Below are 65,425 nucleotides of genomic sequence, written 5' to 3' on the forward strand. Positions count from 1 at the left end.
TTAATTCCCATTTTGAATTTGATTCCCCATAATTTAATCCCACCCCTCTCCCGAACACCCTAGGATTTACTTCTTTTACAACCCCATCTATAAATATATTAAACAACCATGGTGACATTACACATCCCTGTCTAAGACCTACTTTTACCGGGAAGTATTTTCCCTCTCTTCTACACACCCTAACCTGAGCCTCACTATCCTCATAAAAACTCTTTACAGCATTTAGTAACTTACCACCTATTCCATATACTTGCAACATCTGCCACATTGCTCCCCTATCCACTCTATCATATGCCTTTTCTAAATCCATAAATGCAATAAAAACTTCCCTATCTTTATCTAAATACTGTTCACATATATGCTTCAATGTAAACACTTGATCTACACATCCCCTACCCACTCTGAAACCTCCTTGCTCATCCGCAATCCTACATTCTGTCTTACCTCTAATTCTTTCAATTATAACCCTACCGTACACTTTTCCTGGTATACTCAATAAACTTATTCCTCTAAATTTTTTACAGTCTCTTTTGTCCCCTTTCCCTTTATATAAAGGGACTATACATGCTCTCCGCCAATCCCTAGGTACCTTCCCCTTTCATACATTTATTAAACAAAGTACCAACCACTCCAACACTATATCCCCCTGCTTTTAACATTTCTGTCATGATCCCATCAGTTCCAGCTGCTTTACCCTCTTTCATTCTACGTAATGCCTCACGACTATCCCCCACACTTACATTCTGCTCTTCTTCACTCCTAAAAGATGGTATACCTCCCTGACCAGTGCATGAAATTACCACCTCCCTTTCTTCCTCAACATTTAAAAGTTCCTCAAAATATTCTCGCCATCTACCTAATACCTCCCTCTCCCCATCTACTAACTCCCCTACTCTGTTTTTAACTGACAAATCCATACTTTCCTTTCTAGGCTTTCTTAACTTGTTTAACTCACTCCCAAAATTTTTCTTATTTTCATTAAAATTTCTTGACAGTGCCTCCTCCCACTCTATCATCTGCTCTCCTTTGCACTCTCACCACTCTCTTCACCTTTCTTTTACTGTCCATATACATACTCTGCTTTTCTTATAACACTTCTGCTTTGTAAAAGCCTCTCATAAGCTTTTATAACCCTTTTTCTTCTTTATCACAACTTTACTTCTTTCATTCCACCAATCACCCTCTTTCACCTGCCCCCACCCTCCTATAACTAACACAAACTCTTTCTCTCTCTCTTCTCTCTCTCTCTTCTTCTTCTCTCTCTCTTCTTCTCTCTCTCTTCTCTTCTCTCTCTCTTCTCCCTCTCTTCTCCCTCTCTTCTCTCTTCTTCTCTCTTCTTCTCTCTTCTTCTCTCTCTCTCTCTCTCTCTCTCTCTCTCTCTCTCTCTCTCTCTCTCTCTCTCTCTCTCTCTCTCTCTCTCTCTCTCTCTCTCTTCTCTCTCTCTCTCTCTCTTCTCTCTCTCTTCTCTTCTCTCTTCCTCTCTCTCTTTCTCTTTCTCTCTTCTTCTCTCTCTCTCTTCTCTCTCTCTCTCTCTCTCTCTCTCTCTTACACTTTATTTTCCCTTTCTTTTTCTTTTTTCTTTTTTCTTTTTTTTTTTTTTTTTCTCTCTCTCTCTCTCTCTCTTTTAATTTTTTATTACATTTTTTCAACGGTGGTTGTCTCCCACTGAGGCAGTGACCCAAAAAGAGAGAAACACTTTCACCATCATTCACATATAATCAGTCTTTGCAGAGGCACACAGATATGACAGTTCATATGTTACTCCAAACAGCAGATATCCGAAACTCTTCCTTTAAAGTGCAGGCATTGTACATTCTACCTCCAGGACTCAAGTCCAGCTAACTGGTTTCCCTGAATCCCTTTTACAAAATGTTATTCTGCTCATACTCCAACAGTATGTAAACAGGAACGGAGATGAGAAAGGATCTTTTTTTGTACAAGTACTATCACAATGCCAGCCTGCCTATTAGATCTCATTGGCTGTTCATTTCTTTTTCCTTTCTCCACAGGAAATTTTTGGATCTGACTTACCACCTCATAGACCCCAAGGTGTTCTGAATGTTGAGCTCAAAACAAGTTCACCAAGTGGTAACCATGATGGAATGTGTCTAACACTGCTTGTTCCTGTTCGTAAAGCACTTGAGGATGTACCTCTTATTGACAAATACTCTTGGATTGAATTGTCCAAACCTGTTGGTGAAGATCTGCTGAACCGCATGGGCAAAAATATGACTGTGCCTTTGAACGTCATACGGTAAGACAGGCAAATATATTGTGATCTCAACCTTTTTGGGGGTTCTCATGGTTGACTGCAGCTACTGAGTACTTAATGGTTTATTCAAGCTGTGGGATCATCTATTGTATGCTGCAGAACACCACACTAAGTAACTGAGCATGTAGCACCTCTAAGAACATTATTGTTCACTTGCTTGAAGAACATCTTAATGGTTTGTAGTTATTTTTCTACATTTTAGGGCCTCGGTTTTATTCTTATTATATTGCCAGTTTTTAAAGCTATACTACATTTTTTACACTTAATAATTTACCTATGGTCTCTTTAACTTTAAATAAAATAATTAAGAAACATGGCAAATTCTATGCATGTTCTTGCCAAGATACTTTTATGAAATATCTCAATTCTAGTATAGCTAAAAATTCACTTTTTTGGGGAGAACTTTAAATTGAGTTCCCCGAATTCTGTTGTTAAATGAGTCAGTACTGTAGTGCTTAGACTAGAACAGTTTGTTCATTGTATATCTTGTTATAATATTATCACATACTTTTTAACAATAAAGTATCTAAGATATACTGTATTAGAATGTATTTAAAAAGTAGTATTCATGCACTGAAAAACTGCAGTTAGAAAATGCATTGGAAACCCATTAATGAGTACTTTATTATGCAGGGAAAAGTTATTATGTAGTACCAATTGTCTTGGTAGTGTAAGGAGAGAGTAGCTTTTTAATGTAATGAGTGTCAAGAATGTTAGTGTATCTTTTCAAGTAAAAAATATTTTAGGTGAATCACACATCCTAAAAGTAAAAGAATTTTTAAAAATTATTTATATCATATTGCAATAGAGGTCTCCCTTACTTTATGCAATAAATGCTTCCCTAACCCATATGCTGATAGAGTACACACAATATAGCATGTAAAACATAGGGATTTGTTCTCGGACTTTTAATTATATATTTCTCGATTAGTATTTACCAGACAATATGAGTTTATCTCAAATATGCCAGATGGTTATATACAAAACAGAAATGAATTTGGCAAAAAAAAAGTGATAAAATAAAATTCAAAATTCAATCATAAGCTCTATACCATACAATATTGGGAAAATACAGTAAATTTACTTATTTTTACCAACAGGTTTTGAGCATAGCAGGTAGGCATCAAGTGGTCATATACCAAAAAAATGCTATTGCTCAAAAAAGCAAATTAGAATAGAAATTTAATCCAAAATTCAATCATAATCCTCCACCCTTTTACCTTCCATCTCCCCTCAACCACCAGCCAACTATCCTATCTTTGTCTGCATTGAAGTTCACATGTTATGAACCTGTGAATACATTATCTCCTTATTATTTTCTCCTTCCACCCCCTAGTCCTGAATGTTTTGGCACAACTTGACTTCATCTAGACTGGTGTCTATTTTCTTTTGACTTGACACAAGACACTTAAAACTGAAAGTCAACAATAGAATTTTTGTTTAAAATACTCTTGGATTTTCCATGCCCATATCTTTTTTCCTTCTAGTCATTCTTTCCTCTGAATGTCAGTATAAATCAGTTTAGTGATATGTAAAGAAATACTGTTAAAAAAATTTAAGTTGTGGTGGGCTCAAGTAATAGCATAAGAGTGAATTTATACCTCATATAGTGAGAGAAACCTCTCCTAATTTTGCCAGATTTATCAAGTCTTCTTTTTTTACAGCATCTTAGATGTTTCATACATGAAGTGCATAAATTAAGTTCATTTGATAACAATAATTCACATCATTAGCTAATACGTACTAAATTCATGGCACTGGAGTAGATCAAGCCTATAAAAACATCCCATTGTGTCTATCAACTCTTGTACAGTGGGATAAAGTGATAAATTTCTCTTGTGTTTATTATTATTATGATGATCATTATTACTATAGGTACAGTACTGTGTTAAGGGAATACCGTACTTTATTGGTATTTATTATTTGTTATTAAAGAATGTTGCTTGTGAGTGACAAAAGTACCTTGTTGAATATTTTATAAGATGAATCTAATATATACATATGGTACATATATATACCTAATGAGTGTGTGTGTGTGTATATGTGTGTGTACTTAGCTATTTGTGGTTGCACACACACACAAACAGCTCCTGTTTGTGTGTGTGTGTGTATTTGTGTTTGTGTTGTGTGTTTGTCTGTCTGTATATACATTTTTTTTTTCACACGTCGGCCATTACCCACTGAGGCAAGGTGACCCAAAAAGAAAGAAAAACTTTCATCATTATTCAACACTTTCACCATCCCTCATACATAATCACTGTCTTTGCAGAGGCACTCAGATAAACATACATTTCATTTACTCTAGTACTTCCAGTGCTGGGTTGTATTATAAACAGTGGTCAATAACAGTCACAAATTTCACTTGACAGGGAAAGAAATTACACTCAGAAATAGCTTGTGTGATTTATATACTGTAAAGTATATATTTCTCCTTAACTAAATCACTGTACATATATAATAATTCCTAGTGTACAAGGATTTTTTTACAAGCCACATTAATGTAAACAGTGAATACTGTAATAAAAATTAAAGCCAGAGGCAACAGTGAGCTATATGCCAGCCGATGGCCTGAGAGAGTCTGGCTGGAACAGTTGACACAAAAGAGGTAATCAAGCCAGCCCCTCAACTCCTCCCTGACAAGTCAGAATGCCACAGCACACCTAATGGTGACCAGATGATATAAGGCTGTATATCACCACTAGATGCCTCTGATTTCCTGGTTTACAGCTAGTAACGATGACTACAGAGTTTGTGGTTCATCTTCTGAGCACCAAATAAATATATAATATATTTGGTGCATGCAACAGTACACATGTATGCACAGAGACAGAGTGCAAGTGAGTGAGTGTGAGTGAGTATATGGGAGGTTGACAGCTCATCAAATCCTGAGAACCACTTTGCTCTACTCTGATCTAACATGCTAACATACACCTGCTGGATGTCCAAAGCTTTACCTCCACCCCTCAGTTACACACATCATTAGCAGCTAAATTTACTCCAGTCTTTTTACACGACTAAGTTGACTTTGTGCATGATCACCCAAAATCTGTGCTAAAACTGTTTTTTTTATGCCAGATAATGTTTATTTGCTTTAAAGTATGTTTTCATGTTTCTGTAATTTATAATAGTACCTTTATTACCTCACTTAACTTACCTCACTCAAGTTGCTTTACTTTAATTTAGCATAAACTTTTTTTGCAGAGATCTTCTGTTTTTATTTTTTATAACAAGTGCTTTGGTTGAGGGGAATTATTTTGTTAGTATAGGATGTGTTTTAAGAATTAACATATTGAAAGTTTAGTAGATCCCACACATGGTTATCCCTCAAGTAGTAGATGAATAAATGTGTAGTAGTTGATCAAAGATAATTTAAAGTAGTCAGATCAAGGCAGTAGCATTTGAGATATACACATGCATTCATATATATAATGTGTAGTTTTTTTTTAATTGAAGTGCACGAGAGGTTCTCATGAGAAAGATCCATTAGTATGATACAGTGGCCAGTACTCAAAACCAAGTTTTTACTCTACATCATAAGAACATGACAAATGAAAGTTGTATTGTACAGGGTCTATTAATAAAATTAGGTATAAGTGGCATTGAGGATAAGTTTATGATTGCAAATCATCTGAATGTGAGTTGCAAAGTACTAAGGGCTGGGAAGAATAGTGAAGATCAGATTTAATTTCAGAGTTCATCTGAATGGTTATGATGAAACATACTTGGGAGCAGATGACCCGAGATGATAGGAAAAGACAAAGAGGGAGGGAATGAGTGGGTGACAGGTATTTTAGTATAGAGAGGTGTACTGTACAAGGAAATGGATGCATGGAGGAATGTTTGGAGTTATTTTGAATAGGGCTTCAACAGTGTACAAATAAGAACATAAGGAATTACAGAAGGCTTATTGGTTCATATAAAATATAGCCATTCTCTCTCTGGTAATTGCCAGCGTATCCTGGAAACTTGACAGTGTATTTCCGTTAGTGATGTAGTTTGGTAACTCTTTCCACACTTACTGTAATGCTATTTTTGAATCGCCATTTATCTATTGTTTTAAATTCTAAACTTTTCAGCTTGAATCCATTGTGTAAAGTTCTTTCTATTTATTTTTCAAATCTCTCTTACATCTTCTTTATCTCTTTCACTGTCTCCCATGTAGATCTATATTATTGATGTTAGCATTGCTTACGTAGATCTGCGCATAAATTCTAATAATCTCAAATTTGGTAGGAGAGGCTTGGTAGGCCTAGCATGAGAGAACATGTCTGTAAGAATAACAAGTGGTACGTGAGACTTTTCTTCCATCGTGTAGACATTGCAATGCTGAATACATGCAGTATGTACCAGATCAAGACGAGCAACCGATTGCCATGTGCCCACTTCAGTTTGTCATCAGACAAATAATGCAGAAATACCAGATCACAACACCTGCACTGCACAACATACTCACCACCATACTGATCATCGCTAAATGCCCTCTCGTTTGAAGTACATATGGTGATTACTTCCTAACTACATTTCCTGCTACAGGCAAGAAGAAATAGGCTCAAAAGAGATGTTATGTCTGTGCATACACACCATGGGGCCCAGCAAAGTGCAGGGACACACTTTGTGTAGAGAGTGTAAAACACTGCTGTGTTTGGAGGTGTGTTGAAGGGCTTCTACAGACAGCAACAGTTCTAGAAACATGACCAATGCCTGTGTATGTTAGAACAGTAGTAATGTGAAGCAATTGAACATGTGCATGTGTATAATAGTTTTTTAAACAACATAGGTTTTAATTTCGGGGATTGCGACAGTGAAAAGGTTAATAAACCCCCATCATTCATTTGCTCACATCATTCATGTCTCCCTTCACTCTTTATTCTGAAAGAATGTAGATATAGCTTTGTCGCTCTTCATGTTGAAAATTCTTTTCTAAAGCTGGGGAATAATTTTCTCATTCTTTTATTATACATATACTGAACTTGAAAGAAAATTTACATTTACACTGTGGTGGCCAAAACTGTACAGTGTACCCCCAAGTAATATCTCATGAGGTTAAGAAAAAGCTGAAAGTTGATCTTTTTGCAATACCCTTATCCTAATTCCCTGTTGACTTTGTTTTTGGCATTTGTGTATTTTTTTTTTTTTTTTTTTTTTACTTCAGATCCCTGCTAACTATGACTTCTAGTTTCTTTTCACATTTGACTCGCTAATATTAGATATTGATTTTCTTGTAGCCGTCTTGAGTCTTTGTTGGAATATTTTACTCGTATTAAAAGAATGCCACATCAAATATAATTTACTAATATGTATTGTTATTAACTCCTCTTCCAATATCATTTATAAATATGGTGAGCAAAGGTTCCAGAACAAGAGGCCCAAGGCAAAAATCCTTGATAAAAAAGCTTCACTCTGAATTTACTACTTATGCTCATCCTCTTGTTTCCTTTCTGATATAAATGCTTTGATCTAATTTCAGAATGTTTCTTCAGTACCATTTGTCTCTACCTTTCCAATAACTCTCTCATGTGGAACAGTGCCAAACGCTTGCATAAAGGTATAAAAAATTTCATCTTTAACATAGTACAAATGCATTACGCTCTAAAAATAAGGGTGATTTGGTTAAATCCCTCCTAAGCTGTTCCAGTTGTCAAATGCCACACATGACAGGAGTGTCCCACTTGTCTTGAATATTTAGTTGCTTGTGTAAATTTATTTAGTAACTACTTGATGCATGAAGAAGTTGCAAAGATAGGGATGCATGCAAGGAGAGGAATGTATGGAGGAATGTTTAGTGTTCTGGTAGTAGAGGAATATTTGGTGTTATGGAAGGAGGAATGTTTGGTGTTATGGAAAGAGAGGATTGTTTGGTGTTATGGAAGGAGAGGAATGCATGGAGGAGTATGAATTAGACACTTGCAATATTTGGGTATCTTTATTTTGGAAACGTTTCATCAACCAATGGCATCCTCAGTCCAGTACACAGAAGAATGGTTGAAGATCAGAAGGAGTTGGACGTAATCAGTCCCTCAGCCTGGAGTCAATGTGATAAGTCCTTTAATCTTGATTAGTACAGCATATGTATGGAAAAGCTTGTATACTGTAGACAGGTGAGGTGAAACAGTCATAGGCAGTGTCACCTTGGACAAATCCACAGGTGGAAGTGGGTCATGCCTATAGATCAGGCAAGCATAGAATTCCCTGTATCAGGATCCCAAGATATTGCTGTCTGACAGAAAAATTAGATAGATCTTTCAGGGAACTGCCAGGATGAAGAATTAGACACTTGGGTATCTATTGTGGAAACATTTTGTCATCCAGTGGCTTCCTTAGTCCAATACAGAGAAGAATGGTTGAAGATCAGAATGTGTTTGAGGTAGTCAGTCCCTCAGCCTGGAGTTGATGTGATTTGACTATGGAAGTCACAGGTTGATGAAGTGTTTCCACAATAAAGATATCAAAGTGTTATACATGTCTCTAATTCATCATCCTACCAGTTCTCTGAACCATTTGTCTACATTCCTGTCAGACACAGAAAATAAAAAATGCATGTAAAAACCTAAAGAGATTGAGGAAATAAGAAAATTCAGTATTTCACACCAGCTTTGTCCCTTGGCATTTGCATCCCCCCTGCACACACCTTTTCTCTATCATTTAGCAGTGCATCATCCATTTGGTTTAGTGTTTATTTTTTTTGTGACTAGTAATAAACAGTAAAAAGCATATGGCAACATTGTATAGAAAAATCATAAACTGAGACAGGATAAAAGACAGCTATGATTAACACTTGCTAAGATCAAGCATATAATAGAATTGTTAAAAAAAAAAGTCACAATGCTAGTAAGGAGACAAGAAGACTTAAGTTTTCTCAGTTTGACAATACCTTGAAAGAAGACAAAAAATATAAGATTTAATAGACACTGCCAGAAAGCTGAATGGTGTAAAATGTGACGAAGAATGTGCAGTTTTTTCTACAGAGTAATATTTTTTAAAACTAGGAATAGTTACTAAAGGAAATGAGTGTTTAAAAATAGTAAAAATTTAGGTATTGTAACTAATAAGCATTAAAATATGTGTTTACTAAATGGGAATACAGTACACTACACTGTTGGTTGTAGCTTTGTTGTGAGAAGGCAGCTATATGCACTATGTTGAAGAGAGCAGTACTATATGTAGAACAATTTTGAATAAAGAGAAACCATAAAATTGAGCTTAAGTGAAAAAGCTTGAGTAAAAGAATGCAATGTGCTTTTCATTTTATTACTGTACTTTTTTCATTATTAATTTTATGTAGAAATTTACAAAATAAGATGCTATATTAGTTTGTATAAAACACTGAACTATGGTGTTTTTAAAGTGTATTTTCATTGAAAAATTTATTGTATCTGTTATGGTCACTGTCTTGTTTATGTCTGTGTGTGCTCTTTGACAGTGGAACTAATACCTACTTTTAAAATGTTCTTTTCTGTAAGCATAATACTGTAATTATAATTTATAACAATTCTAACAACATACTATGATCAAACAGGTGTAGTTCTGGTTATATAGGGTTTCTTTGATACTTGCGAAGAAGTATGTTTAGTCAAAGACATTTGGTTTGCTTTGGTGACCCATCTTCTGTACTTATATTTACCATGATAAAAGTGTTGCTTTTACTTTTGCTTCTGTTGGCAGCTAAGGAATTCCTAATAAGCAAGCTTGTAAGTTACTTACATTTACAGTATGACTAATTTTCTTTCACACTGCAAGACTATGCTGTATCTGAAAATGAAATTTGATAGTCAAAACTCATTTATCTGAAACTCTTTTACAAGAGATGTACTGGTTCCTGCTCATTGAAAATTAATCATAAACCCTTCTCTCCTCTGGAGAGAATTGCTGTCATTGTTTTTGCATTACATACTCAAAATATCTTTTCTAAAATAGGAAGCTCTTGGTTCTGATCATTTCAGATGAGTGAGGTATGACTGTACTGTGTTAACCAAAATTATTTAATCTCAATATAGTACTAACACTCTTATATTAAATGCAGTACTTACTGTAAGCTGGAATCACAGAGGAAAAAATCATTGAATGCAATTTACTGTTCTTTCTAAAGCTTGAGAAACAATCTTCGTTTTTCAGAGTGTCTACACTTATCAATTGAGTTTGGTGCTGCTCTTCCCTCGTCACCAGTTGCTGATGATCTCAGTCTGTTTGCGGTCAGTTCCCCAAGTCTGCTTTCAAACCTTGTGGTTCCTCTCCTGTATTGATTTTGGTATCCAAATGCCCTTCCCCACTTCTCTATGCTAAATGTCATCTCATAAAAAAAACTATCAACTGCACACCGGAAATCCTGCTCTTTCTCACCCCTTCTGTATGTCATGTAGGAGTTGGTTCAGCACTCTTGGCACTGCTGCATCTCCATCTTCCGTAGTTGTGATATAATCGGGTCTATTAATAAGTGATACTGCAAAAAATATATATCGGTAAAGAAGAGAGTCAATGCAATGGCTTCTGTTGGTCACTGCTGTGCACTATACCCTTTACTGTGTAAATAACTTATTTTTAATATACCATACTGTATTACAGCCCAAGCACAAGGCACTTTTTACTTGGTTTAGTCTTCCCAGGGATAATGTCAGGAGCTTCTTGATGATACATTTTCTCCATATATATTTATATTGTACATTATCTGTATACACATTTATTTTTATATTGTACTATATGTCGAAAACATGGTATGGTATAAGAATTGGGTAATTGTTTTCAGTACCTTTATTAGTTTTAAGCACTGCAAAGTGAAGCTGTTATTGTTACAATGAAATTCCAACTTTTGGGAAAACTAAATATGATTTTTGAGTAAAATTATGTATTCAGTCTTGCAGCCTCTGGGTGCACTGACTGAAAATATACACCGTGGTCTATTACTTCCATTATTATGAATTATACATTACTGTTTACATTTTCTTTCAGCTACTGGGAATCATGTGCTTAAGTAGAGGTCAAGTAAGGGAGTAATAAGTAAGTAGTAAGGGAAAGTAATAAGTAAGTAGTAAGGGAGAAGAATGAGTGAATAAAAATAAGGGAGAGTAATGAGTCAATAGTAAGAAAGAGGAGCACATAATGCTCATTAATACTGCCCACCAGTTGTAAATGTATACATATAGATTTTCCAATTGATTTTATGTAAATTTGTCCAGAGGAAATAGTCATAAAAGCAAACATGTGCTAGGTAATGCTGAAGGGCTATTTACAAGGCAGATTTTTTTTATAAAAGCTAGCAGAAATTTTAACTATTGTAATATGTAAGGAAGTCGCTTATTCCTTGTGTCAGCTTGAAAATAATCGAGATTAACTGGAAGTTTATCTTGGTCTCTTGTCGTACAGACATGGGATCCTAATTACAATATATAACTATTGTTATCGTGTGATGGCTGCATTCAGTAGAATGTGGGATTTAACAGATTTAGTTTCTCTTAGCCTGTTTCGATGGCTTTTGGAGGATTTGATTGACATTTGTTGCTGGCAGTTAGAAAAAAGATAAAGATTTATTTCTTTGTAAAGGTTACAATGTGTAGTGTTTGGAATTATTCTGTTGTCCCCAGTTAGTGTTTGGAATTATTTTGTTGCTACCAGTTAGGGCAAAAACCATAAGTAGCAAGCATTGCAGATCTTATTGGTTGCCTTTATCCATTGTACAGATGTCACTCTCTTAAAGCTCTTTGAAAATGTATTTTGTTAATATCTGAAGTACGTAATTGAGTTAAAGAAAAGTCTTACGTGAGTGTCTTAGATATTTATGGGATTTGGAAAATATAATGAATCTCGTTATAACAGTAATAATGTTCCACTACTTTACTTTTAAATTTGTTGATCTTATTTGCATGATTCCCTTACTTGACATTTAAGGAACTATTTAATAAATGAATTTTGTATTTTTGGTATTAAATATTATATAAAATCTTAAAAAAAAAAAAACTTACTGTACATGGAATAATATATTTATATTGATTAGTGAATAATTTTTATATAGTAAATATTTTGCTGTGGGAGACAAGTTTTTATTTAGTGTGGGTTTTAGCACCTAAATTGATTTTAATGATAATAATATTCTTTAGTGTTAATTCTGTAAGAATTATTAGTGTACTTTTTATTTTGAGAAATATGATAAGTTGGTATACTAATTTGTTAATGGCTGATAATCGTGTATTTTGATATTTTGTAGCCTGTACTATATATGATGCAGTAGTTTTTCTTTTTCCACAGTAGCGATTTTCCATCAAGGTATGATGATTCTAGAGGAAAGAGGAGCATTTACCATCATTCATTTAATAGCTGTCTTGCCAAAAATATCCAGGCATCACAATCCATATTACATTCTGAACTACAACATCCCTCGCCTACTATCAGAGTGCAAGCACTGTACTTCTCACCTCCAGAACTCAAGTCCATTCACTATTTTTAAATTAAATATTTTATTTTACGCTTGGTTTTTACAGTTTGTGTTGATACCTCTTAAATTTTATAGTATATTTTATTGTGAAAATAATCATCTACATATATTGTTTTTCTTATTCTGTTACTGTCAGCTTCTCAATTGCTGTCTCTTGAAAAATACACATGTTGTTTAGGGCAGAAGTATCACAGAGTAGGGTGTAAATGTTCATGTAAAGTCATTCATGTATCTCTCATTTGATTTAAAGTTTAGACTTCAGGATTAAGCCGTCAGTGGATTTACCTACATGTATTATTACCGTACATTCATGTGGGGGTGGCCCCTAGACCCATAGGGGTCCTACAGCACTTGAGGAAATGGGAAGCAATCAGGTTGGATCCAAGGAAGCAGAAGACATGTCCAGTTCCATGCATGAAGAGCTCTTCATCAGCATCAAGGAATCTCTCTCTTGAAGGGTGAAGATATTGACAATTCAAGAGCAAAAATTCTTCTAAATAGGATGCAAGTAAATCAAACTAAAATTGGTCAGCACATTGCATAAACATTACTTCTTGTTCATGATTGCTTACATAGAGGTTTTGCATTCCAAATCCCTACTTCAATAATATGTTTCTTCAGAATATTGTTTTTCTTTTGCTATAGTGACACAAAGTGTAGAGAGGTAGTTCAGAGAGGAAACCTCTGGTAATGTGGTAATTACTTTCATCTTTGTTAGCCCTTTGAGTCCTCTTAAGACGGTAAAGTATTGCGGATGTGATATTTTCATCAACATGTATTATTTTTTTAATTATGAATTGTTTATTAATGATAAAATGGGTGTTTGAAACTACTCCACTGCTAGTGTTCAGCATCTTACAAAGTTCTAAAACATTCCTTTAGCCATCTACTAGCAAAGGAAATGGTATGAGTCCAATCCATTCTTTCAAGCGGTGCCTTGTACCATGCTGCAAGAGTAAATCCCTTAAGGAGGTGGAAAGGGTTTCCTTTAGGCTGGTGAAGAGCTCTTGATCCAAGGAATTGGGGTTAACCTTCCCTTCAAATAAACCTAATTACCTCTCACTATCCCTGTATAGAGTAAATTTAGCATCAATTTGATGTTCACAGAACTTCAGTCCCTAATGTATGAAGCACATTAGTTGTTTCTCTAAAGACTAGTATATGGTTTCTGGCAAAACATTGAAGATAGACTTTTATGAAGCTGCCTCTGTACAGTACATTCTAAAAAAAAAAAAAAATGGAAGCCTACCAACCCTTATATCAGGCAAGTTCTGTTGTTTGTTAGTGACATCTAGATCTTCAAAATGAAGAGAACAGTGGTCAATGTTTATAACACCTCATGCATTTTTGAGATCAAGGTTTATTACACTCAGACATTAAAAGGTTATATTAGTATCTACCTTAATATCTTAAGGTATCAACATCATTAATATATTGGCTGCAATAGTGAAGGGGAGTGATGCTCAATCTCAGGTGCCAAGATAGGAGGCACCACTGATGCTCAGGCTCTCACAGAAAGTAATAGTCATGACATTAGTGAAACTGATGCATCAGAATACTAGCCAATGGCAGCAATTATATAAGTGCTGTTTTTCTAGTCAGTCTCGCTTCACTTCCAATGTCTGTATGTTTTTGCTTATCTTACCATCTTCCATTTAGTTTACTGTACCTTGCAGGGTGCTCTACAGCGTATTTTATGTACAAATATATTCGCAAGAAAGCACTAAACTATACACACTGTATTGCTGCATTGTATCCTAAAACAATTAAATAGTACTGTACTATAAGGTGTATAAAATACTTTATTATTCATTATATGCCATGTTGGTTTTAAAATGCTTATTGCCTTTTAATTTTTTCTTAATTTTTATTAGTAACCCCTTTTTGACCATGTATTTATACATGGAGATTGTATATTGCCTGAAGCAGGGTGACCCAAAAAGAAAGAAAATCCCCAAAAAGAAAATACTTTCATCATCATTCAACACTTTCACCTCACTCACACATAATCACTGTTTTTGCAGAGGTGTTCAGAATACAACAGTTTAGAAGCATATATGTATAAAGATACACAACATATCCCTCCAAACTGCCAATATCCCAAATCCCTCCTTTAAAGTGCAGGCATTGTACTTCCCATTTCCAGGACTCAAGTCTGGTATTATAAAAATAACCAGTTTCCCTGAATCCCTTCACTAAATATTATCCTGCTCATGTATACAGTATTCATGTATACATGTATATATATATTCATGTATACAGTATTTTACTACTGAGTGTTACTGGAATTTTGCCATATGACTGTGATTTGTATACTCATTGTTTCAGTGTTAAATTAGACTTTCACAACAAGGATTTTGTCAGCAAAGAAATTTGGCCATTTCTAAGAGAAAAAATCTGTAAACTGAATAATGTGATTGTGAATCAGTGACAAGAAATAAGCAACAACAAATGTAAATATATGCTTATACTCTAGTTGCATATATTAGATGCTCAGACTGTTACAGCAATTAGCTAAATTGTGATGTTTGTGGACTTCTGGAAAGACAGCTGGAGAATGAATAATGATGAATTTGATTCCTCCTTTGGGTCACTATTTATGTAGAAAATTACCAGTGTTAAAAACTGACTAGAAGCACACCAGTGTTAAGGTTAATATAGAATACTAAAATGTTATGATTATATCCATCTTGTACTGTGTGTTATCTCTCTCTCTCTCTCTTTATCTTTTTGTTTTTCTCTATCTCTTTTTCTCTGTTAACTTTTTCTCTTTAGTTTTCTCTTTTTTTTTTATCTTTTTTATCTTTCTTTTTCTCATTCTATTTTCTTCTTTTTTCTTCCTTTTTCTTCTTGTTTTTCTTTTTTCTCTTTTTTTTCTCTTACTCTTCCATTAAATCTGCATTCTTTCTGCTTTAATTTTTTTCCGAATTTGGCTATAATAATAATACACGTAGTTGGTTTTACTAATATTCTTGGACGATTGGATGTAGTCATTCAGTGTTGTACAAAATGCTCTGTCATAAGTAAATATTGAAGCTCAGAGATGTATTATTTTGAGGTCAAATTTAATATAAAATGTTTCATAACATTAAATGCATTACACAGCATTATTTTTGTGTATAGATGGTTTATGTAATATTAAAGGTGTATGTACTTATCTGCAATGTCAGGCAGTGTAATTTCATTTGCTAGCAAATCATAATGATATTTTGATCAATGCTTCCAAATGCAGACTTTAGCTTTTGTGTCTTCCTTTTCAAGCATCTTCCACTTGTAGATTTGTTTCTAAATCTCTGCAGTAGCTTTAGTTATGACAGACTTAAAACACACACATTAATATTGTTGAGAAGGCATGGTAATTTTATTCAGTTACCCAAGACTTTACTGTTTGAATACATTCTTGCAGATTTTAAGTGAATTTATCATGTTAAGAGAAAGGTAATGTTTTGTAAAGTTTATTTTTTTACTTATGCACAATAGAATAAAATCAGATGTACTGTGCTGCATGATAATATTTGTAATTATATTATGTTAATAAAGGATTAAATACAATATAATGTTTATTTTAAATAACCAAAAATACTGTTTAAAGACCTAAGAACAACATTGTATAATGCAAATTTAATAAATGAGGAATAAATTTATGTAAAAAATTAATTTGCAGTTTGTATGTAATCTGAAAAACTTTGAAGTTTACACCTCTCTTTGGGTAGTCACCTTTTTGTGAAAGAGACTTCAGGCTTTGTTGATGATTTCCAATGCACTGGTTCAGGATTTCTCACATGAGAGTGGTGTGGCCATGGAGACTACACGCTGCACATGTGTGTGTTGCACATGGAGAGCTGTATACTCCTTGTTTCTACTCAAAAGTTAAGGCTGGTTCTGCAGTTGGTTGTCCCTTTAAGTGGGGGTAACAATGCTGGTGAAGTGCTCTTCATCCAAAGAATTGGAGCTACACTACCCTCCCTTGGCTCAAACCTAATTGCCTACCTTCCCTTAAGTAATGAAGACCAATATGGGTTTAACACTTCACCATGAACATAATACATAACAAGAAAGGTACCTTGATGCCAAGAAAGGTCTGTTGATCCAAGCAATTGAATCTAAGCTCTTCCTTGAATTGCTGTATGACCCTTGTGGGTTTAGCACTTAGTTTTGATTGTAAAATAATACTTCTTGGATCAAATCTGATTGCCCCTCATTTCTTTATGACCTCTACAGGCTTAACTCTCCCCCATGAATGTAATAACAACAAAGTAGTGGCTTTGAGTACAGAAACAAGCTAACAAACAAATTCATTTAGCATTCTAAATGACCCAGTAACCACTTTCTTCAGGTCAAGAACTTTCAAAGGAGGGTGCGATGAATCTGACAAAGGACTGTTGATGCAAGTAATTAAATTACTCTCCTCTTCTTCAGATCACAGAGCTGTATAGCCCTTGTGGCTTAGTGCTTCTTTTTGATTATAATAATAATAATAATAATTCTTCAGATCAAACCTGATTACCTCCCCACCACCATTTCCCAGGTGTTGTATGACTCTCAACTGGCTGAATGCTTCCCCATGAATATAATCAGTTAATAAATCTTAGAAAATCTACATTAAAGGTGGGGCTTTCCAAATAAACATGGATATAAGGACACAACACAATAGGATTTAGTGAAAGACATAATGTATATGCAGATCAAATTTTCAGTGTGACATTTTGCTTTGTGTACAGCTTATCAAGACTTCAGAGCTCTACATAAGTGATATGTCATCACATTAAGAAACTGATCTGTAGAGCATGATGTCAAGGTGCTTAATGAGAAGCAGCAGTTAGTCAGTGTGCTTGAAAAATATCAAGTCTGGTGTAACCAATGTCCACTCACTAAAGTTTCAATTCCTTCAGTTAACAGTAGAAATGAATGAAGAATTTCAGAAACCCAGGTGAAGCTGAAGTGAAAAATAACCTGTCCCTTGAAGACAATTGAGAAGGGGTGCCTTTTTGATGGTGAACTTGATTCAGAAATTTTGAAGGTATACTTCGCAGCAGTGTTTCCGGACAGCGTCGTGCGGGGGCATTTACTATCTTCAGCTAGCATTTTTACTGCTGAACTGTATGCCATTCTTGCAGCACTTATTCGTATCGCATCTACTGTATGCCTGTGTCATCATTTGTAGTAGTCTCAGACTCCCTTAGTGCTCTACAGGCTATACGAAAATTTGATACATCTCATCCCCTAGTTCTCCGTATCCAACTTTGGCTACGCCGTATCTCTACCAAACATAAAGATATTGTTTTTTGTTGGGTCCCTGGTCATGTCGACGTACAGGGCAATGAACAGGCAGACACTGCTGCGCGGTCAGCAGTACATGACCTACCAATTTCCTATCGAGGTGTTCCATTTCTGGACTATTTTGCTGCAATAGCTACCCACCTTCGCACCCGTTGGCAGCAACGTTGGTCAACTCTGCTCGGTAACAAACTTCATTCTATTAAACCGAGCATAGGTTACTGGCCGTCTTCTTGTCATCAGTGCCGAGGTTGGGAGACCACTCTCTCCCGCCTTCGCATTGGCCACACTCGTCTTACTCATGGGTATCTCATGGAGGGGCACCCTGTTCCTCTCTGTGAGCAGTGTCAAGTTCCAGTATCGATTAGCCACATTCTGTTAGACTGCCCTCTCTATCAACGAGCACGCAGAATTTACCTCCAACGTCGTCTTCGTTCTACTACTCTCTCTTTACCTTCCCTTCTTGCTGATGGACCCTCCTTTAATCCTGACTCTCTCATTGACTTCTTGACAACGACTGATTTACTCCACAAACTCTGATGATACTTTTCGCACTCCCCTCAACCCTTTCTAGTTCAGTCTCTTGTTGCCCTTTACCCTTTCACCATCCACTACCCCGCTGTCATCCGTAACCTATTACTCATCCATCTCCCTTTTGCCACCTGATGCCCTCGCTTCCTGCCCTGCAGCGCTGTATAGTCCTTGTGGCTTAGTACACAGTGTGTACGTTAGGCCCATACTGGAGTATGCAGTGCCAGTTTGGAACCTTCACCTAGCCAAGCATGTAAGGAAACTAGAGAAAGTGCAAAGGTTTGCAAAAAGACTAGTCCCGGAGCTAAGGGGAATGTCCTACGAGGAGAGGTTAAGGGAATTCAACCTGAAAACAATAGAAGACAGAAGAGATAGGGGGGATATGAAAACGATATATAAAATACTGAGAGAAATCGACAAGGTGGACAGAGACAGGATGTTCCAGAGATGAGACACAGCAACAAGGGGTCACAGTTGGAAGTTGAAGACTCAGATGAATCACAGGGATGTTAGGAAGTATTTTTTCAGTCACAGAGTTGTCAGGAACTGGAATAGTCTGGGAAGTGATGTAGGGGAGGCAGGATCCATACATAGCTTAAAGAAGAGATTCACAGCTCCTGGCCCCGCCTCTTCACTGGCCGCTTCTAGGTCACTCTTCCTGCTCCATGAGCTTTATACCTGGAGTAACTCTCTCCAGTTATAAAGCTCATGGAGCAGGAAGTGACCTAATAGAGGCCAATGAAGAGGCAGGGCCAGGAGCTGTGAATCGACCCCTGCAACCACAACTAGGCAAGTACACACAGAGAGAGAGAAGGGACCTAGTAGCGACCAGCGAATAGGCGGGGCCACGAGCTGTGACTCGACCAATGCAACCACATATAGGTGAGTACACACACAAACTCTCTCACTCTCTTTCTTTCTCTCTCTCTCTCTCTCTCTCTCTCTCTCTCTCTCTCTCTCTCTCTCTCTCTCTCTCTCTCTCTCTCTCTCTCTATCGCTCGCTCTCTCTGTCTCTCTCTCTCTCACTCTCTCTCTCTCTCTCTCCACTGCTCCGCTGTTATCCGTAACCTATTACTCATCTACCTCCCTTTTGCCACCTGATGCCCTCGCTTCCTTCCTGCCCTGCAGCGCTGTATAGCCCTTGTGGCTTAGCGCTTCTTTTTGATTACAATAATAATAATCTCACTCTCTCTCTCTCTCTCTCTCTCCAACCTGCTAGAAGGAGACTTAAAAGTTCCCAGCTCATATATGACCTTTGCGAAATCAACAGCTAAAACTGTATTTACAGTATCGCTTAATGTATACCAATGGATTATTTTTTGGTTGATAAAATATTAATTTTATATCTCTAGATCAGAGTATGCACTGAGAAGTGTATATATATATATATATATATATATATATATATATATATATATATATATATATATATATATATATATATATATTAAATATATATATATATATATATATATATATATATATATATATATATATATATATATATATATATATATATATATATATATTATATATATATACACTATCAGTGTATTCACATAGAGTTTACTCGAGTATGGAACTCATTTGTACAGCATAATGATGTCAACGAGATAAAGTCAGTTGATCAAATGAAAATGCTGGCCCACAGATGGCTCCAACTTCATCCTGTTCCCTACTTGTATGTCTCATAACAATTCTTTCAAAAAATTCTTTTCAATGAAGTTAGGAAAATGAGCTGATGTAGGTAACAGCTCTTAACTTGCCAATAAAGTTAGGAATCCTTAACCTGTAAATAGCTTGTCAATAAAGCTAGGGATCCTTAACCTTGTCAAACCCTGTGTAAAAAAAAAAAATCACATTGTAGTGATTAGTAAACAGGTGCAATATAGCCTTAGTAACCCCTCTAATGTTACGTACACGCAGAAATATATGCGCTAAGTTGTATTCTTATTTTAAGAGTTTAGACTTTAGAGTAAGAGTGTGGTACACAGGCTACACGCAGACTTACCAGGTCTTACGTTACGTAGTCGATTGTTGTAAACTTAAACCAAATGACCCCAAGTACAAAAGATAGGCTTTAAACCTAACAAACCAACTAAAATATCTCGAGATAAAAATCATCTTAATTTCAGTGAAAACAAGTTTTTCTGTTCAGAGTTCATTGCCTTCTGTTGAACTATGTTTTTGATTCAAAAAAAAAAAATGGTTTCCTTGTGGAAAAGAACATACTCTGGCTAGATTATCTGTATGACCTAAGCAAAACTCTAAGACGAAGATGGGATTGTAATCTAATGAAGTTCTTGAGAGCAAAGGGTACATAAGTATTTGGATAGGGAAATTTAACAGGTATAGTTATGCGTGTTTATATTACTGATGTACCACATTGCGTGCTTGTGGTGTGTATTCCTTCAAGGGGCGGAAGAGGGTGCCTTGGTATACTGGTAAAGGAGTTTACCTGGAGAGAGTTCCGGGGGTCAACGCCCCCGCGGCCCGGTCTGTGACCAGGCCTCCTGGTGGATCAGAGCCTGATCAACCAGGCTGTTGCTGCTGGCTGCACGCAAACCAACGTACGAGCCACAGCCCGGCTGGTAAGATAAGATTTCGTTCGGATTTTTAACCCCGGAGGGTTAGCCACCCAGGATAACCCAAGAAAGTCAGTGCGTCATCGAGGACTGTCTAACTTATTTCCATTGGGGTCCTTAATCTTGTCCCCCAGGATGCGACCCACACCCAGGTACCTATTTGCTGCTAGGTGAACAGGACAATAGGTGTAAGGAAACGTGTCGAAATGTTTCCACCCGCCGGGAATCGAACCCGGGCCCTCCGTGTGTGAAGCGGGAGCTTTAGCCACCAGGCCACCGGAACCGACTTTAGGTGCTTGTCCAGTGCCAGCTTGAAGACTGCCAGGGGTCTGTTGGTAATCCCCCTTATGTATGCTGTGAGGCAGTTGAACAGTCTCGGGCCCCTGACACTTATTGTATGGTCTCTTAACGTGCTAGTGACACCCCTGCTTTTCATTGGGGGGATGGTGCATCGTCTGCCAAGTCTTTTGCTTTCGTAGTGAGTGATTTTCGTGTGCAAGTTCGGTACTAGTCCCTCTAGGATTTTCCAGGTGTATATAATCATGTATCTCTCCCGCCTGCGTTCCAGGAATCTTGATCCAAGGAACATAAGCTACACTATAATATCAAGCCTGATTATCTCCCATTCCCTAGCTGCTATATGAACCCAAGAGGTTTAGCACTTCACCATGATAATGATTGTCATAAGTCTGAAGTTATGCGTTCCATTACTGAGGTAAGACATTGCGTGCATGTGTCAAGTATGAAGTTATGTGATGATGATGGAGGTGAGGTAGCAGCCAGAGAAAAGACGCTAGCTGCTGCTATTGATTCTTGCTGCTACACACCACCCGCGCCCATCCTTAACTCAACAACTATACCTAAAAAAAACTAACTTTTCCTTCCTCTTTAAAACGATTTTATCGCCAAAAAACTAATCGACTGCAGTAATTGGGAGAGTGTGACAATAACTACTAAAAGAGGGAAGGCTACAATAAACTTGAGACTAGTGAGAGGTCAAATGTTACGCCTGCGCTCTGAGAATTATAACGTGGGGAGGCAAGAGTTCTGCTGTGTGATCCACTCACCCCTTACTCTAACGGGCTCGGTTCCCGCGCTCTCACCTATTTTATTCTATTAGCAGTGCTTCCTCGGTCATTACGGTGGTGTTGGGGAGGACTGTGCGGATGTCTGGGTGTGGGTGAGGTAGAATGATACAATAAGAAACGAAAATTTGCCTTGGCTTCACCTCAGGTCGTATCGACCGGCAGTCTCCTGAAACCTGACTGTCGGGAAAGGATTTAAGAGAAAACTCAAACCACATTACATCATCTGTTATTAAGTCACTGCGACAGTTCTATCAATGCCCCGAAGTGGCAAGTCATAGCAGAAATACCTTTCGCTGTGAAAGTCAGGTTATTGTTAGACTATGGATTCTATACGAAACGATAACTACCAAGGTTACACCATGGAGCAGCAGCAGCAACAAACTCAATTTTATACAGACCCTGCTGATCAATCCCAGGGCCCAGGAGCTATAAAGTCACCACCCATGATCCCAGGGGCCCGCCCCTACGTGGACCCTAATGCCACAGGCGAGGTTGACCCCTCAGCCTACCCTGAACCCAAAGATGCTACCCATAAAATCCGCGGCCGCTCTGATTTCTTAGACATGTTCTGTAATAACGTTAATCAGGAATTGCTTATCGCCAAGACCTTCTATTTCTTCTTTTTCGCTGCCTTCGGTTGTCTGTTTCCCCTGATGGCTGTCTATTTCAAACAGATGGGGATGAATCCTTTACAGACGGGTATACTCATCGGCATCAGACCATTCGTAGAGTTTATTGCAGCACCCTTCTGGGGTTCCATGGCTGACAGGTGAGAGACACTTGACAACATCAAACCACCTCCCTATATTATCGATGATCATCACCGTTGTTCCTTTCTTTTTCTTCTGTATATGTTTACATTGTCAATTGATATATACAAAACAACTGTATTGGGTAAATCCTGACCCTGATTTATTTTGTAATTTTCTACAAAGAATCTTCTAATGCATTTTCATTAATCACATTTTCTTTGGATATTTTCAATTGTTGATACATACTTTACACTTAAAAAAAATATCAAAACGAATATATGCCGCCATGTAGGCAGTACATGGGCGTAATGAGGACTGGTTTGGGGTCGGGTGGCGGGTTAGGTTAGGTAGGTTCATCAGGAAATTGGACAAGCACTTCCTGACACGGGTCTAGTCAAAAGATGACCCGTAGCTGGAACTTTTGGTCATCTGACTGAGGCCTTTCCCTGACTTTCCGGGCCACTTCTTTAAAAAAAAATGTAGTTATAATTATAACCATTGAATGATTATTTTCCGGGTGGCGGGGACAGCAGAGACCCTTGTAACTGTCTACAGATAATCTATGTAGCGTCGCATTCTACGCCTCCAGCCATTCTCATACCCTTTACGACAGTCGCTAGCAGGTGTTTCTCCTAGGGGCACCTAGAAGTAAGCCTTCATCCTAGGGAACAATCAAACTGTAGCAAGACTTCTAGGGCACAATCAATAGACCTTCCTCCGACACAATCAATAGTAGGCCTTCCTCCTCGAGCTCACAATCAACGGTAGGCTTTCTTCCTAGGATATAGTCATGTCGTCTCCGGGACATAATCAATAAACGATTTCCTCCTAGGTCACAACATTAGGGACTTCCTCCTAAGTCACTCAATCAATAGTAGGCCTTCCTCCTAGATCACACAATCAATAGGCCTTTATCTTAGGGCACACATTCAATAGGTTTTCCTATTTCAGCCGCATACATTAATAGGTCTACATATCCCCCCCCCACAGCCTGGCAACAGTTTTTACCATATTCAGTCATCTTTAACATACTCTGCCCCTCTGGAGACAAATGATAATCAATACCGACACGATGGAATCAGAGAAAGATGTAGTATAATGCATCCTATATTGACGACTGAATAGCCAGTGAAGATTATATTCCTGACAGTTCTGAACCTACTTTTTATAATGAAGCTGAGGTTCTCACGTAGAATTTCATTGTATATATAAACCTTTTACGTGTTCAGGTTCCATAAGGGCAAGATGATGCTGCTGTGTTCGGTGGGATCATGGATCCTCTTCACACTCGCCATAGGATTCATCCAGCCTCCAGCTACTTCCTGCGTCGTCTTCAACGGCACTAATCACATTCTCAAGACTCCATACACTAACGTGAGTCTTGAGAAGCTCTACTATTACTCGTGTTTTTCTTGAAGCTTGATTCCCACCGTGCTGCTCGTGGGATGGTTGATGAGTGTCCCGTGGCTCAATTGTTAGCGCACTCAACTCGCAAATTGAGGTTCGTGGTTCGATCCCCGGTACGGCTGCCCCTGTTCACTTAGCAGTAAAATAGGTACCTGGGTGTTAGTCGACTGGTGTGGGTCGCATCCTGGGGACAAGATTGACCTAATTTGCCCGAATCTTAACTAGTCAAAAGTTTGCTTGTTACTCCAATATAGGAGCTTCAATAGAAACTATGTATTGTACCAAAACAAAACCATTCACAGTGCTAAATTTACGAACTGCAATGCAGTTACTTAGCCTTAATACCAATATGCTCCTTAATCTGTACCAATATAGAGTTTTGAATTAATCTTAGTCTGCCCGAAATGCCTAGTCATGCTAGGTGTGATAGTGGCCCTCTCTGTAATTAGTTTTATATAATATGTAAACCACACAGTGTAATCTTTATAGAGAATAAGCTTTGATTTGATTTGATAACAAGGAGCTTTCTATATAGTAGGTCTATATACGTTGTACATATACCTGTAGAAATAGATAATAATAATAATAATAATAATAATAATAATAATAATAATAATAATAATTATTATTATTATTATTATTATTATTATTATTATTATTATTATTATTATATAGCGTCCTATCTCACATTTGAGGGACCAGGGATCTCTCCCCGCTCCTCGGTTTGCGTGCGGCCAGCAGTAACAGCCTGGTTGATCAGGTCCTGGTCCGCCATGAGGCCTGGTCATGGACTGGGCCGCGGGGGCGTTGACCCTCGAAACATCCTCCAGGTATACTAAAGGCACTAACGTAGGGTGAAGACGGTATGGACTTGGAAAGCTTTGTCTTGACCTAACTGACTTAACGATGCCATTTCACACTCCTTTTACTTTTAATTATTAAAATCAAGGGGAAGCGCTAAACCCGGAGGATTATACAGCGCCTGGGGGGGTGTGGAAGGCATTCAGGCTTAATTCGGGGAACTGGAGCACAGATCCAATTCCCTAAATCAAGAGCCCCTCACCAACATCAAGACTCCTTTTACGAAAACTATTTTTTTTTACGCATTTCGATTCAGACTAAGAGCAGGTTCAGCTCTGAAACTTACTCCAAGGTATACTATTTCCTCCAGAGTTTCCTTGATATTGGTGAGAGGCTCTCGATCCTAGGAATTAACTGTCCTCCCCCTCCTTAGATCGAACCTGGTTGCTTCTAATTCCACAGGCTCTGTATGGCTGTGTGTCTTCCTCTTAAATATAAGTAATAATTAATAATACGGCATACTTCCAATCCATCATGCCACCCACACCAGTCGACCAGCATCTAGGTGGCAGTACCGTTGGTCTGAATTGTTGATCAACCAGATATTTATAGTAAAATTTCAACTGAATTTTTGACCAAAGCATTTTACCACTGTTGGTTGTGGAAAATAATATTCACAGGACTACACAGTTCAGTTTAATATCCTTTACTATGCACTCCATACCCATGGTGTGGGTAGTAGTCAGAATGTGCAACAGTTAGGTATCTTTATTATGAAACGTTTCGCCTACACAGTAGGCTTCTTCAGTCAAGTACAGAAAAGTTGATAGAAGCAGAAGATACTTGAAGACGATGTAATCAGTCCATCACCCTTAAAGTTTTGAGGTGGTCAGTCCCTCAGTCTGGAGAAGAGCATTGTTCCATAGTATGGAACAATGCTCTTCTCCAGACTGAGGGACTGACCACCTCAAAACTTTAAGGGTGATGGACTGATTACATCGTCTTCAAGTATCTTCTGCTTCTATCAACTTTTCTGTACTTGACTGAAGAAGTCTACTGTGTAGGCGAAACGTTTCATAATAAAGATACCTAACTGTTGCATATGTGTCTTACCTAACAACCTGTCGGTATTTTATACCATTTTAATGTTCAGTAGTCAGAATATTAGACTGGATCTCAAAGTTTTGGTAGCTAAGCAAGTTACGATGGTAATGAAATATGCTTATATCTGGTTACAGCCATAAGTTATTTATGCAGATGTGAATTAAGCCACAAAAATAATAACTAGCTTATATATGGCTTTGAATTATTTATACAAGGTATTGGCCACAATCAAACACTGCCATTCCACTGTCACTTCATGGCAAGACGCTAAGAGCCACAACATAATTAATAATATACGAATGATAATAATATTTTTATTTACTACAAGTACATGTACATGGTATACAGTCCTATCTAACGTCAATAACATACTACTATACAGAAAGCCGCTTGTTATGCTGAGCATTTCGGACAAATTAGGTCAGTTTTGTCCCAGGATGCGACCCACACCAGTCGACTAACACCCAGGTACCCATTATAAACTGATGGGTGAACAAGGACAGGAACAGGGACAGCAGGTGTCTTATGGAAACACGTCCCTAATGTTTCCAGCCGTATCGGAGGAGATTCGAACTCCGGACCTCAGTGTGTGAGCTGAGTGTGCTAATGATCGAGCTGCGGGACACCCTTAATAATTCATCTTCAAATATATTGTACTGTTTATTGCTGTATGACCCTTGTAGGTTTAGCGCTTCTTTTGTATTATAATAATAATGTGCTGTTTATCAGACAACATAGAATTTTTTTCAGCCTTAACCTGATTAGTTTAATTTCTAACTCTCTTCTCTTAACGTCCCATGCAGACTTGAAGTATATGACATTTCAACTGAAGCCGAGTTACTGCCTCTGAAATAGAATACAGTAGTATACTTAGGAGAGTGTGCTATTCCATTTCAGAGGCAGTAAGTGTGGGTTTTTGGTGAACTTATTGTGTTCGCCTGTGCTCCTCCATGGAGCACATTCATGGGAGGAGCTCTAAACCCGTAGAGGTCATACAGCGCTTGAGGGAAAATTAGGTTCTAAGAAAAGGGAAGATAGAACCATTTCTTTGGATCAAAAGCGCAGCACCAGTATCGAGGGATCTTCTTTGAGGGGTCAAGACTCAATATTGACTCAGACACAACACACATCCCAACAGAATCTCTCGCCCGCCGTCGCGTCTGCTGTATCTTCATCAAGGCGACCGTGGATTTGGACGCTACCATTTCCCAACAATTGTTAAACCCAAACGATGGCATCCCTCTGTTCCATGGTGACAAGAGTCTATCCCTCCATTTATGTCTGGCACGCTAGATTTTAATTGTTCAGACTTATACGAAAGCTGCCAGGCGCCCATTTTTACCAGGACTCAGGAAAAGTCACTGGTGAAGTGGCTCCATCATAGAGAGGGTCTGGGTTCGATTCCCAGCGAGGGTAAAAACATTGGGCGTGTTTCTTTACACCGGTTGTCTATGTTCACCCATCAGTATAATGGTACATGGGTGTTAATCGACTGGTGTGGGTCGCATCCTGGGACAAAACACGTAATTTGCCCGAAATGCTCTGTATAACAAGGGGCTTTCTATATAGTATGTCATTGACGTCAGCTAGGCCTGTATACCATGTACATGTACTTGTAGTATCTAAAGATATTATTAGATATTATATTACAACCAGGTAGGAGCCTTGATGGCGGGGAAGATCTCTTGCTTCAAAGAATTCAAATTCAAATTCAATTATTATTATTATTATAATTAAGGGGGAAGCGCTAAACCCGGAGGATTATACAGCGCCTGGGGGGGGGATGTGGAAGGCATTCAGGCTTAATTCGGGGAACTGGAGCACAGATCCAATTCCCTAAATCAAGAGCCCCTCACCAACATCAAGGAACCTTCCTTGAGGGGAATTCAAATTCAAATTCAAAGTTTATTCTCTATAAGGATTACAATGCTGAGTTTACAGAAATTTGGTTATTGTGTGGTTTACATGTAGTAAAATAGTGATTACAGAGTGTACCACTAGAACTTATCCTTGGTAATAGATGACTTCTTGGCGGTTTTTGGGTCATTAATTATAGATTGAATTGTACAATATTAAGTTGGTTTTACAGATGACGTAGTATTCTGTTATGCAAATGGTAAAAAAAAAATAATATAATTTAACGAAACCCATCTAACTTAACAAATTAACATTAAGATTGACAACACTCTAATTACCAGAAATAATGGGGGAAAATTCCTAGGCTTATACCTTGACAACAACCTGAATTTCAGCACCCATATCCAGCATATAGCCAAAAAAGTATCCAAAACGGTTGGGATCCTCTCCAAGATACGATACTACGTGCCGCAAAATGCCCTTCTCACACTATACCACTCACTTATTTACCCATACCTCACCTATGCTATTTGTGCTTGGGGATCAACTGCAGCAACACACCTAAAGCCAATAATAACCCAACAAAAAGCTGCAGTAAGAATAATAACTAAATCCCATCCCTGGCAGCACACACCCCCCCCCCACTCTTCAAAGATCTAAACTTACTCCCAGTTCAGTACATCCACACTTACTACTGTGCAATCTATATCTACAGGGCCTTAAACTCTAATATCAACCTTGACCTAAAACGCTTTCTTGATAGTTGTGACAGAACCCACAGGCATAACACCAGAAACAAACATCTCTACGACATTCCCCGTGTCCGACTAAACCTTTACAAAAATTCAATGTATGTCAAAGGCCCTAAAATCTGGAATACCCTACCTGAGAACTCTAGAACTGCAGACACATTCATCACCTTCAAAACTACCATTAGAAAACATCTTATCTCCCTGATACACCCCGTCAACTAACTACACGAATACCACCTGGTGGTTCACACTTACACTCGCTCACTCATTTGACCATAAACAGAAATATTAATCTCAGTCTTAAAATAATGAATCCTGTGATACTCCAATACTGAAACTATGAACTGTGCCAAAACAAAAGCATTCACATTGCTAAACTCACAAACTAGTATTTAGTCACTTAGCCATAATACCAACTTACCTCATAATTTGTAATATTTTAAAATTAAGAATTAAACTAAGTCTGCCCGAAATGCCTAGCCATGCTAAGCGTTCTAGTGGTACACTCTGTAATCACAATTTTACTACATGTAAACCAAACAATAACCAAATTTCTGTAAACTCAGCATTGTAATCCTTATAGAGAATAAACTTTGAATTTGAACTTGAATTAATCTTGTATTAATGTTGGTAGAATTACCGAAAAAGGACACAAGTGCAACTAATGTGACATTTTATTGTGGCAACGTTTCGCTCTCCAGGAGCTTTGTCAAGCGACTTAGCGCTTCTTTTTGATGATGATGATGATGATAATAATAATAATAATAATAATAATAATAATAATAATAATAATAATAATAATAATAATAATAATAATAATAATAATAATAATAATAATAATAATGTGTCAAGCGAAACGTTGCCACAATAAAATGTCACAATAGTTGCACTTGTGTCCTTTTACCTAACTTAATCTTACCTCAGAGTCTCGTTACAACAGGTCCAAGTAGTGGAACCTCAAAGCCTAGGCTGATTCATTACCTTTGTAATTTGCCATGATTGTGACCAGATCTACCTGGAGTTCATTACCTTTGTAACTAGTTCAGCTATCATAACTTTGGGGTCCAGTCCCTGGACCCATTATGTACCTTTGTAATCTTTTGACTACCGCCCACGGGATGGGTATGGGGTGCATAATAAAGATATTAAACTAACTACCTCGGCTGTAGGTCTGGTGCGTGACATGATTCTTTATTAAGCAATGATTAATTATCCCAGACGTGCTGCCTGACCAAAATTAATGTATTGTTGTTTGCTAATATCACCCAGAATAATAATTTGTGCAAGAAATACTTACTCATTAGGTAGTGTACATAGGTTATGTGTATTGTGAAACAAACTATACCCTAATTCCTCGAGTAGTAGTCGGTACTTTAGCTGGAAAACCATCATGTGGATGAGTATGTTAGGTGAACACAATTCTTGCTATAACCTTGTAAACTGTCATGTAGAACATGGTAGGTGCCAATGTAGTTTTATCTAATTTCTAATTACATTGTTATTGGATTCATGAGCGCTGTATAACCCTTGCGGTTTAGCGCTTCTTTTGATTATAATAAATTGCATTCATGGGAAGGTGCTTAAATTCGCTAAATTCTTAGAGTTCATACAGCACCTCCCCTTAAGGGAGGTTCCTTGATGCTTGTGAGGGGCTCTTGATTTAGGGAATTGGATCTGTGTTACAGTTCCATGAATTAAGCCTGAATACCTGCTATGTCCCCCCACACGCTGTATAATCCTACGGGTTTAGCACTTCCCCATGATTATAATAATCGTAGCACCTAGGGAATAGGAGAAAATCAGATTTAATTCAAGGAAAGGGAAGGAAGCTCCAATTATTTAGATAAAGAGCCCTTCACCAGCATCAAAGCACCTCTTGAAGGGTCCAAATTACAGTACAAACAGTCATAAAATCTCATCCAGTCATTTGTACCCACTAATTTAAATACTTTGCGAGTTTCAGATTTTTTATGGTAATAAGTCCATAATGTCCTTTCTGGCTCATTATTATAATATTGATGGGAACCTATATTGCTATAACCATAGGGGTCATGTAATGCTTGGTGACCAAAAGGCAGTCAGTCTTCATTCAAGGAAGGGAGCTGTAGCTCAAATTCCTTGGATCAAGTACCTATCACTAACACTGAGGCATCCTCTTGAAAGGCCCATTATTGATTTTTTTAGTCTGTTACCCCATCGTCATGGCTGTAGCTGCCTCTCACAATTTTATGCTTTTTTTTTCAGATTATTATTTAGCCTATTTTAGTCAGTGTTATGGTACTGTTTATAAAGGTAGGAACTAGTGTATGTATCTGATTGAAGTGTTATTTTAATAAAGTATTAAGTTTATTTTATAATACTGTGGGTGATAATCAAAATTTTCTACACATTCTCAAGATTTTTCAAAGTTTTCTTTAATTTTAATTCTCTTCTAATTATTATATACTCATTTTGTTATTGTATATAGTCAAGTCTCATAAAGCTCCTTCTATGTAAATGCTATTGAAAATCACATCCAAAATTTAATACCTTGTGAAAATAAGTCTTCATAGTATGTATGTGCTATTCAGTTTTGGACTCTTTTTTTTTTTCAGTTGTACTACAGTATTTGCAAAAAATCATACTATGTATATTTGTAGAGTAGTTTTTCAAAAATTCTGTATGTATAGAAACTGGAGATTAGATTTAGATTTTGCCACCAAAGTGGCTAGTTTATTGTGCACCCCATATCCATCCTGTGGATGGTAGGGCAAGAGCATATGGATACACAAAAGGCCCAGGAACTAGGCCCCAAGGGGTTAACATGAATATATATGGATTTACTAGCAGTAAATTATACAGATTTAGCAAGGATAACCCAACAGTCAAATATACATACATGTACTAGTATTTAGCTTTGATAGTGTATCCTAGATTAAATTTTTCATAAGTTATCACCACTTTATACCCATTATAATTTTGTGTCTAATACAACCATTATAGAAATTTAAGAAAAAAGCAGATTGCAAAATTATTTGTGAAATGAACCTGAATAAAGTTTACTTAAATTCACCACAGGCTGTTAACAAACGAAGTGTGGAACACAGCGCATACTTCATCACCACAGAAGATACAGATGAACCTTCTGTGAAGAATATTGCAGCTGACATGCCTGGGCCAGATCTGCCTGTGCTTCCTCACCTGTACCATAAGAGATCCCTGAAGCAGGCATCCCCAGATGAGCTTGATGAGCAGTTCTTTCAGCAAATGAAGGATTGGCCAAGCAGCATTACTGAGCCTCACTGGAGAAGAAAGAGAGACACTCCACTACCACCTGATCATGTCATTGGCAAATCACCAAATGTTGTCCATTATACAGTATGTTTCATTTTGCTTTTCATATTCAGTGATCCCTTATTTTCCTGTAATGTCAGTACAGTACAAGTAGGTATATTCCATTATCTCATTGTAATATTTATTTTAGATATTATGCAGTACTATATTTATACATTCCATAGCATCTTCCAGAGCAGTACACAAATAACCCACACATAGAAGACTGAAACTTATGATAATGTTTCAGTGTGACCTGGACCATTATCTAGTCATAATATTCTACTGTACAACTATGAAATAATTACTATCCTACTGTACAACTATGATATACTCCTTAGTGTTAAGTAGACTGTAAGCCAATAATGTTAAGTTGGCCTATAATGCCTAGGCATAATAAAGGCTCACTTTGCATTGCAACCCACTATTGTAAATATAAAATCTCAATGTACTGTTTGTAAAGACAAAAAAAAAAAAAAAAAAAATACCTGAAATTTGTGATGATGTTTTAGTCCAACTTGGACGATTAACTAGGTGTGACTAGTTTTAACCTCAGTACAGTGACTTTCACTTTCCTTTACATATTGCCAGTTATTCGTATTTGCAGATGCTACAAATCGGATGTAACTAATCCAAACTTTATTCCTTTTAGGTCAACTTCAAGGATTTCAAGGGTGCAGAAGAGGATTGGCTATCACCTCCCTTATCCAGCATTGTATATAGGTCTTCAGATGTCCAGAAGGTCTTCTTCCTGCTGCTTTTGGTCGTCATCTTAGGGGAATTCTTCAGTTGCCCAGCTCTCACTCTGGCAGATTCTGCGGTGAGAAGGGATGGGGGTAAAAGTAAGGTGACCAGTATCTCGGTGATAGAGCACTCGGCTCACAATTGGAAGGTCCCAGGTTCAATTCCAGGGCTAGACGAGACATAAAGGCAAGTCTCTTTACACCTGCTGCCCCTTTTCACCTGGGGGTCATCGTGAGTTTGTTAGTTTACTCTAGATGGAGTTGGGCTTTGAAATGAACTGACCAAATCCAACAGAACATCTGCTAATTAGTTTTATTATGTGACCTCTAGGCTTTTAATTCTGCCGATCCATAAAATATTACCACCTGAACCATTATTTGTAAGGTAGATTTTGTGTGCAATTTCAAGATTATTTTACCGAACCCTACTCCACCTTACTACCTCACATTTGTATTAAGTTTAAATAAGATTATAAAATAGTTAACCACTACTACTTGTCTAGTTTTAATTATACATAGTAGATACTATGTACTATTATCTTATCTAGTTTTAATTAGTTACTATGTATTAGGATTAGTCTGCCCAAAATGCCTCGGCATGATAGTGGCTATCTTTGTACTTAGCAAATCAAAATTGTAATTACACATGGTAACCTTTACAAAGAAATAAACTTTACTCTGAACTGTCAGAATAAAAGTCTTTTAATATTGTAGTTTAATCATAATATTAACAGTAACAATAATTATAACATGAATAGCAGAATTGGTATTGAGTGAGTTGTGGGAAAGGCAGAGAATATGACTGCAGATGAGCAAGGTGGATTGAGGAAGGGAAGGAAATGTATGGATCAAGTGTTTGTGTTAAAGCATATACACTGTGTAAATGAACAATATTTAGATAAGAGTAAGAAGCAGTTTGTTGCATTTATGAATCTGGAAAATAACATGCTATTATAGATAGGGAAGTAATTTGGCTGGTGTTGCAAAGGTGTAGAATAGGTGGTAGGCTCTTAAAAGCTCTACAGAGATTTATGAGAAGTGATGCTCAGGTTAGGGTATGTAGGAGAAAGAGGGGGAGAATTTTACATTTCAAGTAGGCCTTGTATTGGAATGGCAGGATTGCTGACACATATGGTAAGAGGACATTTTTAGAGTAAAGTCACTAATTTCATAAAGCCCATGTGTAACAAAGGTAATATCTGTGAAGGGATTCATTGAAACCAACAAGCTGGATTTCAGCTCTTAAGGATGGGTGGGAATGTTGCAGTTCAGAGGGTCATTTGAATTGTGATGTCCATGCACTTCTGAAAAGACAAAGAATGAATAATGATCAGTATATTCACTTTTTTTGGATCATCCTACTGTGGTGGGGAATGGCTGATAAAGTAAAAAAGTACATTATATATATATTTTTTTAACAAACTGGCCATATCCCATCTAGGCAGCGTGACCCAAAAAGAAAAACAAAAGTTTCTCTTTTTTCTTCTTTCTTTCAACACACCGGCCGTATCCCACCGAGGCGGGGTGGCCCAAAAGGAAAAACGAAAATTTATCCTTTTACATTTAGTAATGTATACAGGAGAAGAGGTTACTAGTCCCTTGCTCCCGGCATTTTAGTCACCTCTTACAATACGCATGGCTTACAGAGGAAGAATTCTGTTCCACTTTCCCATGGAGTACATTACACATATATACAGTGGAACCCCAGTTTTCATTTTTAATCCATTCCAGAAAGTCGGCCGAAAACCGATTTGTATGAAAACTGTAGTAATATTTCCCATACAAATAATGTAAATCCAATTAATTCATTCCAGACACCCAAAAATATTTAAAAAAAATACATTTTATAGAGAATAACTATAGTTTTACATACAGAAAACAATAAAAAATAAATACAAATGACTAATGGATAAATGAACATTTAACATCACTTTTACCTTTATTGAAGACTCCTGTTGGCATATGGAAGACGAGGAGGAGGGGAGAGGGCGGAGAGGTTATTGTATGGAAGGGGAATCCCCTTCCATAAGGATTTCAAAGCCCTACCTGTGGTTACTTCCCTTCTTTGTCTTTTACTGGCACTAGGGCCAGCTTGAGAGTCACTGGGCCCCTGTAACACATAAAATCTGTCCAGAGAGGCCTGTTTCTGGCGTCTCTTTAAGATTTGCCTAAAATGTGGATAGGGGAGCAATGTGGCAGATGTTGCAAGTATATGGAATAGGTGGTAAGTTACTAAATGCTGTAAAGCGTTTTTATGAGGATAGTGAGGCTCAGGTTAGGGTGCGTAGAAGAGAGGGAGACTACTTCCCGGTAAAAGTAGGTCTTAGACAGGGATGTGTAATGTCACCATGGTTGTTTAATATATTTATAGATGGGGTTGTAAGAGAAGTAAATGCTAGGGTGTTCAGGAGAGGGGTGGGATTAAATTATGTTGAATTAAATACAAAATGGGAAGTGACACTTTTTGCTGATGATACTGTGCTTATGGAAGATTCTAAAGAAAAATTGCAAAGGTTAGTGGACGAATTTGGGAGTGTGTGTGTAAAGGTAGAAAGTTGAAAGTGAACATAGAAAAGAGTAAGGTGATGAGAGTATCAAGTGATTTAGATAAAGAAAAATTGGATATCAAATTGGGGAAGAGGAGTATGGAACAAGTGAATGTTTTCAGATATTTGGCGGTTGACGTGTCAGCAGATGGAGTTATGAAGGATGAGGTTAATCATAGAATTGATGAAGGAAAAAAGGTGAGTGGTGCACTGAGGTATATGTGGAGGCAAAAAATATTATCTATGGAGGCAAAGAAGGGAATGTATGAAAGTATAGTAGTACCAACACTCTTATATGGGTGTGAAGCTTGGGTTGTAAATTCTGCAGCGAGGAGGTGGTTGGAGGCAGTGGAGATGTCCTGTCTAAGGGCAATGTGTGGTGTAAATATTATGCAGAAAATTCGGAGTGTGGAAATTAGGAGAAGGTGTTTTACCTGGAGTTTACCTGGAGAGAGTTTCGGGGGTCAACGCCCCCGCGGCCCGGTCTGTGACCAGGCCTCCTGGTGGATCAGCGCCTGATCAACCAGGCTGTTGCTGCTGGCTGCACGCAAACCAACGTACGAGCCACAGCCCGGCTGATCAGGAACTGACTTTAGGTGCTTGTCCAGTGCCAGCTTGAAGACTGCCAGGGGTCTGTTGGTAATCCCCCTTATGTGTGCTGGGAGGCAGTTGAACAGTCTCGGGCCCCTGACACTTATTGTATGGTCTCTTAACGTGCTAGTGACACCCCTGCTTTTCATTGGGGGGATGGTGCATCGTCTGCCAAGTCTTTTGCTTTCGTAGTGAGTGATTTTCGTGTGCAAGTTCGGTACTAGTCCCTCTAGGATTTTCCAGGTGTATATAATCATGTATCTCTCCCTCCTGTGTTCCAGGGAATACAGGTTTAGAAACCTCAAGCGCTCCCAGTAATTGAGGTGTTTTATCTCCGTTATGCGCGCCGTGTAGGTTCTCTGTACATTTTCTAGGTCAACAATTTCACCTGCCTTGAAAGGTGCTGTTAGTGTGCAGCAATATTCCATCCCATATCGAGCAAGCGACCTGAAGAGTGTCATTGGCTTGGCATCCCTAGTTTTGAAGGTTCTCATTATCCATCCTGTCATTTTTCTAGCATATGCGATTGATACAATGTTATGGTCCTTGAAGGTGAGATCCTCCGACATGATCACTCCCAGGTCTTTGATGTTAGTTTTTCACTCTATTGTGTGGCTGGAAATTGTTTTATACTCTGATGAAGTTTTAATTTCCTCATGTTTACCACATCGGAGTAATTGAAATTTCTCATCGTTGAACTTCATATTGTTTTCTGCAGCCCACTGAAATATTTGGTTGATGTCCGTCTGGAGCCTTGCAGTGTCTGCAATGGAAGACACTGTCATGCAGATTCGGGTGTCATCTGCAAAGGAAGACAAGGTGCTGTGGCTGACATCCTTGTTTATGTCAGCTATGAGGATGAGAAACAAGATGGGAGCAAGTACTCTGCCTTGCGGAACAGAGCTTTTCACCGTAGCCGCCTCAGATTTTACTCTATTGACTATTACTCTTTGTATTCTGAAGATTGAGACACTTATGCAGCATATGGGAATCTTTATTCAGGAAACGTTTCGCCACACAGTGGCTTCACCAGTCCAATACAAAGAGGAAGGCGTAAGGAGAGGAGTATGAGGTAATCAGTCCCTCAGCCTGGAGTCGATGTGTTCAGTCCATCAATCTTGTAGAATGTACAGCATAGGGCCGTAGACGTGGCTTATATACTGTAGTGAGGTGACTTGAAGCAGACGGAGGCGGGATCATAGTGGTACCATCCACTAGTCGAAGTAGGTCTTTGTCCAAAGGTTGGACAAGCGTTGAAGAATTCTTTGTAAGAAGATCCCATGATGCTGCAGTGTCTGACAGTTGTGATGAATGGTTTGAAAAACCGACAAGTTGAAGATTGAGACACTTATGCAGCATATGGGAATCTTTATTCAGGAAACGTTTCGCCACACAGTGGCTTCATCAGTCCAATACAAAGAGGAAGGCGTAAGGAGAGGAGTATGAGGTAATCAGTCCCTCAGCCTGGAGTCGATGTGTTCAGTCCATCAATCTTGTAGAATGTACAGCATAGGGCCGTAGACGTGGCTTATATACTGTAGTGAGGTGACTTGAAGCAGACGGAGGCGGGATCATAGTGGTACCATCCACTAGTCGAAGTAGGTCTTTGTCCAAAGGTTGGACAAGCGTTGAAGAATTCTTTGTAAGAAGATCCCATGATGCTGCAGTGTCTGACAGTTGTGATGAATGGTTTGAAAAACCGACAAGTTGAAGATTGAGACACTTATGCAGCATATGGGAATCTTTATTCAGGAAACGTTTCGCCACACAGTGGCTTCATCAGTCCAATACAAAGAGGAAGGCGTAAGGAGAGGAGTATGAGGTAATCAGTCCCTCAGCCTGGAGTCGATGTGTTCAGTCCATCAATCTTGTAGAATGTACAGCATAGGGCCGTAGACGTGGCTTATATACTGTAGTGAGGTGACTTGAAGCAGACGGAGGCGGGATCATAGTGGTACCATCCACTAGTCGAAGTAGGTCTTTGTCCAAAGGTTGGACAAGCGTTGAAGAATTCTTTGTAAGAAGATCCCATGATGCTGCAGTGTCTGACAGTTGTGATGAATGGTTTGAAAAACCGACAAGTTGAAGATTGAGACACTTATGCAGCATATGGGAATCTTTATTCAGGAAACGCCCCGCCACACAGCGGCCCCACCAGTCCAACACAAAGAGGAAGGCGCAAGGAGAGGAGCACGAGGCAATCAGTCCCCCAGCCCAGAGTCGACGTGCTCAGCCCACCAATCCTGCAGAATGTGGAGTTAATAAAAGTATTAGTCAGAGGGCTGAAGAGGGTTTGTTGAGGTGGTTTGATCATTTAGAGAATGGATCAAAGTAGAATGACATGGAGAGCATATAAATCTGATAGGGAAGGAAGGTGGGATAGGGGTCATCCTCGAAAAGGTTGGAGGGAGGGGGGTAAAGGAGGTGTTGTGGGCGAGGGGTTTGGACTTCAAGCAAGCGTGCATGAGCATGTTAGAAAGGAGTGAATGGAGACGAATGGTACTTGGGACCTGACGAGCTGTTGGAGTGTGAGCAGGGTAATATTTAGTGAAGGGATTCAGGGAAACCGGTTATTTTATATAACCGGACTTGAGTCCTGAAAATGGGAAGCTATATATATATATATATATATATATATATATATATATATATATATATATATATATATATATATATTTTTTTTATTATCACACTGGCCGATTCCCACCAAGGCAGGGTGGCCCGAAAAAGAAAAACTTTCACCATCATTCACTCCATCACTGTCTTGCCAGAAGGGTGCTTTACACTACAGTTTTTAAACTGCAACATTAACACCCCTCCTTCAGAGTGCAGGCACTGTACTTCCCATCTCCAGGACTCAAGTCCGGCCTGCCGGTTTCCCTGAATCCCTTCATAAATGTTACTTTGCTCACACTCCAACAGCACGTCAAGTATTAAAAACCATTTGTCTCCATTCACTCCTATCAAACACGCTCACGCATGCCTGCTGGAAGTCCAAGCCCCTCGCACACAAAACCTCCTTTACCCCCTCCCTCCAACCCTTCCTAGGCCGACCCCTACCCCGCCTTCCTTCCACTACAGACTGATACACTCTTGAAGTCATTCTGTTTCGCTCCATTCTCTCTACATGTCCGAACCACCTCAACAACCCTTCCTCAGCCCTCTGGACAACAGTTTTGGTAATCCCGCACCTCCTCCTAACTTCCAAACTACGAATTCTCTGCATTATATTCACACCACACATTGCCCTCAGACATGACATCTCCACTGCCTCCAGCCTTCTCCTCGCTGCAACATTCATCACCCACGCTTCACACCCATATAAGAGCGTTGGTAAAACTATACTCTCATACATTCCCCTCTTTGCCTCCAAGGACAAAGTTCTTTGTCTCCACAGACTCCTAAGTGCACCACTCACTCTTTTTCCCTCATCAATTCTATGATTCACCTCATCTTTCATAGACCCATCCGCTGACACGTCCACTCCCAAATATCTGAATACGTTCACCTCCTCCATACTCTCTCCCTCCAATCTGATATTCAATCTTTCATCACCTAATCTTTTTGTTATCCTCATAACCTTACTCTTTCCTGTATTCACCTTTAATTTTCTTCTTTTGCACACCCTACCAAATTCATCCACCAATCTCTGCAACTTCTCTTCAGAATCTCCCAAGAGCACAGTGTCATCAGCAAAGAGCAGCTGTGACAACTCCCATTTTGTGTGTGATTCTTTATCTTTTAACTCCACGCCTCTTGCCAAGACCCTCGCATTTACTTCTCTTACAACCCCATCTATAAATATATTAAACAACCACGGTGACATCACACATCCTTGTCTAAGGCCTACCTTTACTGGGAAAAAATTTCCCTCTTTCCTACATACTCTAACTTGAGCCTCACTATCCTCGTAAAAACTCTTCACTGCTTTCAGTAACCTACCTCCTACACCATACACTTGCAACATCTGCCACATTGCCCCCCTATCCACCCTGTCATACGCCTTTTCCAAATCCATAAATGCCACAAAGACCTCTTTAGCCTTATCTAAATACTGTTCACTTATATGTTTCACTGTAAACACCTGGTCCACACACCCCCTACCTTTCCTAAAGCCTCCTTGTTCATCTGCTATCCTATTCTCCGTCTTACTCTTAATTCTTTCAATTATAACTCTACCATACACCTTACCAGGTACACTCAACAGACTTATCCCCCTATAATTTTTGCACTCTCTTTTATCCCCTTTGCCTTTATACAAAGGAACTATGCATGCTCTCTGCCAATCCCTAGGTACCTTACCCTCTTCCATACATTTATTAAATAATTGCACCAACCACTCCAAAACTATATCCCCACCTGCTTTTAACATTTCTATCTTTATCCCATCAATCCCGGCTGCCTTACCCCCTTTCATTTTACCTACTGCCTCACGAACTTCCCCCACACTCACAACTGGCTCTTCCTCACTCCTACAAGATGTTATTCCTCCTTGCCCTATACACGAAATCACAGCTTCCCTATCTTCATCAACATTTAACAATTCCTCAAAATATTCCCTCCATCTTCCCAATACCTCTAACTCTCCATTTAATAACTCTCCTCTCCTATTTTTAACTGACAAATCCATTTGTTCTCTAGGCTTTCTTAACTTGTTAATCTCACTCCAAAACTTTTTCTTATTTTCAACAAAATTTGTTGATAACATCTCACCCACTCTCTCATTTGCTCTCTTTTTACATTGCTTCACCACTCTCTTAACTTCTCTCTTTTTCTCCATATACTCTTCCCTCCTTGCATCACTTCTACTTTGTAAAAACTTCTCATATGCTAACTTTTTCTCCCTTACTACTCTCTTTACATCATCATTCCACCAATCGCTCCTCTTCCCTCCTGCACCCACTTTCCTGTAACCACAAACTTCTGCTGAACACTCTAACACTACATTTTTAAACCTAGCCCATACCTCTTCGACCCCATTGCCTATGCTCTCATTAGCCCATCTATCCTCCAATAGCTGTTTATATCTTACCCTAACTGCCTCCTCTTTTAGTTTATAAACCTTCACCTCTCTCTTCCCTGATGCTTCTATTCTCCTTGTATCCCATCTACCTTTTACTCTCAGTGTAGCTACAACTAGAAAGTGATCTGATATATCTGTGGCCCCTCTATAAACATGTACATCCTGAAGTCTACTCAACAGTCTTTTATCTACCAATACATAATCCAACAAACTACTGTCATTTCGCCCTACATCATATCGTGTATACTTATTTATCCTCTTTTTCTTAAAATATGTATTACCTATAACTAAACCCCTTTCTATACAAAGTTCAATCAAAGGGCTCCCATTATCATTTACACCTGGCACCCCAAACTTACCTACCACACCCTCTCTAAAGGTTTCTCCTACTTTAGCATTCAGGTCCCCTACCACAATTACTCTCTCATTTGGTTCAAAGGCTCCTATACATTCACTTAACATCTCCCAAAATCTCTCTCTCTCCTCTGCATTTCTCTCTTCTCCAGGTGCATACACGCTTATTATGACCCACTTCTCGCATCCAACCTTTACTTTAATCCACATAATTCTTGAATTTACACATTCATATTCTCTTTTCTCCTTCCATAACTGATCATTTAACATTACTGCTACCCCTTCCTTTGCTCTAACTCTCTCAGATACTCCAGATTTAATCCCATTTATTTCCCCCCACTGAAACTCTCCTACCCCCTTCAGCTTTGTTTCGCTTAGGGCCAGGACATCCAACTTCTTTTCATTCATAACATCAGCAATCATCTGTTTCTTGTCATCCGCACTACATCCACGCACATTTAAGCAACCCAGTTTTATAAAGTTTTTCTTCTTCTCTTTTTTAGTAAATGTATACAGGAGAAGGGGTTACTAGCCCATTGCTCCCGGCATTTTAGTCGCCTCATACGACACGCATGGCTTACGGAGGAAAGATTCTTTTCCACTTCCCCATGGACAATAGAAGAAATAAAAAAGAACAAGAGCTATTTAGAAAAAGGAGAAAAACCTAGATGTATGTATATATATATATGCATGTGCGTGTCTGTGAAGTGTGACCAAAGTGTAAGTAGGAGTAGCAAGATATCCCTGTTATCTTAGCGTGTTTATGAGACAGAAAAAGAAAACCAGCAATCCTACCATCATGTAAAACAGTTACAGGTTTCTGTTTCACAGTCATCTGGCAGGACGGTAGTACTTCCCTGGGTGGTTGCTGTCTACCAACCTACTACCTATATATATATATATATATATATATAATATATAATATATATATATATATATATATATATATATGTATATATATATGTATATATATATATATATATATATATATATATATATATATATATATATATATATTTAACAAGTCTTGGTGGCCGTCTGTCACCAAGGCACGGTGACCCAAAAAAGAAAGAAAATCCCAAAAAAGAAAATACTTTAATCATCATTCAACACTTTCACCACACTCACACATTATCACTGCTTTTGCAGAGGTGCTCAGAATACAACAGTTTAGAAGCATATACGTATAAAGATACACAACATATCCCTCCAAACTGCCAATATCCCAAACCCCTCCTTTAAAGTGCAGGCATTGTACTTCCCATTTCCAGGACTCAAGTCCGACTATATGAAAATAACCGGTTTCCCTGAATCCCTTCACTAAATATTACCCTGCTCACACTCCAACAGATCGTCAGGTCCCAAGTATCATTCGTCTCCATTCACTCCTATCTAACACGCTCATGCACGCTTGCTGGAAGTCCAAGCCCCTCGCCCACAAAACCTCCTTTACCCCCTCTTTCCATCCCTTTCGAGGACGACCCCTACCCCTCTTCCTTCCCCTATAGATTTATATGCTTTCCATGTCATTCTACTTTGATCCATTCTCTCTAAATGACCAAACCACCTCAACAACCCCTCTTCTGCCCTCTGACTAATGCTTTTATTAACTCCACACCTTTTCCTAATTTCCACACTCCGAATTTTCTGCATAATATTTACACCACACATTGCCCTTAGACAGGACATCTCCACTGCCTCCAACCGTCTCCTCGCTGCTGCATTTACCACCCAAGCTTCACATCCATATAAGAGTGTTGGTACTACTATACTTTCATACATTCCCTTCTTTGCCTCCATAGATAACGTTTTTTGACTCCACATATACCTCAACGCACTACTCACCTTTTTTCCCTCATCAATTCTATGATTAACCTCATCCTTCATAAATCCATCCGCCGACACGTCAACTCCCAAGTATCTGAAAACATTCACTTCTTCCATACTCCTCCTCCCCAATTTGATATCCAATTTTTCTTTATCTAAATCATTTGATACCCTCATCACCTTACTCTTTTCTATGTTCACTTTCAACTTTCTACCTTTACACACATTCTCAAACTCATCCACTAACCTTTACAATTTTTCTTTAGAATCTCCCATAAGCACAGTATCATCAGCAAAAAGTAACTGTGTCAATTCCCATTTTGAATTTGATTCCCCATAATTTAATCCCACCCCTCTCCCGAACACCCTATTATTTACTTCTTTTACAACCCCATCTATAAATATATTAAACAACCATGGTGACATTACACATCCCTGTCTAAGACCTACTTTTACCAGGAAGTATTCTCCCTCTCTTCTACACACCCTAACCTGAGCCTCACTATCCTCATAAAAGCTCTTTTCAGCATTTAGTAACTTACCACCTATTCCATATACTTTCAACATCTGCCACATTGCTCCTCTATCCACTCTATCATATGCCTTTTCTAAATCCATAAATGCAATAAAAACTTCCCTACCTTTATCTAAATACTGTTCACATATATGCTTCAATGTAAACACTTGATCTACACATCCCCTACCCACTCTGAAACCTCCTTGCTCATCCGCAATCCTACATTCTGTCTTACCTCTAATTCTTTCAATTATAACCGTACCGTATACTTTTCCTGGTATACTCAGTAAACTTATTCCTCTATAATTTTTACAATCTCTTTTGTCCCCTTTCTCTTTATATAAAGGGACTATACATGCTCTCTGCCAATCCCTAGGTACCTTCCCCTCTTTCATACATTTATTAAACAAAAGTACCAACCACTCCAACACTATATCCCCCCCTGCTTTTAACATTTCTGTCATGATCCCATCAGTTCCAGCTGCTTTACCCCCTTTCATTCTGCGTAATGCCTCACGTACCTCCACCACACTTACATTCTGCTCTCCATTCACTGCTATCAAACACGCTCACGCATGCCTGCTGGAAGTCCAAGCCCCTCGCACACAAAACCTCCTTTACCCCCTCTCTCCAACGTTTCCTAGGCCGACCCCTACCCCGCCTTCCTTCCACTACAGACTGATACACTCTTGAAGTCATTCTGTTTCGCTCCATTCTCTCTACATGTCCGAACCACCTCAACAACCCTTCCTCAGCCCTCTGGACAACAGTTTTGGTAATCCCGCACCTCCTCCTAATTTCCAAACTACGAATTCTCTGCATTATATTCACACCACACATTGCCCTCAGACATGACATCTCCACTGCCTCCAGCCTTCTCCTAGCTGCAACATTCATCACCCATGCTTCACACCCATATAAGAGCGTTGGTAAAACTATACTCTCATACATTCCCCTCTTTGCCTCCAAGGACAAAGTTCTTTGTTTCCACAGACTCCTAAGTGCACCACTCACTCTTTTCCCCTCATCAATTCTATGATTCACCTCATCTTTCATAGACCCATCCGCTGACACGTCCACTCCCAAATATCTGAATACATTCACCTCCTCCATACTCTCTCCCTCCAATCTGATATTCAATCTTTCATCACCCAATCTTTTTGTTATCCTCATAACCTTACTCTTTCCTGTATTCACTTTCAATTTTCTTCTTTTGCACACCCTACCAAATTCATCCACCAATCTCTGCAACTTCTCTTCAGAATCTCCCAAGAGCACAGTGTCATCATCAAAGAGCAACTGTGACAACTCCCACTTTATGCGTGATTCTTTATCTTTTAATTCCACGCCTCTTGCCAAGACCCTCGCATTTACTTCTCTTACAACCCCATCTATAAATATATTAAACAACCACGGTGACATCACACATCCTTGTCTAAGGCCTACTTTTACTGGGAAATGATTTCCCTCTTTCCTACATACTCTAACTTGAGCCTCACTATCCTCGTAAAAACTCTTCACTGCTTTCAGTAACCTACCTCCTACACCATACACCTGCAACATCTGCCACATTGCCCCCCTATCCACCCTGTCATACGCCTTTTCCAAATCCATAAATGCCACAAAAACCTCTTTAGCCTTATCTAAATACTGTTCACTTATATGTTTCACTGTAAACACCTGGTCCACACACTCCCTACCTTTCCTAAAGCCTCCTTGTTCATCTGCTATCCTATTCTCCGTCTTACTCTTAATTCTTTCAATAATAACTCTACCATACACTTTGCCAGGTATATATATATATATATACACATACATACAGTAAGATGTAAGTAACTGAGGTAATTGCTTTACCATACGTATTTGCAGGTTTTATCCTACTTGGGTGATGAGGCTGATCACTATGGTCGACAGCGCATGTTTGGATCCCTGGGTTGGGGTCTCTCCATGTTCTTCGTAGGCATTGCTCTGGATCATTCTACTGCTTTCCCTGGACACCCCTGTGGGCCTCATGAGAAAGAGAGAAACTACACTATATGCTTTGCTGTTTTTAGTGTCCTCATGGGCTGTGCTCTCATCACAGCATCACAGTTTAAGGTAAGGCAACTATTTATATCTTGTTCTTAAACAGATAAAATGCACCTTTACACTTTAAAAAATGTCTCCTTGTATCCACTACCCCTTGTTCACCTAGCAGTGAATTGCTTGGTAATGTACAAAAAAAAAAGGAAAGTAAAGGAATTTTTTCACAAATGAACATACAGTAATGTATATGCAGATTAATAAATATTGAAACTTTATTTAAATTTTATGCACATTTATTATTGATTCTTTAAGGCTGGACCAAATTGATCTGTGAACATACACAGTATAACTTTCATGAAAATACAAAAATACATGTGGTATAATTAAAATTTTTGCCAAGGTTCATTATGTGTTTCAACAGTTTGATTACTCAGAAGCAATTACAAGCACTACACCAGAGGAAGCCAAGGAACCTGTGGATAATGGGCCACGTCCTTGGAATGAGCCCAAAATTCCCTTACAGGAACAGAAATCCCAAAGACAAAAGCTTGACGAAGCCATTGGCACAATTAAGGTGAGTTATCACAGCCTTTATAAAGGCACAAATAGTTCTCTTTTTTTTCTGGATATTTACAGCTCTGCATTATTATTATTATTATTATTATTATTATTATTATTATTATTATTATTATTATTATTATAGTAGTAGGTTGGTAGACAGCAACCACCCAGGGAGGTACTACCGTCCTGCCAAGTGAGTGTAAAACGGAAGCCTGTAATTGTTTTACATGATGGTAGGATTGCTGGTGTCTTTTGTCTGTCTCATAAATATGCAAGATTACAGGTATGTCTTGCTACTTCTACTTACACTTAGGTCACACTACACATACATGTACACGTTTATTTATACACACTCATCTGAGTTTTCTTTGATTTTATCTTAATAGTTCTTGGTCTTATTACTTTTCCTTTTATATCCATGGGGAAGTGGAATAAGAATCTTTCCTCCGTAAGCCATGCGTGTTGTAAAAGTCAACTAAAATGCCGGAAACAATGGGCTAGTAACCCCTTTTCCTGTAAAGATTACTAAAAAGAATAAGAAGAAGAAAATTGTCAAAGTGGGAAGTCTGAATGTGCGTGGATGTTGTGCAAATGATAAGAAAGAGATGATTGTGGATGTTATGAATGAGAAGAAACTGGATGTCCTGGCTTTAAGTGAAACAAAGCTGAAGGGGGTGGGAGAGTTTCAATGGAGAGGAATAAATGGGATTAGGTCAGGGGTTTCAAATAGAGTTACAGCTAAAGAAGGAGTAGCAATAATGTTGAAGGATAAGCTATGGCAGGAAAAGAGGGACTACAAATGTATAAATTCAAGGATTATGTGGAGTAAAATAAAGATTGGATGTGAAAAGTGGGTTATAGTAAGCGTGTATGCACCTGGAGAAGAGAGAAGTGTAGAGGAGAGAGAGAGAGATTCTGGGAAATGTTGAGTGAATGCGTGGGGAGTTTTGAATCAAGTGTGAGAGTAATGGTGGTTGGGGATTTCAATGCTAAAGTGGGTAAAAATGTTATGGAGGGAGTAGTAGGTAAATTTGGGGTGCCAGGGGTAAATGTAAATGGGGAGCCTTTAATTGAGCTATGTGTAGAAAGAAATTTGGTAATAAGTAATACATATTTTATGAAAAAGAGAATAAATAAATATACAAGGCATGATGTAGCACGTAATGAAAGTAGTTTGTTAGATTATGTATTGGTGGATAAAAGGTTGATGGGTAGGCTCCAGGATGTACATGTTTATAGAGGGGCAACTGATATATCGGATCATTATTTAGTTGTAGCTACAGTTAGAGTAAGAGGTAGATGGGAAAAGAGGAAGGTGGCAACAACAAGTAAGAGGGAGGTGAAAGTGTATAAACTAAGGGAGGAGGAAGTTCGGGCGAGATATAAGCGACTATTGGCAGAAAGGTGGGCTAGTGCAAAGATGAGTAGTGGGGGGTTGAAGAGGGTTGGAATAGTTTTAAAAATGCAGTATTAGAATGTGGGGCAGAAGTTTGTGGTTATAGGAGGGTGGGGGCAGGAGGAAAGAGGAGTGATTGGTGGAATGATGAAGTAAAGGGTGTGATAAAAGAGAAAAAGGTAGCTTACGAGAGGTTTTTACAAAGCAGAAGTGTTATAAGAAGAGCAGAGTATATGGAGAGTAAAAGAAAGGTTAAGAGAGTGGTGAGAGAGTGCAAAAGGAGAGCAGATGAAAGAGTGGGAGAGGCACTGTCAAGAAATTTTAATGAAAATAAGAAAAAATTTTGGAGTGAGTTAAACAAGTTAAGAAAGCCTAGGGAAAGTATGGATTTGTCAGTTAAAAACAGAGTAGGGGAGTTAGTAGATGGGGAGAGGGAGGTATTAGGTAGATGGCGAGAATATTTTGAGGAACTTTTAAATGTTGAGGAAGAAAGGGAGGCGGTAATTTCATGCACTGGCCAGGGAGGTATACCATCTTTTAGGAGTGAAGAAGAGCAGAATGTAAGTGTGGTGGAGGTACGTGAGGCATTACGTAGAATGAAAGGGGGTAAAGCAGCTGGAACTGATGGGATCATGACAGAAATGTTAAAAGCAGGGGGGGATATAGTGTTGGAGTGGTTGGTACTTTTGTTTAATAAATGTATGAAAGAGGGGAAGGTACCTAGGGATTGGCAGAGAGCATGTATAGTCCCTTTATATAAAGGGAAAGGGGACAAAAGAGATTGTAAAAATTATAGAGGAATAAATTTACTGAGTATACCAGGAAAAGTATACGGTAGGGTTATAATTGAAAGAATTAGAGGTAAGACAGAATGTAGGATTGCGGATGAGCAGGGAGGCTTCAGAGTGGGTAGGGGATGTGTAGATCAAGTGTTTACATTGAAGCATATATGTGAACAGTATTTAGATAAAGGTAGGGAAGTTTTTATTGCATTTATGGATTTAGAAAAGGCATATGATAGAGTGGATAGGGGAGCAATGTGGCAGATGTTGCAAGTATATGGAATAGGTGGTAAGTTACTAAATGCTGTAAAGAGCTTTTATGAGGATAGTGAGGCTCAGGTTAGGGTGTGTAGAAGAGAGGGAGAATACTTCTCGGTAAAAGTAGGTCTTAGACAGGGATGTGTAATGTCACCATGGTTGTTTAATATATTTATAGATGGGGTTGTGAAAGAAGTAAATGCTAGGGTGTTTGGGAGAGGGGTGGGATTAAATTATGGGGAATCAAATTCAAAATGGGAATTGACACAATTACTTTTTGCTAATGTTGCTGTGCTTATGGGAGATTCTAAAGAAAAATTGCAAAGGTTAGTGGATGAGTTTGAGAATGTGTGTAAAGGTAGAAAGTTGAAAGTGAACATAGAAAAGAGTAAGGTGATGAGGGTATCAAATGATTTAGATAAAGAAAAATTGGATATCAAATTGGGGAGGAGGAGTATGGAAGAAGTGAATGTTTTCAGATACACTGTACTTGGGAGTTGACGTGTCGGCAGATGGATTTATGAAGGATGAGGTTAATCATAGAATTGATGAGGGAAAAAAGGTGATTGGTGCGTTGAGGTATATGTGGAGTCAAAAAACGTTATCTATGGAGGCAAAGAAGGGAATGTATGAAAGTATAGTAGTACCAACACTCTTATATGGATGTGAAGCTTGGGTGGTAAATGCAGCAGCGAGGAGACGGTTGGAGGCAGTGGAGATGTCCTGTCTAAGGGCAGTGTGTGGTGTAAATATTATGCAGAAAATTCGGAGTGTAGAAATTAGGAAAAGGTGTGGAGTTAATAAAAGCATTAGTCAGAGGGCAGAAGAGGGGTTGTTGAGGTGGTTTGGTCATTTAGAGAGAATGGATCAAAGTAGAATGACATGGAAAGCATATAAATCTATAGGGGAAGGTAGGAGGGGTAGGGGTTGTCCTCAAAAGGGTTGGAAAGAGGGGGTAAAGGAGATTTTGTGGGCTAGGGGCTTGGACTTGCAGCAAGCGTGCATGAGCATGTTAGATAGGAGTGAATGGAGACGAATGATACTTGGGACCTGACGATCTGTTGGAGTGTGAGCAGGGTAATGTTTAGTGAAGGGATTCAGGGAAACCTAGGTAGTAGGTTGGTAGACAGCAACCGCCCAGGGAGGTACTACCGTCCTGCCAAGTGAGTGTAAAACGAAAGCCTGTAATTGTTTTACATGATGGTAGGATTGCTGGTGTCCTTTTTTCTGTCTCATGAACATGCAAGATTTCAGGTACGTCTTGCTACTTCTACTTACACTTAGGTCACACTACACATACATGTACAAGCATATATATACACACCCCTCTGGGTTTTCTTCTATTTTCTTTCTAGTTCTTATTCTTGTTTATTTCCCCTTATCTCCATGGGGAAGTGGAACAGAATTCTTCCTCCGTAAGCCATGCGTGTTGTAAGAGGCGACTAAAATGCCGGGAGCAAGGGGCTAGTAACCTCTTTTCCTGTATATATTACTAAATGTAAAAGGAGAAACTTTTGTTTTCCTTTTGGGCCACCCCGCCTCGGTGGGATACAGCCGGTGTGTTGAAAGAAAGAAAGATTCAGGGAAACCGGTTATTTTCATATAGTCGGACTTGAGTCCTGGAAATGGGAAGTACAATGCCTGCACTTTAAAGGAGGGGTTTGGGATATTGGCAGTTTGGAGGGATATGTTGTGTATCTTTATACGTATATGCTTCTAAGCTGTTGTATTCTGAGCACCTCTGCAAAAGCAGTGATAATGTGTGAGTGTGGTGAAAGTGTTGAATGATGATGAAAGTATTTTCTTTTTGGGGATTTTCTTTCTTTTTTGGGTCACCCTGCCTCGGTGGGAGACGGCCGACTTGTTGAAAAAAAAAAAATTATTATTATTATTGTTATTATTATTTATTATTATTATTATTTTCATATAGTCGGACTTGAGTCCTGGAAATGGGAAGTACAATGCCTGCACTTTAAAGGAGGGGTTTGGGATATTGGCAGTTTGGAGGGATATGTTGTGTGTCTTTATATGTGTATGCTTCTGGACTGTTGTATTCTGAGCACCTCTGCAAAAACAGTGATAATGTGCGAGTGTGGTGAAAGTGTTGAATGATGATGAAAGTATTTTCTTTTTGGGGATTTTCTTTCTTTTTTTTTTGGGTCACCCTGCCTCGGTGGGAAACGGCCGACTTGTTGAAAAAAAAAAAAAAAAAAAATTATTATTATTATTATTATTATGAAAGATGAGGTGAATTATAGAATTGATGAGGGGAAAAGGGTGAGTGGTGCACTTAGGAGTCTATGGAGACAAAGAACTTTGTCCTTGGAGGCAATGAGGGGAATGTATGAGAGTATAGTTTTACCAACGCTCTTATATGGGTGTGAAGCATGGGTGATGAATGTTGCAGCTAGGAGATGGCTGGAGGCAGTGGAGATGTCATGTCTGAGGGCAATGTGTGGTGTGAATATAATGCAGAGAATTCGTAGTTTGGAAGTTAGCAGGAGGTGCGGGATTACCAAAACTGTTGTTCAGAGGGCTGAGGAAGGGTTGTTGAGGTGGTTCGGACATGTAGAGAGAATGGAGCGAAACAGAGTGACTTCAAGAGTGTATCAGTCTGTAGTGGAAGGAAGGCGGGGTAGGGGTCGGCCTAGGAAAGGTTGGAGGGAGGGGGTAAAGGAGGTTTTGTGTGCGAGGGACTTGGACTTCCAGCAGGCATGCGTGAGCGTGTTTGATAGGAGTGAATGGAGACAAATGGTTTTTAATACTTGACGTGCTGTTGGAGTGTGAGCAAAGTAACCTTGATAATAGACTCAAATTTCATACACATATACAACAAATTTCTAAGAAAATTTCCAAGACTGTAGGCATACTATCGAAGATACGGTACTATGCTCCACAGTCAGCCCTCCTGGCCCTATATCACTCTCTTATTTACCCCTATCTCACCTATGGAATTTGTGCATGGGGCTCAACATCAAGTAACCATCTCAGACCACTAATTACCCAACAAAAGGCTGCAGTTAGAATGATAACAAATTCTCACTACAGGCAGCACACTCCACCAATATTCAATACACTCAACCTACTCACCATACAAAACATCCATACTTATTACTGCACCTATTACATACATAGAACACTCAACTCTGATATTAACCCTCCCCTCAAACATCTCCTTGCCAACCTCAACAGAACACATGACCATAACACAAGGCACAGATCACTCTTTGATATTCCTCGTGTCCATCTCACGCTATGCAAAAACTCAATGCACATAAAAGGCCCTAAAATCTGGAATTCATTACCTGTAAATATAAAAGAAACACTACCTGTTTATAAATTCAAGTCTCTTCTCAAAGATCACTTACTCACCCAAAACCAAGTAAATACTGAATAACTGAACCTTATAAATTGTATATCTTAAATGTTTCTCACAATTATATCACATAAATGTTAAACCTAAAACTCAATCTAACTTTATTTTTTTTTAAATACACTACCTAACAGAATACTCCATTCTACTGAATTTATAACAATGCATGCAACCATATGACCTGTCTTTGTAATACTCACTTGTGCTTTATAGTAATCAGTTTACATTAATGTTTTTCACTGATTTCATCATTGCTTAGTTAATCTTAAGTTAATTTTAAGCCAGCCCATAATGCTATGCATAGTATAAGTGGCTTTGGCATGCTGCTCTTATCTGTATTTTTTTTTGTACCTCTGTAAGTGTGCTCAAATTATAAATAAATAAATAAATAAATAAATAAATAAATGAAGGGATTCAGGGAAACCGGCAGGCCGGACTTGAGTCCTGGAGATGGGAAGTACAGTGCCTGCACTCTGAAGGAGGGGTGTTAATGTTGCAGTTTAAAAACTGTAGTGTAAAGCACCCTTCTGGCAAGACAGTGATGGAGTGAATGATGGTGAAAGTTTTTCTTTTTCGGGCCACCCTGCCTTGGTGGGAATCGGCCAGTGTGATAATAAAAAAAAATAATTATTTATTATTATTATTATTATTATAACTATGGGGAAATGCTAAACTTGTATGGGTCATACAGTGCCTAAGGATTGGAATGTAATAAAGCTTAATCCAAGGAGAGAGATAGTACCTTCAATTCCTTACATCAGTAGGTATTTCAAGCATTACCTGCCTTCATGAAGGAATATATCTTTGTAGAAGTCCTTTAAGAAGATTTCCTAATACCTTATAAAATAAATGGTTATAACTATGACCACAGTTTTTAAAGGGGTGGACCAGTAAGCCAGCAGAAGGCCTCGGTCAGATGACCAAAAGCTCCAATGGCGGGTCATCATATGACTAAGACCTGCGACAGGAAACACTTATCCTGGTTCCTGACAAACCTCCTTACCTAACCTAACCTCCAGATCATAACTCAAGTTAATAATTAAGCAAAACTCAAGGAAGTCCAGCAATATGGCTTATTTCCATGGGTATCTCTGTCTGCTGACTTAAGATCAGTGTCATATTTGCAGTAAAATGCTATAACCATAATAAAAAAATAGTTTATACCACCATAATAGCTATAAATCCTGTCTCCCTTCAATATAAAATGGTCTTACATACTGATTACATTTCCTGGTACGCAGGTATATATAACATTTTATGCATTCATCTTCAGTCGTACTAAGATGCAATCTTAGAAATTATTGGCTTATAAAATCATGAGTATACATAGGTTACTGGTGAGTTTATACTGATATTTATATTCATCTTTATGTAGCTTTGTGCATATGGATCCACACTGACTTGAATACTATATTCATCTATATATTAATGCATTACATCTCTTTTACCCAGACTTCAAATCGCCATACTGTACTCATAATTTTTAAGTTTACCTATGTATAATTATTATTCCATGTCTATGTATTTATGATGGGTATGGGGTGCATAATAAACATATTAAACTAACTGTATGAATGTTTGTTTGTATGTTTATGAATGTATGTATGCATGTATATATTTATCAATATGGTATTCACATCATTTGATATACAGTACATTATACATCCAGTGATAGGAATCATGAACTGTACTTCATTACCAGATGACAGATGCATTAAGTAATGAAAATCTTATTGCTTTATCAGACCAAGATCTTCGCTCAAACAATGAAGGAGATGCCAGAATGGTTTGTGGTGTTGAGGGAGTTTAAGAATCTCCGGTGTGGTGCCTTCCTCTTCGTTGCCTGGTGGATGGGCTTTGGCATTGGTCTCATATTTGCCTTCTTGTTCTGGCATTTACAGGTGAGTTTTGAAATGTGGAAAATTAAATCAGTGTATCTCTAGTAATTATGATAAAGAACAGCCTAACTGTTGCTGTCATGCAGCCTCATATATGACACAAAATTAATTACTATTATCCTATGGTGGCTCTACAGGCCTACAGGATGGGTATAGGGTGCATAATAAAGATATTAAATTAATTAACTCTCCTTCCCAGGACTATGGTGGCACCCCTACAGTATTTGGTATTGCTAGCGTCATGAATCACATCTCTGAAATTTTTGCTTACTTCTTCAGCTTCCGACTCATTGCTCAGATTGGACATGTAAAGGTAAAAAAAAGGCACATTAATAATGTTTGTTAGTACAGTAATTTTGCTAATTTCTCAATCACATGAAAATGAATTATAGAGAATTTATCATTAACAGTGATAAAGGCCCTGTATCATTATGCTGCATCACACATGCTCTCCATGTGAGGTGATGCAATGTTGCTAATTTTGTCTTTCTTAATAGTAGTTTTGTTAGTGCTTATAAATAAATTTCTCTCATGTATTTCTTTTTCTCCCATTTCCAGTTTCTTATATTCCAACCTTATATCTTATTTGTTCTGACATTTGACATTTCCAATAAAATATTTATGATCAGTTAATAATTTTGTTGTACATCAGGTGCTATGTATTGGACTGACAGGCAATGTACTGCGTTTCCTCTATATTTCCTGGATGAAGGACCCTTGGTGGGTCCTGCCTTTTGAGTTTATTCAAGGTTAGTATTTACGGAACGAGGATACAGTATTTATTTTTATGTAGTTTAATTTAGAAAATATGATTTTATTCAGTCCATGTTGAGAAAATCATATATAACTAGTAAATTAACTTTCATACTGTGCCTCTGCAATATGCTTTGATTATTATTATTGTTATATTAACGAGAGTAGCACTAAACCTGAAGAGGTCACACAGTGCTTGGGGTTAATGGAAGGCAATCAAATATGGTCTAAGGAGAGGAATGATAGGTCCAGATCCTTGGCTGAAGAGCCTCTCATGAGGAAAATGGTGCCTTGAATCAAACAGTGGATCATCAAGTAACACTTTTTTGTTCACGTTACCATGGTTGAAAAATTATGGCAAATTTTCTTGGAACATGCCGTATTTTTCATCTAAAACAGAGTAAATGTAGGGGAAAATGTAACACACTGCAGGTTTATTCCCCTTTTGTCTTGCAGTGAGCCTATTGGTGAGGCTGTTTTCTTATGGAGGGCCTACCTAACATGAAGAACTATCAAAGCTATGACAAATATCACAAGAGTAAAAAGCTCTTAAAATGGGCCAATTTATAACATACTGTATTAGAAGCACATTCAAATCCCTCCAATGTTTCAATGACTGATCACTAGAGTTAGCGTGTGCCTCTTCGGAGCTGACCCAAAATATTAAATGAGGCTTGCCTGTATAAGACTTCAAGAGCTGCGGAGACAAATGCTGATGTATAACAATCAAGGTATTGTACTAGATGATGATGATTGGTGTGGTGTTGCAGGAATAACCCATGCTGCAGTGTGGGCTGCCTGCTGCTCATACATTGCTCACAACACTTCCCCACACCTTCGTTCATCATCACAGGGTGTATTGCAAGGAATCCATCACGGCTTTGGCAGAGGGTGTGGAGCTATCATTGGTGGAATATTTGTAAATTTCTTCGGTAAGTCTTTCTTCTACAGAGTTTTCCAAGTGTTATATGAATGGATATTATGAAGCTCAGTTTAGCCTTCATATATAGTATTGCTGCTCAGGCCAAGGAATTCATCTCTAATCTGTGATCACTTAAGACTTTAGTCTCAGATGTGTACTTATTAGCACATGAGAATAGTGCATGTGATTTTCAGTGTGTAGTGATGGGTGCAGAGCTATGATCATAGTATCCCATCTCCATTTTTTTATTTAATTTAAATATTGGCTGTTTGCGGTGACATCTAAACTGTCGTATCTGAGCGCCTCTGCAAAGACAGTGATTGTGTGAATGATGGTGAAAGTGTTTCTTTCTTTTTTGAGTCGTGCTACCTCGGTGGGAGACGGCCATGTTAAAACAATTAATACTGTATAATCAAATTAAGTCCTAGGTAGTAGGTTGGTAGACAGCAACCGCCCAGGGAGGTACTACTGTCTACCGTCCTGCCAGGTGAGTGTAAAACTGAAGCGTGTAATTGTTTTACACAATGGTAGGATTGCTGGTGTCTTTTTTTTTTTCTGTCTCATACACATGCAAGATTTCAGGTACGTCTTGCTACTTCTACTTACACTTAGGTCACACTACAACATACATGTACAAGCATATATGTACACACCCCTTTGGGTTTTCTTCTATTTTCTTTCTAGTTCTTTTTCTTGTTTATTTCCTCTTACCTCCATGGGGAAATGGAACAGAATTCTTCCTCCGTAAGCCATGCGTGTTGTAAGAGGCGACTAAAATGCTGGGAGCAAGGGGCTAGTAACCCCTTCTCCTGTATATATTACTAAATGTAAAAGGAGAAACTTTCGTTTTTCCTTTTGGGCCAACCCGCCTCGGTGGGATACGGCAGGTGTGTTGAAAGAAGAAAGAATCAAATTAAGTGTTAAACTTGAGAGGGGTCATACAGTACTTTTAAATTTTAAGTGGTTGTGGCACTTACTACCTCCTTGCATCCTATTTCATTGTTTTATAGCTCTGAGAAGAACAATTTTTTAGTAGCCTTATGGCACTTTTTTGTAGCTTTCAATTGTGGTCTTTTCTTCCTGCTGATGGCCCTATGAAATTATACATTATTTATTCATTTTTTATTTTCTTTATGATCTTATAGTTGGTAATCATGTCTCCTCTTTCTTCCTTTCAGTCACCATTATTTTTCAGCCATTCTTCATAGCTCGTCTTTCATTTTTATCTGTGGGAGCCATTTTGTAGCTTGTTCCTATCTTTCTATTATGTGAATGTCATATCACCACTTTGTATAACAATTTTGGCATAAAGCATGCTGTGAATAACTGTTATTTTAGAGCTTCAGTTAACTTATCTTTTTTTTACCACTGATGCCTCATACAACCCTTCATCTGATGATTTTAATACAGTATTACACAATCTGTATTCTTTGTATAGCCTGTTATTCCTTTCTTCCATTTCCATTACACAAATATCTCCGCTAAATTCTATCATCCATCTATCACTATTTGCAGGATTTAAGTAGTCATTAATTTTTTTTTTTTTAGCAAGTCGGCTGTCTCCCACCAAGGCAGGGTGACCTAAAGAGAAAGAAAATCCCCAAAAAGAAAATACTTTCATCATCATTCAACACTTTCATCTCACTCACACATAATCACTGTTTTTGCAGAGGTGCCCAGAATACAACAGCTTAGAAGTATATCATATAAAAATACACAATATATCTCTCCAAACTGCCAATATCCCAAACCCCTCCTTTAGAGTGCAGACATTGTACTTCCCATTTCCAGGACTCAAGTCCGGTTATATAAAATAACTGGTTTTCCTGAATCCCTTCACTAAATATTACCCTGCTCACACTCCAGCAGATCGTCAGGTCCCAAATACCATTTGTCTCCATTCACTCCTATCTAACACGCTCACACACGCTTGCTGGAAGTCCAAACCCCTCGCCCACAACACCTCCTTTATCCCCTCCCTCCAACCTTTTCGAGGACGACCCCTACCCCGCCTTCCTTCCCCTACAGATTTATACGCTCTCCATGTCATTCTACTTTGATCCATTCTCTCTAAATGACCAAACCACCTCAACAAAACCCTCTTCAGCCCTCTGACTAATACTTTTATTAACTCCACACCTTCTCCTGATTTCCACACTCCGAATTTTCTGCATAATATTTACACCACATATTGCTCTTAGACTTATACTTATTTTGGACAGGATATTTGCATTATCCACAAATATATAGCTTATGTTCTGAAGCTCTATTGTTAGTGTACTCAGCACACACACTGAAGTCCGTGGTTTGATCCCCAGGATGGGTGGAAACAATAGGATGTGTTTCCTTAAGACACCTGCTGTCCCTATTCACCCATCAATAAAATAGGTACATGGGTGTTAGTCGACTGATGTGGGTCACATCCTGGGGACAAAATTGACCTAATTTGCCTGAAATGCTCTGCATAACCAGGGGCTTTCTATATAGTAGTACAGTATGTCATTTATGCCAGCTAGGCCTGTATACCTTGTACATGTGCTTGTAGAAATAAAGATTATTATTATTTTGAATATAAAGCCCTGTGTCTATGTTACTCATTTTGATTACGAGTAGTATTGCTTGTTTTCATTCAGGTCAGGTTTAGTGCTTCAGGTGATTATAATATTCTTATTTCATTCAGGTACCTCTGTTGTGTTCCGATCATATGGAGTGGTGTCTCTTATTGTCCTTGCTGCATTTATATTCATCAACTTCTACCGGAAAGATGTTGGCTTCCAGCCTGACCTGCCACCTGAAGAGGACCCACGTGAAATGGCTGAAGAGGGAACTGCTCTTGCTCCACACGGAGTTCCAGCTAACCCTCTTCCAAGGGCATTAAGCTCTCAAAAGCTGAATGAGGGTGCAAGTGATGCAGGATATGGCACTTACAATGCAACAAATGGGATGCTGGATATACCAGGTATGTTTGATACATCGAAATGTAATAATGTGGCAAAAATGTAAAAAAAAAAAATTCTCTTTCAAGAAGACAAAATATTCTAAATCAAAGCACCAGATTGTGTCTCCACAGTTAATGCTTTAAATTTATTAATGTAATAAATTATAAAATCAGGATAAAAATTACATATGCTCTTTAATAACTTAGGTAGTGGAGGTGGCGGTGCCAATCCCTTCATCCAGGGTGGTACTGGTGGCAGCGGTGGTAGCGGAGGGTATAACTACACCACTCAGCCTCCTCCACCAATCTTCTCTGAAACTAATCCCTTCAGAAACTACTTTGCACCATCCAGTCCTTTCCCTAATAAGGACTCACCTGTTACATCACCAGATCTCAGCCCTGATTATGAAAGCATCAAAAACAGATTCCAGGTAAGTTTAATATAAAGGTCGAGTTTTAATTAAGAAACGAGACAAAAAAAAGTGGCAGTGTTGAAAGAAAAATTGTGAAACTACAATATACATAAATGGGTCTATGAAAGATGATGTTAACCATAGAATTAATGAGAGGATAAAGGTGGGTGTTGCATTGAGGCATCTGTGGAAACAAGGAACTTATCCATGGAGGCAAAAAAGGGAAATGTACCACTGAATAGTGGTACCAACATTGTTGTATGAGTGTGAAGCATAGGTTTTAAATGCTGCAGCGAGGAAGGGGAAGGTAGTGATGTCCTGCTTGAGGGCGATATATGATGTGAATATTATGTAGGAAATTCAAAGTGTAGAGATTAGGTGTGAGGTTACTAAAGGCATAAATTCAGAGGGTGGGGGAGGGGTTGTTGAAGTAGTCTGGGCATTTAGAGAGGATGGAGCAAAATGAGATGATTAGGAGAGTGCATAAATCTGGGGTGGAGGGAAGAAGAGACAGGGGTCATCCTAGGAAGGGTTGGAGAGAAGGGGTTAAAGAAGTTTTGAGTGCTAAGGGCTTGAACATCCAACAGGCATTGGCTCAGAGTGAGTGAAGATAAGTGGTTTTTATGACATGATGTGCTGTTGGAGTGTGAGCAACGTAACCTTTGCTAAGAAAATCTGGTGAACCAGTTAGCCAGATTTGAATTTTTGAGGTTGGAAGTACAGTGCCTATATTATATAAGAGGGGTTAGGATTTTGCAGTTCAGAGGACCATTTGAACTATGTCAGTGCACTTCTGGCAAGACATTGATAAATGAATGGTTGTAAATGTGTTTCCTGTTATTTTTTGGGTTATCCTACTATGGTAGGACTGCTGGTGTGTTAAATATAGAATAAAATAAATAAATGCTTAAAATGAAGTTTAAGAATAGCAGTTTTGAGAAAGAAATTTTCAAGTTATATCCATGTGAGACTATACATCAAATTCTTAAAATATTGTATTTACCAGTGCTTAAATGTGAATTACAATTATTAGTACCCTACCTTGGTGGGAAATGGCCAATGTGCTAATAATAAAAATAAAGTTATAAAATAATTCTGAAGACTTTGTATATTTTACAGGCCTACAATGATCTTCTGAATGGAAGAAATGAGATAAAGGATGATTCAAAATCTCTGAAGTCTCCACGACATATTCAAAATCCACAGCCAGAGGTCCCACAACCTGTAACGCATGACCACAATCCACAGCCACCATCCACTGCTAATGACTACAACTGGTAGATCAGAGTTCCAAACAAGGCCTAATGAAAAATTTTCTAGGCTTGCTTGTGAGGGTCCTACAAAAATTAAGAAAAAATACTCTTGTCTATAGCTGAAATATTACAGGATGTAGGTACTCCTGTGTTAATACCATCCATCTTACAGAAAATGCAGCATCTGTACTGGATTTCATTATTGTTAATATCTAGAGTACACTGGCATACTAATAAAAATAATGTTAAATTATATACACATATTATAAATGAAAAATATCGAGACCTATTCTGGATAAGCAGTCTTTATATACAACTGGATAGCCACAAATTGTTTAATTTTATTTATTCAGGATAAATCTTTATTTTTAAACATTAATTATCTTGTTCCCCTGTTCATTTATGAGATAAAAAAATTGTTTAATAAAAACTTTTTTGGGCATAGTCTGATCTGGTTCGCGGAAAAACAAAAGTGCAAGTTGTTAAGAGAAAACTTCAGGATTTAAAGTATTTGATGATAATATCCACTTCAGAACTACAGTATTATTTTGGTCCATCCATTATACTGCACTATCTTTTCAAATACTGCATTATTTGTATTCACGAATGGTACAGCATTTCCAAATAGTTGTAAGATAATGAACCACAAACATAAACTGTGTCTGATTTCTGTGCTTTATTACATACCATAGTCCAGTGAAGGAAACTATGTATAATTGCAATGTATTCTTTTTAATATTCATAATTGCCATCCAGAATGTTTATAAGTACATGTATTTTGTATTCAGCCAGACTTTGACTGTTTTCACTGGTTGTCTTTATGAAACAAAAATAGACTATATCCAATACTGTATGTACAAATCTTAGTGCTGTACTATAACTGAACAACAAACTATATATAGTTGGTCCACTTCTCAAAATTTCAGTCAAAACTTCATCTCTCTTTCTGTGCATGGTCTCAAAAAAGATACTTTCTTTATATTTGTAATAAATTCAGCAAGGTATGACAGTAAAAAAATAAGTGCATTTTATAATTCACGTAATGTATATCATATAACAACATTTGCATGTTTATGTGTTATGAATTACCTCTAGTTTAATAGTGTAATAAGATCAATGCAGTACTAGCAGCAGAATATGAGGCAGAGTACTCATTGCAACATTCGAATTGATATCAGATGCAAATGGTTCATAATTAAAAGTCACAATACTCCTATTTCTGCTAGTCATTATACTCAGGAAACTAATAAGTAACATAATTCCTGTTCAAGAGTACTGGGATTTTACTGAAATTTGTTTAATTGCAGACTTCCTAATCAGGAATTTGTTTATAATTTTAAACTTTAATTATTATACTGTACAGTATTTCAGGAATTACCAAAATGTATTGTGAAACATGTACAGTATACAAAGTTCCTTTTGTTATACATAATTAATGCCTTTTTGATACACACTTTCCAGTCCCTTGTATACTTGACAATTTGGTATGCAAAGTTTACATAATCTCTTGGCAGTCAATAAAAACTTAGTACAGTAGTACTGTGTACTGGAATATATCATCATCATTGTTAGGTATCATAAGGTGATGAATTACCTTTCTCTAAATGCCAGTCCAACTACCAATAATCAAAGTCCATTAGAATACCACAGGTCACTTATTATAACTCTCCAAACTTCATTCGTATATATTCTAAGGAAACTTACACAGTATTACTGTATACCATTTTAGCCATGATTAACCAGTGACACAAACTTCCTTAATTTGCCTAATGCCATATGTTAGGTTCATCAGTTCATGGTTGCTCTTCCAAATACATATTTAATATGTTACTAAACAACTATTATTTAAAATAACCAATGGGTACTAGGAATTTTACAGTAAGTGCATGCGTGCACACTCAGATATATTTGTAAAACTCCAAACACCACTAAGATTAAAGAATGATAATTGCTTCCATTATATCAGACTTGATAACTACAAGTTTAAATGGTGAATTCAGTATGTTAAGTTATACAGGTTAACACATTCTTTGTATTTACTGCTGATCCAAAGAAATTGTGATGTTTTATTGTTCAATTTTGCACCCGTGGATATTTAGGTATCCTGTGAAAACAGTTACAGTAGTTTAAAAAGTAATTTGACAGGTTATTCCCTTTAATCTTGTAGCTCTAAGTCTTCAGACGGCGTCGGATTCGCAGCAGTGTTTCCGGACAGCGTCGTGCGGGGGCATTTACTATCTTCAGCTAGCATTTTTACTGCTGAACTGTATGCCATTCTTGCAGCACTTATTCATATCGCATCTATGCCTGTGTCATCATTTGTAGTAGTCTAAGACTCCCTTAGTGCTCTACAGGCTATACGAAAATTTTATACATCTCATCCCCTAGTTCTCCGTATCCAACTTTGGCTACGCCGTATCTCTACCAAACATAATGTTGGGTCCCTGGTCATGTCGACGTACAGGGCAATGAACAGGCAGACACTGCTGCGTGGTCAGCAGTACATGACCTACCAATTTCCTATCGAGGTGTTCCATTTCTGGACTATTTTGCTGCAATAGCTACCCACCTTCGCACCCGTTGGCAACAACGTTGGTCAACTCTGCTCGGTAACAAACTTCATTCTATTAAACCGAGCATAGGTTACTGGCCGTCTTCTTGTCATCAGTGCTGAGGTTGGGAGACCACTCTCTCCCACCTTCGCATTGGCCACACTCGTCTTACTCGTGGGTATCTCATGGAGAGGCACCCTGTTCCTCTCTGTGAGCAGTGTCAAGTTCCAGTATCGATTAGCCACATTCTGTTAGACTGCCCTCTCTATCAACGAGCACGCAGAATTTACCTCCAACGTCGTCTTTGTTCTACTACTCTCTCTTTACCTTCCCTTCTTGCTGATGGACCCTCCTTTAATCCTGACTCTCTCATTGACTTCTTGACAACGACTGATTTACTCCACAAACTCTGATGATACTTTTCGCACTCCCCTCAGCCCTTTCTAGTTCAGTCTCTTGCTGCCCTTTACCCTTTCACCATCCACTACCCCGCTGTTATTCGTAACCTATTACTCATCCATCTCCCTTTTGCCACCTGATGCCCTCGCTTCCTTCCTGCCCTGCAGCGCTGTATAGTCCTTGTGGCTTAGCGCTTCTTTTTGATTATAATAATAATAATTGTAGTTTATTCAGTCACTGCATTACCTACCACTAATGTAACAGTGAGCAATTGCTCTTTTTATTATCATTTAGAGTAACTAATCAAGGATATTGAATGTTCTAAAAAACAAATCTGCAACCAAATATTCAATGTATTGTACTACTTTACTGTTAATATGTCAGACTGGTATTATTGGATTTATACACCTGCACTGTACAGTATAACAAACTAATATTCTGACATCTGATGTCAAAATATTAAATTATTGAGTTTAAAATGGTGGCAGTTATATTAACTTGCAAGAGATGCCCTTTATCTTCTTAATTCTTTGAGGCCAAAACTGCTAATTTTTTAGTTTACTTGTAAGGAAGATTTTTGCTCCCATACTTATCTATGTTAATATTGTACATACACACACATTAAAAGTAATTATCTTAATTACAACCTTTGTATATTTTACATATTCTTATCTAATGTAAGCGATGAATACACAAGATACTGTGGGAAAAATTCATGGCCACTATTGTGCATCAGTTATTTCCTTTATTGAGTTATCGTTAGTAGCAGTAATGCCCAGAAGGCACACAAAGTTGCTTCAGTGTGAAATATAATCTGAAGTTTTGATACAGCAACATCAATTCACATTGAACATTGTAACAATGTTGTGTGCCTGCTGCGTGGCTGACCACTACGAAGTGTACCCTAGAAACTCAGCAAAATTTACCACCTCTTATTCCAGAAAAGAACTACGTTTTATGGCTTAGGGCCTCAGCTGTGGATGGAAATGTATATTACTCTCATGAATTTTTTGCTAATGCGCATATTGCTGTTCATTATGAGGATGAGTGTACTGCCACAGCAGAGAGAATGTGGCAAGTCCCTCATTATCCATGATGATTCATACATAATCATTTCATTGTAAATATATGTCAGTAAACACTAAGTTACCAGTCTGCACCTCAACAAGTAGTTGTCATTGCACACATTGTAAAACATTAGATCAGTATTGTAGAAAATGTAATGCCTCATGGATCAATATGGATTTTTGCCTTAATTTAATTTTAAGGTAAAAACACATTTAAATAAAATTACTGCATATGCATAATATGCTTTATTTTTGGAGCATGTGTTATTTTGAATTTTGAAAATATGGAATGGGATATAATAAATACCTGGTAGATCATTTTAATTTTTTAAGTATTTTTTATGAAAAGTTGTAGATTGGATATGAAAAAGTGATTCAGATATTTTAATATTTTAATTTTATGTAGAAGATTAATCAGCATAAAAAAATAAGTATAAAAATGTAAACGACTTGAGTTTTGGGATTCAAGTGACCTACATAAGTGTACATACAAAAATGTCTTTGTTAATGCTGATAAGAGTACTGTAATAATGACCCAATGCAGTTTTCTTACAAGGTAGTAAAGTTATGATGTCACACTTGTTAACAAACTCATGTAACATACATAGTGAAGTCAGGGTATCCTTGTTAAGATGCTACTCTACTTAAAGAAATAATGATATCAGATTTGTTAGCAGCAGCTGTAATTCATTGAAGCTAGAAACTTGCCAGAGAGTAGAGTAAAAACTTGTTTTCATTAAGAAGTTGTCATGTAATGTAGTTGTATTGTAGCCTTACCCCTGTTGACTCTTGTAAACAAGCCCACCACACTGATAACATTCTGCTGGCTAACATACTGGCATGAACACCTGAGCCCATAGTTCTGGAGTGTCATGCAAGACATAACAAGCGTACTGTACAAAAGACTGTTATTGGATAGAATGGCATTCTGTTCAGGTAATCTTGTTAAGAGTTTATTACAGCAATTACTTGGATCCTACAATCTTATTTATGTATTATTTTCTTTGAAAGAAGTGAAGAAAAATCTATGTGGACAGTACTATATAATCTCCATCTAGATCTGCTGCCAAAAT

General features: G+C 38.1%; 2 protein-coding genes across 9 annotated transcripts in view; both read left to right on the plus strand.

The window, feature by feature from the left end:
- The window catches only part of LOC128697796 (8-oxo-dGDP phosphatase NUDT18), a 36,964-nt gene extending 20,712 nt beyond the window's left edge, over positions 1–16,252 (plus strand). For 2 of the 8 annotated variants that reach the window (XM_070099622.1, XM_070099623.1), the window contains exons 7-8: positions 2,010–2,254; positions 12,509–16,252. In XM_070099622.1, coding sequence (XP_069955723.1) covers positions 2,010–2,254; positions 12,509–12,707 — 444 coding nt within the window. In that variant the 3' untranslated portion in view covers positions 12,708–16,252. Of the gene's footprint in view, positions 1–2,009; positions 2,255–6,505 lie in introns of all 8 variants that reach the window. The other 6 variants (XR_011393928.1, XM_070099625.1, XM_070099626.1 and 3 more) reach the window with 6 other exon arrangements.
- A 5,880-nt stretch (positions 16,253–22,132) lies between these two features.
- Positions 22,133–60,673, plus strand: jef (major facilitator superfamily domain-containing protein 6 jef). Its single transcript, XM_053789702.2, has 13 exons — positions 22,133–22,945; positions 24,158–24,302; positions 31,907–32,206; positions 32,814–32,981; positions 45,632–45,859; positions 46,209–46,361; positions 53,903–54,058; positions 54,255–54,368; positions 54,708–54,804; positions 55,579–55,740; positions 58,411–58,689; positions 58,876–59,099; positions 60,201–60,673. The coding sequence occupies exons 1-13, from the start codon at positions 22,497–22,499 to the stop codon at positions 60,360–60,362; spliced, it is 2,637 nt and encodes an 878-aa protein (XP_053645677.1). The 5' UTR covers positions 22,133–22,496; the 3' UTR covers positions 60,363–60,673.
- Positions 60,674–65,425: the final 4,752 nt, after the last annotated feature.

The sequence above is a fragment of the Cherax quadricarinatus genome, chromosome 68, assembly GCF_038502225.1.
Source record: "Cherax quadricarinatus isolate ZL_2023a chromosome 68, ASM3850222v1, whole genome shotgun sequence".
Lineage (NCBI taxonomy): Eukaryota > Metazoa > Arthropoda > Malacostraca > Decapoda > Parastacidae > Cherax > Cherax quadricarinatus.

Excerpts from the sequence above, each read along its gene's own strand:
- jef (XM_053789702.2), top strand. The coding sequence starts at position 22,497 with ATGGATTCTATACGAAACGATAACTACCAAGGTTACACCATGGAGCAG. Across the intron at positions 24,303-31,906 it reads TCAAGACTCCATACACTAAC|GCTGTTAACAAACGAAGTGT; the intron begins GTGAGTCTTGAG and ends AATTCACCACAG. Across the intron at positions 54,805-55,578 it reads GCCTTTTGAGTTTATTCAAG|GAATAACCCATGCTGCAGTG; the intron begins GTTAGTATTTAC and ends GTGGTGTTGCAG.